Source organism: Myotis daubentonii, chromosome X (genome assembly GCF_963259705.1).
Source record: "Myotis daubentonii chromosome X, mMyoDau2.1, whole genome shotgun sequence".
Classification (NCBI taxonomy): Eukaryota; Metazoa; Chordata; class Mammalia; order Chiroptera; family Vespertilionidae; genus Myotis; species Myotis daubentonii.
In genome coordinates, this window is record NC_081861.1 from 45573266 (window position 1) to 45645354 (window position 72089).

General features: G+C 41.1%; 1 pseudogene; it reads left to right on the forward strand.

Moving 5' to 3' along the window:
- Positions 1–22107: 22107 nt before the first annotated feature.
- LOC132223471 (tigger transposable element-derived protein 1-like) lies at positions 22108–23911 on the forward strand (annotated as a pseudogene).
- The last annotated feature ends 48178 nt before the right edge of the window (positions 23912–72089 follow it).

Consider the following 72089-nt stretch of genomic DNA (forward strand, 5'->3'; position numbering starts at 1 on the left):
GGAGTCTTCAATGACACTTTTTTGCCCTACTATAAGACACAAAGTCAAATGGTTTCCCATTATACAAGTTTTTATATGCAATGACCAAATATTTGTTATATAAAACCATCTTCACTGGAAGCCTATAACACTATCAATAGATTTCTCACTTATCAGCAAGATTTATGTCTATGCTAATACTAAAAGTAATGACATATTCCCTAATAAGTATTTGTCCTAATAAGTTTAGAATTTCAAATTTCAAATTATTTAATTAGCTTTCACATCCTGTATAATAAAAGGCCAGGGACCATAAGTGCAATGACTGGAACGACTGCTGGACCAGTTGCCATGAGGTGCATTGACCACCTCTCAGTCCCTCCCCTTCCCCACCTCCATCTCCTCCCCCACCCCTGCCTGCAGGAGAACGGGAAACCATGGAAAAGTGGATGGGTGGTGGTGGTGGTGGGGCGGGACTGGGGACTTGCAAGTGGGCAGAATGGCTGACCTCTTGGTCCCTCCCCACAGCCCACAGGCTCTGATGGATCAGCGATGGTGAACGGGGGAACCGGGGTGGGTGGCGGGAGGACCAGGCTGGCTGTCAGGCCGCTGAGATCCCCAGCTCATTCCCAGCTGCTCAGGGGCTCAGGCTGGTGGGAAAGCAGGCGCCGGCGACTTCACCTCCATGCTCTTGTGCCCGGTTGGCTGCTGATGGAATGTGCTGCCTGCTCGGGGCCACTCACATGGGTGCCGCTATTGCTGCCACTGCTGCTGGGGCTTGTGGCACTGACGGAAGCTGTGGGGCGCATCCACGACCTACCCATCCTGGCAGTGGAGATGGCGTTTGGCCTGGGGACTGGCGAACAGGCAGAAGATGGTCCTGATGGCAGGCCAGGCCGAGGGACCCTACCCACACAATTTCGTGCACTAGGCCTCTAGTTAAATTATATTAAACTAGAGGCCCGGTGCATGGATTTGTGCCCTGGTGGGGACCCTCAGCCTGCCCTGTGCCCTCTCGCAATCCAGGACCCCTCAGGGGATGTCGGACTGCTGGTTTCAGCCCGATCCCCACAGGCCAGGCTGAGGGACCCCACCAGTACACAAATCCATGCACCAGGCCTCTAATATGCATATAAGATCTTTGGTTAATCTCTTCCTGCCCTCCCCCTGCTCCCTTTCCTCTGAGATTTATCATTCTGTTCCATGTTTCCATGCCTGTGCATTGAGTGTCTGCCCCCTGGTGGTCAGTGTGCATAATGGCTACCAATCGAACAGTGGAACAGTCGCTTAGGCTTTTATATATATAGACTAGAGGCCCGGTGCACAAAAATTTGTGCACTTGAGGAGGGAGGGGCCCCTCAGCCCGGCCTGTGCCCACTCGTAGTCTGGGACCCCTCGGGAGATAACGACCTGCTGGCTTAGGCCTGCTCCCGGGTGGGAGAGGGCAGGCCCAATCCCTAGGTGCAGCCCCTGGTCAGGCTCAGAGCAGGGGCGATTGGGGAGTTGGGGCACCGCCCCTTGTCACGCACAGAGCAGGGCGGTTCAGGAGGTTGCGATGCCACCCTCAGTCACGCTCAAGGTAGGGCCGATTGGGGGGTTGGGGCACCGCCCCCTGTCATACTCAAGGCAGGGTCGATGGGGAGGTTGCGGTGCCACCCCCTGTCACGCACAGAGCAGGGCCAATCCGGGGGTTGGGGCACTGCCCCCTTTCACACACAGAGCAGGGCCCATCACGGGGGTTGGGTCTGTGTACCCTGTCACGCACAGAGCAGGGCCAATCAGGGGGTTGGGGCGCTGCCCCCTGTCATGCACAGAGCAGGGCCCAACAGGGGGGTTGGGGCTCCGTACCCTGTCATGCACAGAGCAGGGCCCATCAGGGGGGTGGGGAGCTCCCCCATCACACACAGAGCAGGGCGGATCAGGGGGTTGGGGCGCCGCCACTGTCACACTCAGGGCAGGGCCGATGGGGAGGTTATGGCTCTACCCCATCACACACAGAACAGGCCCCGTGGAGAGGGGGTTGGGGCACCGCCCTCTATCACCCACAGAGCAGGGCCGATCAGGGGGTTGGGGCGCCGCCACTCTCACACTCAGGGCAGGGCAGATGGGGAGGTTATGGCTCTACCCTGTCACATACAGAGAAGGGCCCGTGGGGGGGAGGGGGTTGGGGCGCCGCACCCTGTCACACACAGAGCTGCAGAGTGATCAGGGGGTTGGGGAGCTCCCCCCTATCAGGCACAGAGCAGGGCTGATAAGGGGGTTAGGGCACCTTTCCCTGTCATGAACAGAGCAGGGTGGATAGGGAGGTTGTGGCCCCGCCCCCTGTCACACACAGAGCCGCAGGGCAATCCGGGGGTTTGGGCGCTGCCCCCTGTCACACTGATCCTGGTGACGGGAGGCCTCGCAGCTCCGCTGATCCCGGTGCTGGGAGGCATATTACCCTTTTACTATATAGGATAGAGGCCTGGTGCATGGGTGGGGGCCGGCTGGTTTGCCCTGAAGGGTGTCCTGGATCAGGGTGGGGGTCCCCACTGGGGTGCCTGGCCAGCCTAGGTGAGGGGATGATGGCTGTTTGCAGCTGGTCACACACCCTTCAGGGTGGGGGTCCCCACTGGGGTGCCTGGCCAGTCTGGGTGAGGGGCTGAGGGCTCTTTTCAGGCTGGCGGGTGACTGAAGCCCCCAACTGCTCCTTTTTCTTTTTTTTTTATTCTGGGCCAGCTTTAGCTCTGGCTCCAGCTCTGAGGCCTCTGTTGCTGAAAGCACGTATCTGGTTTGTTTGGGTTCTGTAATCAAACACTGTATCAACTCCAGCTCTGAGATCTGGGCGGGCTGAAAGCAGGTTTCTGGGGTTTTGTTTAGCTTCTATATTTGTAACAATGTTTCAAACTGCAAGCTCAGAGGCCAGCAAGGTAGGCGGGGAACGTTGGTTTCCTCCGTCACTGAAGCAAGGAAGCCTCATGTTAGCTTTGAGCTGCCCGGCTGTCGGCCGCCATTTTGGCTGGCAGGTAATTTGCATATCTCGCTGATTAGCCAATGGGAAGGGTAGCAGATGTACGCTAATTATCATGTTTCTCTTTTATTAGATAGGACTTGTTTTTCATTGATTATGAAATTTTATTAAAATAAATGTTATTATCTTTGTATGGATGGGAAGGAGAGTTTTAGATATTTCTGCAGTATTTTTCTATACCTCTGCAAAATTAACAACTTTGAGAAGTAGGCAGAGCAGTTGTATTTTCTCTTGTCTAAGGTCACACAACTATGTAAAGATTATAAGAATTAAAGGATGATAAAGATTATATAAAAACATATAAGAATTATAAACTAATTTCTACCATTCTACTCCATATACTTCCAACTAAATCATATTACCGTACTTATTATTTTTCTTTCCATAAACTAACATCTATGTCATAAGTCTATTCCAACTTATTTATTCATGGTATTAAGGAAGGAATAAGTTTCTTTAGGCTTTATATACATTAAGCCAAAAGAAATATATATAGGGTACCCAAAAATATATATGCACACTTTGAATAGTTGTAAAGGCAGTGTTTATTAAAATACATTTCATTTTCAAAATTGAGCAATTAATAAGCTGTTAAAGTATGTTTATTTTTTGGGGACACTATATACTTTCTTCAGAAAAAAACACGTTTTAAATCCCATACATTTTCTCCACAGGTGATATTTCATTATAGACCCAATAAGCCCCAGAAATAAAGGCAAATTGCCTAACCTTACATACCAAATACATTTAGAATCTTTGACTAGGAAGAAAGGCCTTCTTTTGTACATATATTTAATACAGTGTAGGACTTGTGCTTATGCATGTTAATGAATAATATTAATTATTAATAGACACATGGTCACTGGGTTCCAGAAGAATCAACTTCCTGCACCACTGATAGATAAGTAGCCAGTCCCAGAAATGGGGCTAAGTGAGGAGAATAGAGTAGCTAATAAAATCAAATTATGTGCTGATGGACTTTAAAAGGTGTAGGGACTAAGCAAAACCAATAGGGGAGCACAAGCATTTATGAATTAGACAAAATCCATCTGAAAGGGACCAAATGGTAGTTACTGTTTCAGTAGTGATGGCAAGAGTTCAGAGTTTTACTGAATAAAAAGGAAAACCCACAGTTAAATCCCTCACACATGCAGCACGCAGACACAGGAAGTGTGCACATGCATGCGCACCCCCTCCCCCTTCTGTTTCAACAGGCAGGCTCACAGAGCGGCTGTAAAATTAGCAATTTCCTAGAGCCCATCTCTGCGTCTGCTGTCGACCTGGAGTGTGGATTAGACTGAGAGTGTTCACATTGCTGGAGTCAAGTATTTGCGTGTTTGCTATGTCTTTTCTTTTCAACTTTTAAAAAATATTTTTTGGGATAAAAAAAATGACCTGAAAAGGTAATGAAACAAGGCTAATATGCATAGGTGGGTCCGTGGGGACAGAGGACATCACAGATCGTGCCTTCAGCTTGGTCCGCTGGTGGGGCTGCCAGGCGGCCAGGGCCGTGCTCGCCCAGGTGAATGCCAGCTCCCCTGATTACGGGGTGCGCCTCTGGTAATGTGCATAATCGTCACAGGCTCCTTAAACAGGCTTTCTCGTCTCCCTCCCTTCCGCCCCCCTTGACAAGATAACCCGTTCCAGCCCACAATCTGAAAAGTGCCCTTCATGATAGAACTCTTCTAAGCAGCTTTTATACTTAAAAAATCAAAATGACAACACACCACACAAACATAAGACCACACAAACTAAAAAGCTACGGGAAACATCCTGTCATTAACATGTGACACTGACCGCGCAGCCCGCACTGTCTCCGGAACAGTTCGCAAGGGCTGAGCGAAATACTGGACAGAGGTACCTGAAAGGCTTCAGGCTGCTCGGGGCAGGCGGGGCCCGCAGGGTCGCCTGGGCTGGAAAGGGACAGCTTTTCTTCCTAGTATGATGACTAGTGCCCACGGTCCTCTTGGTCCTCTCGGATAGACTCCCCACTAAGGAGGTCGTCAGGGAGCAGAGTATTAAGGAGGGTGGGGCTCCGGATCACCCTGCCCTAATCGCTGCTGGAGTACTGGGGAACCCCGCCCCACAGAAGGTCACTTCTCCCCTTGCTGGCCAGTGTTGCTCCGCACCAGGCCGTGGGCGCTGCCCGAGGCCCCCAGCCTTGCCTGGTTGGGCCCGCTGCTGACTGCCAGCTGGAGGTGGGCAGCAGCACCTGGCCTTGTGCTAAGAAATAGTTCACTTCTTCGCCAGCAAACTCGGCCAAGATGGTAGTGTTTCCCAGAACACACATGTGCAGGGACTTCTGGGCCTTGGCGGCTCCCTCCTTGGAGCTGTACGGGACCACGGCATTGCCTTGTGCCAGGTTCAGGTGGAATGTGATGAGCCGCCTATGCTGCAGGCACAGCGTCGGGAGGGGGGAGCCATTGATCTGGGGCGTGAGGTCGCCGAGAACCTTTCTGAGGTGCGGGTGCTCCAAGCAGAACCCAAGGGGTAAGGCTGGCTCCCCAGGTGGAAGAAGGCTTGGGATTGGTTAACCCAGAAGGTGGCCTCATGGGTGCAGTAGTGTTTCTGGGCACCTTCCACAGCTCATGAGACAGAAGGGCCTGCGTGTGGGAGGCGGGGCCAGAGGACCACGTGGATTTCCTGTCTGACAGTTTAGCTGCAACGCTAGATGCAGGAGCAATGCTGCGGAAAGACCGGCTAGCCGGAGGCACTGAGTGGCCAGGCACTCGAGGAAGGCAGCGTGGCACTCTGACATGATGGTGGGGAGGATCCTCTGCTCTTGAGGAGGTAGCAGTTCACATCCTGTATGGTGCTGTTGATGGTTGGCTCAGTGGGGACACTTCCAGGAGTGACATCTGGGTCATTCTTGGGATCTATGTTCTGAAGTCCTTTCCACGGAACTTCATGATGAAATTCTGGGGGCCAGTTGATGCTGAAGCCGTCTGAGATTGGATCACTGTGAGATTTGGCATGTGACCAGCTGCGGAGGACAGCTACTAGAGGACTGGCCGGTGACTCACTGTTCTGGATTAAATCATACCGTCCATAGGAGTCCCCCATTGTCAGATTTTAGATTATAGTCTAGATCAGTGATGGCGAACCTTTTGAGCTCGGCATGTCAGCATTTTGAAAAACCCTAACTTAACTCTGGTGCCGTGTCACATATAGAAATATTTTTATATTTGCAACCATAGTAAAACAGACTTATATTTTTGATATTTATTTTATATATTTAAATGCCATTTAACAAAGAAAAATCAACCAAAAAAATGAGTTCACATGTAACCTCTGACACGCGTGTCATAGATTTGCCATCACTGGTCTAGATTGTAGATTATCCAATTTCCTGTCCTATTGTTACTCTTTCCTACCTTGAGATTGAGTAATCACCTTTCTCTTCTTTGCTACTTACAATGTTAGAGCAGCTCTTTAAGTAAGTATATCTATTTCAATTAACTTGAATTGTCTGATTTTTGTGTGGCCACAGTTAAGTTATTCATCCAAAAAGTAGCTTAAATATTTCTTTTGTCTCTACCAGGGATAACACAGAAAACATTGCAAATTGATCGCATGATTTCTACCACTGGGTCCAGACAATGATAATAATACAGCACTTACTAGGTGGAACAAAATTCATCTCCAGATCAACTTTATAAGATAGCTATTTCATCATTTCTTTTTACAGATGGGGCAACTGAGGTACAGCAAGTTTAAATAACTTGACCAAGATCACACAGACATCACTTGTAGAGTTAGAATGTGAATCTAGGCCATATAGCCCCAGATGCTACGGGCTTTACTACCAATGCCATATTACCTCATGTTTTCCAACAGAAAAAGCTTACATTCTCAACTCCTAATGGCTAAAGGCCTTATTCCTATAAAGTCCATATCTTTCCCACTGATGCAGAAGAGAAAAAATGACCAGAATGATAGCCACGTACAGTCATAGCTCTCAATGAATTTGTCTGCTTGGAGTTGTTTAGTGAAGAATTAATAACATGTAATCACACAATAGGCAAGTTCATCTATAATATACAAACTTATTTTTTTTAAATATTTTTATTGATTTCAAACAGGAAGGAAGAAGGAGGGTTAGAAACATCAATAATGAGAGAGAATCATTGATTGGCTGCCTCCTGCACGCCCCCCCCACCCCCCTGGGGATTTAGCCAGCAACCCCAGCATGTGTCCTGACCAGGAACCAAACTGTGACCTCCTGGTTCATAGGTTGAGGCTCAACCACTGAGCTATGCTGGCCAGGCCGTAAATTTGATTCTTTATTTTTTTAAATATATATTTTATTGATTTTTTACAGAGAGGAATAGAGAGGGATAGAGAGTTAGAAACATCAATGACCGAGAATCATCAATCAGCTGCCTTCTGCATGCCCCTCACTGGGGACTGAGCCCGCAACCAAGGTACATGCCCTTGACCCGAACTGAACCTGGGACCCTTCAGTCTGTGGGTCGATGCTCTATCCACTGAGCCAAACCAGTTAGGGCCAAACTTGAGTCTTTAGACCTTGGATCTAGACCAAGAATTTGGCACTGCTTTGGTAGTTTCCTGATGTGAAGGATAGGGTGAGTGATTGCTCAGAATTTGGTGGCTACACCTCATACTGGAGGATCTACAGCCCTATTAGGTGGGGAATTAATAAAGTTGGAGACAATACTTACTACGAACAGTAGCAAAATGGGCACATCACTTAAGAGAGCCTCCTAATAATTAGTACTGACACAGAATTAGTTTGCCAGAAGCCATGAATTGGGAAAATAGAGATCTGGGTTCTTCTGGGGACAAGTAAGTTTTGATACTTGAGGTTTTATGGAGGGAGAAAGGAAATGGTAAATGAAAGGTCAAAATGCATGTCTGACGTTGTTAGAATCCTAAAGATTCTAGAGGGGCCTACGCAATCAGGCAATGATATTGGAGAACACCATGTAGATGGGAGCCAAAGGTGGGGTGTCAAAGGTAAAATCAGTCAAGAAAATGAAAGCACTAGAGACTAGGAACTAATGATACCCCAAAACTAGTTAATTTGGGGGTATCATTCCTAGCTCTTCTGCAAGCATCGTCACTCTGCAAACTATCATAAAATATGCCAGAATTTTTATTGAGAAATTCTGTACTAAAAAAATCCCTAAAGAGTCTTTCAACTCTATCCTTCCATGATTCTATGACTCATCAATTTACAAAAACTTGGAATTCTGACCTCTCTGAACTCAGCAATACAGCCAATATTAAAAATACTGTTTTTGGCAGGCAACTCAGTTCAAAGAATTGAATTATTACCAGATAGACTGTATACCTTGAAATGTTTTTCTTAACATCATACTACAAAAACTCAGTCATCTTAGGATCCTTGCCTTTAATTTTTCCCAAGGGGTTTCCAAATCTGCCATTCAGTCAAGCAACATTTACTGAATTCCTACAATATGTGTGGACACTGGGTTTAGCCTTAGGAAGAGAAAGATAAATAAAACAGATGAATGGTTTTAAAGACAATCACAATATAGTGGAAGAAAATAGAAATGTATGCCATGAGGACAATATCATAGTGAGATATGAATAGAATACTATGGACACAGAGCAAAGGAATATTTATAACTCAACTTGAGAGGGGTGATAATGGAAGGTTTCTAAGTAGAGATTTTACCTTATGTCATTGTTCAAACTGAGGCGTGTAATTGTGAGAGAATGTTGGGCAGAGCATGACAATCAAAGAGAACAATACGAGCAAATGAACAGAGGAGAGAAATAGCACTAAAAAAGATAGGTGTCTATTTTTTTTCTTTCTCTACCTCCTTTCCCTTTCTTGTTTTAGTTATATATTTTTCTCTTACTCTAACAATGTGATGGGACTTTTAAGCATCTTACACTGCCCCATGGGTATAGTGGTGGGCATATGACCCAGATACAGCCAATCATAATATACCATTCCCTTGGGCAATGTAGTTCATAAAAGGGATAGCATATTACTCAAGCCAGATCAATCAGAATTTCCTTAGGGTTTTAATATACCACAGTAGCATATTAAAAAATATTATAAAAGCTCGGATAATATACTCTAAGAAGAGGCTGTCTGGGTTCAAATATAAGTTCCACAACTTATCATCTGTGTAAATTTAGATAAATTAGTCAATCTTTCTGTATGCCAGTATCCTAATTTGTGAAATAGGGACCACAATAGTAACCTACATCATGGTATGTGAAGATTAATGTGTTAATACATGTAAAGCAGAATATTTCTTGGCACATAGGTAAGTACTTATTAAATATTACCTATATTATTGTTTTTGTATTGTCTGTGCTATTGTTATCTTCTAACTACTGATTGCTATGGGATTCTTACACTGAGATGATGTAAGGTTTGAATCACCACTAGAGCAACATTTCTCAACATTGGCACTATTGACATTTTGGACAAGATAGTTAGTTCTTTGTTGTGGGCATTTGTCCTGTGCATTAAGGATATTTAGTATCATTTCTGGCCTCTTTCTATTAGATGCCAGTAGCATCATCCCAGATGTGACAAATGAAAATGTCTCCAAAAACTACTAAATATTTCCTGGGGGACAAAATTACCTGTAGGTGAGAACCACTCACCTTTGCATTTACCATAAGAAAGAATGAAGTCGATATGTAAAGAACAACAGAAAAAAGAGATTGGGAGATTTAGACAGAATGAGTCTTTAAGGCAACTATATCTTCAGTTCTAGTCTCTGAATCCCTTAAACTCTACTAGTTTGTTTATCTATTAAAATTCTCCTTTATTGGTAAATTAGTTTATTTGAATTTTTCTCACAACTGAAAGAGATCTGAATATTGTTGCATAGAGCTTATAATTCTCGGGGATGTTTTTTCTGTGCACACTGGAGTGTAAGTGCTATGAGAATAGGGACTTTGCCATGTTTATTACTGTGTATCCAGGGTCTGGAATAGATGAAACTATAAGTAGTTGCATGTCATTAGAGCTAAAAGTGTCTGAAAGTGGGCATGTTGTATGTTATAAGGGTAGTTAAACAGAATTAGAAGTGTCCTAATTTCAATAATCATTCAGAGATTTTACATAATACAAGAAATACCATAATCAGGAGTAATTACCTTAAGGATCAGTTACTTAACACTGATAACCTTAGTTGTGAAATAGGGAGCACAATAGTAACCTACATTGATAGCCTACATTGCTATACCATAGTTTCTATTCCTTATCTTCAGGGATGTAAGAAATAAATGTTAGTTGATGAAATTAATGGTGTTTAAGACAGGCTGTTGTTAGAAGTGATATATCAGACCTGCTTACTCCTGCATGAAGGTTTTAGAATACAAGTGTTAGAGGTCTAAAGCCCCTCTGTACTTACATGCCTCGACTTCTCAGTGTTCTGCTGCCTGATCTGACTGCAAATCTCTCTAGTCCTTCTATGCTACTTTGTTGCACACTCCTCAGTATTTGATTTTCATTTAAAGTGCCAGTCTTTGAGTTTAGGTCAGATTGTGGGATCTCCCAGAGCTACAGAACAGATTAGATAAATTTTGTTCGTTTGTTTGTTTGTTTCTATCCTAATATATGTTTTTACAATGGATGGAACTTAACTTGAGACTTTCTTTCATTGTAACAGACCATCTCATAGCCAGGATGTAGGAGAGAGAACATATAGTCCCCACCACCTCCCACCACTAGAGGCCACCGATATTTACAAAAGAATAACAATGTGCGCGCGCGCACACACACACACACACACTGGCATTTGATGTACTGTCTGAATTGGTTTTATTCCATTGTAAGACATAGACATGGGTTTAAAAAGAAAGGTAGTATAGGTTTAGACATACTGAGTTGGAAAAAGTTCACTAAAGAGTTTAAAAGAGGTGTGTGAACTAATAAGATGTGAACATTTGATGTCATTCTTACATCTGTGTGGACAAAGAACCTAAGAAAGGGAAGAATATGAAGGCAGGGAGATTAATTTAAAAGATTTTAATGCAGATGAGAGATTAAAACAGAAAGGGACTGTGGACGAGAAAAGAGGACAAATTATAAAATATTCACAATATTTATATTGGGCATGTTATTAAGTTGTATGAAGGAGGTAGAGAAGGGATAAGCATACATACATCCTAGGTTTCTAGCTTGTATAACTGGGGGGAATGAAGGTGGCACCAACTGAAATGGAGAATATAAGAGGAGGTGCAAACACTTAATTTTTTTTTCTTCTCTTCCCTGCTTCCACATTCTGTCAGCTTCCTTTGATTGCCAAATTATATTTTAATACCTTGACCCCTTGAATGGCTTCCCTGTAGCTATGGTAAACATTTGCTTTCCAACCCTCTTCAAGCTATTTGTGCTCATAAATCATTTTGACAATAAACAAATAAAACAATCGTGGAATCCAGCCTAAAATATCCATTAAAAAGAATAACACTGGACAGCAGGGGGGTGAGGGCATGTAAGAGAGTGGGGTGGGGGGCAATGGGGGGGAGATGGACACATATGTAATACCTTAATCAATAAAAAACCAATTAAAAAAGAGTAACACTGAAATAAAACAGCACTGAATTGCAGCAACTTATTGGTGATGGGTTAGCATCATTAACATTATAGTCAAATAATATTTGAATATCAACTCAGTGCTAAGCACTGTGTTGGGCCCTAAAGATACAAAGACACAGAGTAGGAGCCTGGGAGAATAAAGAATGTGCTGATGTTGGAGTTAGCACCAGTGTATCTCTTTTTCCATCACCTACTGGGTTTGTGACCTTGAGCAAGTTGTTAACCCCTCGGAGCCTCATTATTCCCCATCTGTAAAATGGGGATAATTGTATAATATATATACATCATTGAGCTGTTATGTTAAGTGAGATAACAAATTTAACTTACCACAGTAGCTGATATAGTATAAGCACTTGAAAAATGGTAGCTGTTATGAAAATAAAATCATAATTATCCGCGCAAGAAGCTTCCAGTCCATTTTATATTTTTATGAGCCTCCTATGTCTTTTTTATTATCAATTCAGAAAAAATAATAGCATAGGATCATATTCTCATTACAGGGAGCATATAATGATTCAAAATGATAGTATCTCATAGTCCTAGAACAGCATTTCTTCAAAACTCCGAGTATAATCAAGTATAACATTTAAAACCTCTGGAGACTTACTTCAATGATCCAATGAAGAGAATGAAGAAAAACCCTTTTAGAACAGTAATTTTAAAATGATGTATTGCAAACAAGCAGTTAAAATATGTTAATTGGCTATAATATACCACCAAGGGCATGATGGGGTTTGGAGGAAGGGGAAAAGAAGAATCACACGAAGTAATACAAACCCAATGCAATGAAAGTTTCTGCCAGATTGGGTTATAATGAATTCTCTGTGTTTTAATGAAGCTAGTAACTCAATATCTTACTGAGTTGCACTAAAATCCTTTGCAGGCCATTTTATTGTAACTATATTCAGAGCTTTTATGAATCCAGAATTGTGCCAGATATTATGAAAAAGAAAACATAACTGCATTACTTTACTCCCATCATTAAGAAGTTTGTGACTATTTAATATACTATATTCTTTCTCATTACAATATTCTTTACATTATAATAAATGAGGAAAATATGGAAAAATTAAAATATGCATCTGAAATATCCTTTGCTGTCACAACATCAGAGGAATTATATTTTGGATGGCGTGATTGTTTTAATAAAGTTTTAAGTTAAAGAAGTAAACATCCTTTTGGCTTAGATTTTCAAAACTCAGTGTGTAGGATTTGGTAAAGTCCAAATTCAATACATTCTATGAAAACCTTGGTAAGCTCTATGGAATAACAAATGCCAGTTAAACAGATGGCAGTGACCCATCTGTGGTGCTTTTCAAATTCAGTAATAGCTTTTTTTACCATTCACATGGCTGGCCAGTGCTTAGCAGTGCTATCCAGTTGGCATATTCTTTCTTTATTTTCTACTATTCCTGGTTTGTATCGTTTTTCAAACTTTCAGCCATTTCTCCATTTATTGACTGACAGCAGTACTGGCTATGCTACTGCCCTCAAATCTTCTCAGTTGAGAATATCTCACATGAGAGCAAGATGTCATTTTCCAAAGGGCATTTTTATTTCATAGGTTAATGCCTCAAGAGTTTCTGCTAAACACAAAAAAATATATTGCACACTTAGTTTGAGTTTGGGGCAATTTTATGGAACATTGGGCATCTGTATATCTCCTAATCTAATATTTTATACTCAGTCGGCAATTCAAGGTTTTAACCTTGCCCAGAACCTAGTGTTTTTGTCTCTTTACAATGCCTTTCAAAACATCATCTAAGGTACGGCCCAGCCACTTCTCTCTCACTCAGGAATACTTTCTCCAATGCCGCTTAGCTTGGACATTCCTCGCTTGGGGTAACATTGGAAGAGAGGAAGAGAACTATGATTTGTGTGATAGTTGAGCCAAGGAAACCCACAGACAGAAAATTCAATTTTTAGAGAAACATTCCAAAATTTGTAAGACAAAATGGAAGAAGCAAACTTTTCAACATTATAGACACTGTCAAATGTAGAGCTAGTAGATTTAAAAACAGTGTTTTATATACAAGAGTTACAGGTCAGACAGGATGAGAAAGGAAGAAAACATTTCATCTATTTTTGGTGGATTATGGGAAAAAGAAAGGGAAGGCATATGGGGAAAGCAGGTCATCAGATGTCTTGTCCAATCTCCCACTTCTGGATGAAACTGATGGGGGGAGAGGTCTAATGCATAATTTGAAGGGAATTAAAGGAGCAGGAGGCTTCTATCCCACTTCCTACTGGTTCTGCAAAGAAATAGTTCTATAACCTGCCCCTGGCCCCTACCTAATTGCACACACATTGAAAGTCAGAGATGGCCTCCGAGGCACACAATTCTCTCTTTCCCTAGGGAAATAGCTCTCATGGGTAAGCTTGAGAAGTGGAAGACTTCAGCAGAAAATGATTTAAAAAGTGCATTGAACAAAGCTGTAGTATTGAAGACAGTGTGTGACTGTGGTAAAGACTGATACATATAGACCAATGGAAAAGAATCTAGAGGTCAGAAATAAACTCTTCCGTATATGGCCAGATGATTTTTGACAAGGGTGCCAAGACCATTTAATTAAGAAAAGATAGTCATTCAACAAATGATGTAAGAAAATTAGTATCCACATGTATAAGAATTAAGCTAAACCCTTACATTACATTATGAACAAAAATTAACTAAAAATAGGTCAAAAATCTAAATGTAAGAGCTAAAACTATAAAAACTTTAGAAAATATATGGGAGCATAAGCAACAAAAGAAAAATTCAACAAGTGGGATTACAGCCAAACAAAAAATATGTAGACAGCAAAATAAAAATAAAAAATAAAATAACCTCTGGAATGGGAGAAAATAGATTTACAAACCACATAAAAATTATATAAGGATCTCATATAAGCAATCTAAATAGGCTTTTTTCCCCAGTAGAAGACACCCAAATGACCAACAGGCACATGAAAATAGAGAACACAGTCAATAATCCTACCTAATAAAGAGGTAATATGCAAATTGACCATCACTCCAACACACAAGATGGCTGCCCCCATGTGGACACAAGAGGGCTGCCACAAGATAGCCGGCAGGGGAGGGCAGTTGGGGGCAATCAGGCCAGCAGGGGAGGGAAGTTGGGGGGGTAGGGACCAGGATGGCAGGGGAGGGCAGTTGGGGGTGATTGGGCTGGCAGTGGAGGGCATTTGGGGGCAATTGAGCCATCAGTGGAGGGCATTTTGGGTGACCGGGATGGCAGGGGAGCAGTTAGGCGTTGATGAGGTTGGCAGGGGAGTGGTTAGGGGGCGATCAGGTTGGCAGGCAGAAGTGTTAGGGGCAATCAGGCGGGTATGCAGGCGAGCGGTTGGGAGCCAGCAGTCCCGGATTGTGAGAGGGTGCAGGCCGGACTGAGGGACACCCCCACCTCCACCCCAGTGCACAAATTTTGTGCACAGGGCCTCTGGTATTGTAATAACTATGTATGGTGCCAGGCAGGCACTTGAATGATCAGGGCAATAACTTTATAATTTATATAACTGTTTAGCCACTATGCTGAACACCTGAAACTAATATGAAATAATATTGAATATCAACTATAATTGAAAAATAAAAAAATTTTAAAACATAGTATTTTTTAAAAGTAAAGATGCTTAACATCACAAATCAAAAATGAAATGAAAATCAAAATCACAATGAGATATTTACCTGTTAGAATGGCTATCATCAAAAAGACAAGATAACACATATTGCTGAGAATGTGGAGAAAAGAAAACTTTTGTGCACTGCTGGTGGGGGTTAAAATTAGCCATTAGGGGAAACAGTATGGAGATTCCTCAAAAAAATTAAAAATAGAACTACCATATGATCCAAAGGAAACAAAAGGAAAATTAGATAAGTTGAACTTGATTAAAATTTAAAAAATAAAACTTTTATACATCAAAGGATATAAATAGAATGAAAAGTAATCTATAAACTGGGAGAAAATACTTAACAAGTTATATATAATAAGGGATTAAAATCCACAATATAAAAGTAACCCCTATAACTTCACTCCAACAAAACTACCCAATGAAAAAGTGATCAAGGACTTGAATAAATACCTCTCCACAGATATATACAGATAGACCATAAGCACACAAAATGATGCTTAACATCACTAATTATTAGGCATTATACATAAAAACCACAATAAGATGCTGCTTCACTTCCATTAGGATGGCTGGTAAAAAGTACCGAAAATAGCAAGTGTTAGCAAGCATGTGAAGAAATTAGAGCCTTTTTGCATTATTGGTGGGTATGTACAACGGTGTTGCTGCTGTGTAAAACAATATGGTGACTCCTCAAAAATTAAACTTAGAATTGTTTTATGATCCAAAAAATATACTTCTGAGTTTATAACCAAAATAACTGAAAGCAGGAACTCAAACAGATATGTGTATACCCATATTTGTAGCAATGTCTTTCACAATACCCAAAAGATGGAAGCAATACAGGTGTCCACTGATGGATGAATGAATAAACAAAAGGTGATACATACATAAAATAGAATATTATTCAGCCCTAAGCCTGTATAAAATTATGACACATGCTATATACAACACCGGTGAACCTTGAAGAAGATGACAAAGACTATATGATTCCACTTGTATACCTAAAGTAGTCAAATTCATAGAGGCAGAAAGTAGAATGGTGGTTACCAGAGGTTGGGAGAGAGAAAATGGGTAGCTGGTGTTTAATGGGTACAGTGATTCAGTTTTGGAAAGTAAAAAAAAAATTCTGGAGATGGATAATGGTTATAGTTGCAGAGCAATGTGAATGCACTTAATGACACTGAGCTATACAGTAAAAATGGTGAATTTTGTTACATATATTTTACCACAATAAAACAAGGGGAATTAAATAGACCAGTTACATATCTTGAAAATATTATCCTGTTATAAGTGTCCTGTTAGTTGCTGTTATTACTCCCAATGTTAGTTATTTTTATGGGAATTCTCCTTAAGCTTACTACCCCCTGCCTCTCTCCCTTTACTCTCTACAGACCCTGCTTTTTATGCATTCATAAAGGAGCACGCTCTGCTACTTTCTCTTCACCTCTTCCTCATATTTAAATGTGCATTTGTTCTTACATGCTGTTCAAAAGAAGCAGTTTACCTTCTTCTGACAAAGCATGTATTCTTTGCAAAATAACAGTTATGAAATCCAGGCAGAGTGTGTGTGTGTGTGTGTGTGTGTGTGTGTGTTGAGAGAGAGAGAGAGAGAGATTAATTTCCTAAATTCTTTTTATCCACAATTAACATAGCAAGTGGCAAAGGCACTTGATCTATAATTTTATATAAAAGAAGTAGTCATGTAAATTAAAAAGGTAAAGGGAAATTCTGATCCTAGCCCCAGTGGGATATGGGGAATAGAAAGGAGAAGAAGAGAAAGTGGGCAGGCAGATGGATACCTATCTGTCTCACCTCTTATTTGGGATTCTGGACATTTCGGAGAGCTTCCCTGTATTGTGAAAGATTTACAGAAGTTATTGTCTCTTGTAAAGAGTTATAAGAATACTGCTGAGGGTTCTGAATGGGGGTAGCCCTAGATCCCATGGCCACATGATCCTATACTTGGGCTCTTGTTGTTTCAGACTTTGTTCTATGCACTTACACATTCCTATCTATTCAGGCATTACAACATTATGCCGAATTAGCACCATTATTATTATTACTTCAAGGCCCATATCTTAAACAATTCAAGTCTTAAACATCATGCCTACACAATGGATTCAAAATACATCATCAGTGGGAGAACCATGTATAGTCTATTTCAGAAAATATGATATTGGCACATTGCAGAGGTCAGAGATATAAAGCTTTACTGCATTCATCTTGTACTTCAGGTCACTAATGTAGTTCAGTAACTTTGATTTCATTTCCCACTTCACTGGATAATTGTAGGAACCTTAGCTCTTATATCACAGTTTCAAGTGGTAATCATATCATTCAAGTAGACTTAAATCCTTCAGCCGGCTGACTGTTATCTTCATTCAGACTACTTTCCCACTGAAAAAATGTTCATTCTCTTTCCAGGCTCCTCTATGTATGCAGGGTGCCAGTGAACTCAACCTTTTGTAACTTTGTAATCGTGTTTCTTCTCTCTTTGGCAGAGAGTGCACTTGCAATATGGCCATACTCCTTAATGTAAACAATAAAAGGGTTTTAGTAGCCCAGATCCCCTTTTTTAATTATTAGAGTACTATAAACATTCCCTAAATAATGTTCCCCACAAGAGATTTCACTTACTATCAATTTCCTCAACAATATATGCCAGAGCTATTTTTCATTTCCATGTTCATTGTCAAAGATTGAAACCATCAAATATAAAATCTCTCTCTACATTGAAGAAGACTGCTTCCCCTCCCCTAGATGATTCTGAATTATTACTTTTTGATGGTTTGTTCATATTCTTTCACTCATTGAGTGTTTATTACAAAGATATTATTCTTGTTCCCCAATTTTGGTACTATAATTGGGTTCCATCCAGTCTTTACTTTGCTTTTCAGAAAGCCATTAAAGTTTACTCCATTGACCATCCTCTGACTTATATTCAAAATCACTCCAGACATCTGTGTAGTATTTGACAAGTCATGCCCCTTTTCCAAATCTGATCGACAGACATACACTTTCTTGATCTTTATCATCTTTCTTCAAACTAAGTCAATTGAAACATGTTAATGCTTTTATATTTTTATACTAGAGGCCCGGTGCACAAAATTCATGCACTCAGGGGGTGGGGGTCCTTCAGCCCAGCCTGCACCCTCTTGCAGTCCAGGAGCCCTCGGACATCCTTAGCACTGCCATGGAGACAGGAGAGGCTCCCGCCATCACCACTGCGCTCTCCAGCCACGAGCTCGGCTTCTGGCTGAGCAGCGCTCTCCCTGTGGGAGCACACTGACCACCAGGGGGCAGCTCCTGCATTGGGTGTCTTTCCCCTTGTGGTCAGTGCATGTCATAGCAATTGGTTGTTCTGGCTCTCCAACATCCCCCAAGGGGTCCCAGATTGTGAGAGGGTGCAGGCCAGGCCGAGGGACCTCACTGTTGCACGATCAGGGCAGGGTGGGACATGAGAGGTTGGCCAGCCAGGGAGGGACCATGGGAGTGCTCCAGGGTATGTCCAGCCCATCTTGCTCAGTCCCAATCAGCCGGACCCCAGCAGCAAGCTAACCTACCAGTCAGAGCATCTTCCCCCTGGCAGTCAGTGCATGTCATAGCAAGCAGTTGAGTGGCCTTAGCATATTATTAGCATATTACATTTTGATTGGTTGAACAGCTAACTGGATGACCAGACATGTAGCATATTAGACTTTTATTATATAAGATAACATTTGTTTTTACATACCTCATGTGAAATTATCATCCTTAACTAAATTATTTTTTTAAGTATATTTTATTCGTTTTTTCACAGAGAGGAAGGGAGAGGGATAGAGAGTTAGAAACATCGATGAGAGAGAAACATCGATCAGCTGCCTCCTGCACACCTCCTACTGGGGATGTGCCCGCAACCAAGGTACATGCCCCTGACCGGAATTGAACCCGGGACCCTTCAGTCCGCAGGCTGACACTCTATCCACTGAGCCAAACTGGTTAGGGCCTTAACTAAATTATTACTTGTAAATTGATCCCTATTCTTTGGAACTAAACTTATATTTGTGTTTTCCCCCAGCAGCATTGTGAAAATAAACAAATTGCTTTTATCTAAGTCTTTTATGCTCCCAGACAACTTTATATGTACCTTTATGTTCACACTAACCATAATAGGCTTTGTATCATTTTCATATTTAAGTAGCTAAGCAACTGCCTTGTATCTCTGCAACTTGCTCAAGGGTACAGAACACATCCCACTAATTTCTCAGTACATAGCACAGTGTTGTGAATACAGAAAGTATTAAATAAAGCAGTAGGTGATTTACATTGAGTGATGAAACCTATCTGACAATGAACACATAGAAGTATATGTTTTTTGAAATAGCCATTATTTCCCTCTCCCTCTCTGCTGCTTTCTGCCAACCTATTTGGGCAAATACCAGTACTTGCTCTATCCCATGTCTATTTTGGTGGCATGGCTCAGCACAAGAGCCTAAGCTGTTTCCTGGTCAGAGTGGAGGGAGTTTGTGAACCAATATGTATTATCTCATGTATTTGATTATGATTAATAATAATTGTAATAACTAATCTTTTTGTAGCCCTTTGAAGTCCTGCTCACTGAATGCCAATTATATGCTGGAAAATTTAGATATTATATTACTAACTAGAGGCCTGGTTCACAAATTCATGCACATTGAAAGGAAGTTAATTAGAAGAAATATTTTAGAGGCCGGGGAGGAACTGCAGGAGGTTGACTTCAGGGCATGTCTGGACTATCTTGTCCAGTCCCGATCAGCCAGACACCAGCAGCAAGCTAACCTACTGGTCAGAGCATCTGCCCCTTGGTGGTCAGTGCATATCATAGCGACTGGCCAATGGTTGACCAAGTGGTCAACCAATTGGGTGGACACTTAGCATATTAGGCTCTTATATATATAGATATTCTTAGTACATATAAGGAAGCTATTATTATGCCAATAACAATATAAACAACAATTATATTTATTGATGTACCAGGCATTATTTTCTCACTGACCTCCCACAACAACCCTATGTAATTAGTATTACTAGCATATTCATCTTACACATAAGTAAACTGAGGTTTAGAAAGGTTAAGTAGCTTGCCCAATGTCACACAACTGGTAAAATTAGACCAGAACAAATAGAAACGAATAATGAACAAAGACATAATAGAATTAAAGTGTCCTCCACTGCGTGGTTTTGACTTTTATAGATCCTATCCTCCTTTCACCCAAACAATACAGTACTGACTGCAAAGACCTTGCCAAGAAGCATGCAGATAATTCTATATTGTCTTCCTCCCTACAATAAGCTGTTCATAAAAAAGTTTAATGAGTTGAACAGAGAACTAAATCTAAACTAACCCATTTTAAACTTTATGAACATAAAACACATTCTAAAAGGATCCAGCACCCTTGCTCCCAAATCAGATTACTTTAAAAGAATAAAAATCAGGCTAGCTTCAGAGTTAGGTATTTAATATTAGAAGATAATTCAATCAGCTAACATTTAACAGTGGGTAATATGCACTAAGCACTGTGCTGCATATGTAAAAGTGCCTGTCTCATTTAATCTTCACTACAATCTTGTCAAGTTGGTATTGTTTTTTTTCTTTTGAGTTTGAAAAAACTTAAGGCACAGTGTTAATTAATTTTTAAATTTCTCACAGCACGTAAGTTACAGAATCAGAACTACCTATCTGTTTGAATCCCAAGCCTGCCTTCTTGCCACTTGCATGCTCTATGTAACATGTTTTTACATCTCTCTTCTCAAGTGCTTAAAGTTCAGTCTTATGCTACTTCTTTTTTTTTCAATATTTTATTGATTTTTTTACAGAGAGGGATGGAGAAGGATAAAGAGTTAGAAACATCAATGAGAGAGAAACATCGATCAGCCACCTCCTGAACACCCCCTACTGGGGATGTGCCTGCAACCAAGGCACATGCCCTGGACCGGAATCGAACTTGGGACCTTGAGTCCGCAGGCTGATGCTCTATCCACTGAGCCAAACCGGTTAGGGCTTATGCTAGTTCTTGATGGTTTAACCCAACACATGGAATATATCCTTATATCAAAATATGGATGTTTACTTTTACACACATTCTTTTACCACATTCCATATCTCAATTCCAAAATGACCTTAGGTTTAGATTTTAAACTTATCCTTGATGTTTCTTATTTCATAAGTGGTATGATTTGAATGTTTATGTTCTTCCAAAATTCATAGTTTGAAAACCTAATGCCTAAGGTGATGGATTTAGGAGGTGGGGACTTTGGAAGATGAGTAGGTCATGAGGGCTTGACTGCAAACACAATCACAGGCACATCTCATTTTATTGCATTTCTCAGATATTGAGTCTTTTTACAAACTGGAGGATTGTGGCAACCCTGTGTAGAGAAATTCTATTGGTGCCATATTCCCAAAAGCATTTGTTCATTTTGTGTCTCTGTGTCACATCTTGGTAATATTTCAAAATTTTTCATTATTATTATATTTGTTATGGTGATCTGTGATCTTTGTTTTTCTTTAAAAAAAACTTTATTGTTGAAAATATTACATATGTCCCCTTTTTCCTCCCATTGACCACTTCTAGCTCGCCTCCACCCTAGGCTTTGACCACCCTATTTTGTGTGTCCATGGGTTATGCATATATGCACACAATTTCTTTGGTTGATCTCTTCCCACCCACCCACCGACCCCCACCTTCCCTCTGAGATTCAGGCAGTCTGATCAGTGATCTTTGATGTTACTATCGTAATTGTTTTGAGGCACAATTAACCACACCCATATAAGATGATGAACTTAATTGATAAAGGTCACATGTGTTCTGACTGCTCCTTGGATTGGCTGTTTCCCATCTCTCTCCCTTTGCTCGGGTCTCCCTATTCTGAGATACAACAATATTGAAATTAAGCCAATTAATAACCTTACAATGACCTCTAAGGGTCCAAGTGAAAGGAAGAGACACACATCTTTAACTTTACATCAAAAGATATAAATGATTAAGCTTAGTGAAGAAGGCATGTTGAAAGCCGAGAGAGAGAGTCCTGCAACTAGGTCTCTTGTGTCAAATAATTAGTCAAGTTATGAAAGCAAAAGAAAAGTTCTTGAAGGAAATTGAAAGTGTTACTCCAGTAAAAACATGAATGATAAGAAAGTGAAAGAGCCTTATTGCTAATATGGAGAAAATTTTAGAGGTCTGCATAGAAGATCAAACCAGCTACAACATTCCTTAAGCCAAAGCCTAATCCTGAGCAAGGGCCTAACTCCCTTCAGTTCTGTGAAGGCTGAGAGAGATGAAGAAGCTGCAGAAGAAATGTTTGAAGCCAGCAGAGGTTGGTTTATTAGGTTTAAGGAAAGAAGCCATCTCCATAACATAAAATGCAAGGTGAAGCAGCAAGTGCTGATGTAGAAGCTGCAGCAAATTATCCAGAAGCTCTACCTAAGATAATTAATGAAGGTGGCTGCACCGAACAACAGGTTTTCAATGTAGCAAAACAGCTTTAGATTGGAAAAAGATGCCATCGAGGATATTCAAAACTAGAGAGGAGAAGTCAATGCCTGGCTTCAAAGCTTCACAGGACAGGCTGCAGCTCTTGCTGGGGACTAGTGCAGTGGTGACTTTAAGTTGAGGCAGGTGCTCATGTACCATTCCAAAACCCTAGGGCCCTTAAGAGTGATGCTAAATCTACTCTGCCTGTGCTCTACAACAACAAAGCCTGGAGGAAAGCACATCTGTTTACAACATGGTTACTGAATATTTTATGCCCACTGTTGAGACGTACTGCTTAGAAAAAAAATCCTTTCAAAATATTACTGCTCATTGATAATACACTTGGTAACCCAAGAGCTCTAATGGGGATGTACAATGAGATTAATGTTGTTTTCATGACTGCTAACACAACATCCATTCTGTAGCCCAAGAGATCCAGGAGTAATTTCAACTTTCAAGTTACATTATTTAAGAAATACATTTTGTAAGGCTATATCTGCCATAGATAGTGATTCCTCTAATGAATCTGGGCAAAGTAATTTAAAAACCTTCTCAAAAGAATACGCCGTCCTACATGCCATTAAGAGCATTTGTGATTCATGGTAAGAGGTCAAAATGCCAGCATTAACAAGAGTTTGGCAAAAGTTGATCCCAATCCTCACACATGACTTGGAGGGGTTCAAGACTTCAGTGGAGGACTTAAATGCAGGTGTGGTGGAAATAGCAAAAGAACTCGAATTAGAAGTGGAGCCTGAAGATCTGACGCTGCAATCTCATGATAAAACTTGAACCGATGAGGAGTTGCTTCTTACGGGTGAGTAAAGAAAGTGGTTTCTTAAGATGGACTCTACTCCCAATAAAGATGCTGTGACAATCATTGAAATGATAACAAGGATTTAGAATACTACATAAACTTAGTTGATAAAGCCGTGGCAGGATTTGAGAGGACTGCCTCAAAGTTTGAAAGAACTTCGACTGTTGGTAAAATGCTATCAAACGATATCACATTTTACAAACAAATCCCCCCTAACAACAAAAAAAGAGTTAATCAATGCAGCAAACTTCATTGTCTTACTTTGAGCAATTGCCACAGTCCCCACAACCTTCAGCAACCATCACCCTGATGAGTCAACAGCCATTACCATTGAGGTAAGACCGTCCACTAGCAAAAAGTTTACAACTGTCTGAAGGCTCAGAAGGACCCCGCCAATATCTCCAAGGTATGGCTGTAGTGCCCTTTTAAAAGAGGCTTCTAAAGAGATCCCTCTCTCCTTCCACCATCAGAGGACACAGCAAGAATTCAGCTGTCTGCAACCCATATGAGTGTCTTTACCAGAACACAACCATGCTGTTGCCATGATCTTGGACTGCCCAGCCTCCAGGACTGTGAAAAATAAATGTCTGTTGTTTAAGGTAGCCAGTCTGTTATTTTGCTACAGCAGCCCTAAGGGAATAAATCAATACGACAGTGATTCTGAAATCTGGCCCTGACAGTGATTTAAGTCGTCATTTATTGTAACTGTTTAGGTCTTCTGTTTTTCTAACATCTGACTTTACTCTCCTCACCCTCTGTCCCAGCACTTGGCTCACCAGATTCTCTGTCTCGCCTGAAACTCTGTAACATCCTGCTTATGAATGGCTAGACCTCGTGACTACAGAGTGTTTGAATGTCAAATTCAGCTGAAATTTGCTCTGTATATTGCTTTATTAAATATTTTTAAAAATATTTGTCATATGAAAAGTCTCTCTCTCTTTGAAGTCTTTATATTTCAGAAAAGAAGGAGGAGGGAGAGAGAAATAGAAACATCAATGATGAGAGAAAATCACTGATTGGCTGCTTCCTGCATGCCCCCCCCCCCCAGGCATGTGCCCTGACTGGAAGTCAAACCATGACTTCCTTGTTCATAAGTCAATGCTCAACCACTGAGCCATACTGGCCAGGCTAAAAGTCTCTCTTTTGGACATGAAAGCAAGGTCAAAGAAACAGAACTTTAACTGAAAATGAACCTATGTCCTTCTAACACATTGATCCTTAGGCTCCCAGAAAAATAGAGTGTGCTTAGAAAAAACAGCTGGGAATAGAAATGATTTATATGTATATATGCTGTCTATATTTGCATATATGCCAATTTACAAAACAAATACTTCAAATATATTTCTACAAAATTTAGCGACTACCTACTCTAGGCAAACCACATCTATGCCCTCTGAGAAGTACCAAAAAGATATGCTCTAAAAAGATCTTAGTTTTTCCTCACAAAAACAGCACAGTTCTGAAAGAAGATTGAACAGGCTCTGAAGGACAGACTTAATTTGAATCTTGATTCCTATTCTTAACACCAAAATGACCTTATGCCAAAGACACTAAAATCTATGAGTTTCAGCTTCTTAATTAAAGTCTATTATTATTCAGATTAAATGAGCTACTATACACTAAAACATCCAATAAAGTTACTCCTATATGTTAAGTACTCAAACAATGTTACTTAATCATTGTGGTATTTGAACCTGTAGGACAACAATATTGACAGGCTGGTTTTATTCATTACATAGGGCTAACTCTAGCAAGTGCTTGATTCAGTACCCAAAACAGTATATAAGCATTATACATGAGATTATTTAGCATACACATAATGCTTGTATACTTTTCAAAGGGCCTTTTCTTAGCTTGTCTCATCTGTATTTTATAAAAATTCTGAGGGAAATGGATATATTATGAGGAATTTGAAGCACAGATAGATTGTCTCAACCAAATCATGGGGGATAATTAGTTAAAATTGGGTTGAGAGCAAAGAGAGCTCTGAAAATTCCAAAATGAATTCAAGGTTTTGAAATTGGGAGATTTGAGGTTTCTACTGCTAGTTGCCCACCAAACATGCATAACCTGGCTGAATCCCAGGTCATCCTATGCCAGATGGATCATGTTAAAATGAAATCTGAAGGGAGGAATAAAACCATTAAGGTTGATTCTCTGAGGTAATGCTGATAAATAACAATGGGGTTCTGACATCAAAGACCTAATTTGTCTTCATTTCTTAAGCTGAAACAGCAGGATGGGGAAACAAATAATCAGAAAATAGCATTACACATTTTTCTGGTTTCAATATTGTATCATCTTATGTAAATTGTCACCATTTGAAGAAATCTAGGAGAATAATGCATGGGATCTCCCCACCCCACGAACGTTTTGTTTGTAACTTCATGTAAATCATTATCATCTCAAAAATAAAAAGTTAAAAAGATAGCATTACATAGCACAACCCTGTGCTATTTGGTACCTAATTCATTTTTCTTAATTTAAAAGAAGTTGTATTAGGTTTTACTGAACTGAGATTGGATTTGAATATTTAAAGAGCTGAGTGTGACATAAAACAAGGAGTCACTTTACTAAATAAAAGGTAAAGTCTGAAACATATAATGAAAGACAACACCAGAATAAGGAGGCTTCCGGACACTAGGGCAAAGTGGGCACCAAACTCTGTATACCCAAACCTGTAGGTGCTGTGAGTTGTTAAGGCTCCTCACGTGATCTCTTTCTTACCAGCTATATCTCTGCCCAAACATTGTTCATGGAAGCAAATATCAGTAAGAGTGGCCGTGGGGAAACTTGTTACTAGGCTAATGCAATCAGTACTATTCTGAGATAGTCCCTTGTAACTGAAGAGCGAGCGCCACACAATATGATTAGCTTTAATCTCTTTATTGGGCCTCACATCCTGTTACTGGAATCTAGACAACACTATCAAAGTAGAGACCTATTAAGGTCAGTATTTCCCAAGCTCTGACAATTCTAGGCACTGAGTAGGCTGGACCCTTGTGAGAACTCAGATCTAAGCTGGGGGTGCTCTGTTTACCTATGCTTGGCCCTGCTGTTTTCTTCTCCTTGTTTCATTTATCTGTGTTCATTTATGATCCTCTGCCTCTAAACTATTTCCTTCAAAAGATGTTCTTGCCCAGCTGGTGTTGCTCAGTGGTTGAGCGTTCCCACGAAACAGGAGATCATGGTTCGATTCCCAGTCAGGGTGCCTCCATGGGTTGCAGGTTCAATCCCAGGTGCGGGGGGGGGGGGGGTAGGGGGTGGGGGGGGACCAGTCGATCTATGATTCTCTCTCAACATCGATGTTTCTATTTCTCTCTCCCTCTCCTGTCCTCTCTCTGAAATCAGTACAAACATATAAAAAGAGATTTTTTAAAAAGATATTCTTAACATAGTCTCCACTATACCCTATCTCCTGACTATCATTCTCCATTTAAAAGGGATAGTCCTAATTGTCTTCACACAGGCCCCCAGGAATGCAAGGCTCCACACTGTAGTTTTCTACCCTGATTATCCTGATCTGAACATTAATCCAATGGTTAGGTTCTTTCTCTCCACTCTCCACCCATCAGAACTTAACTGTTCTGTGTCTCCTCCTTATGAAGACCAAATATGGCATGTCACAAAAAATATGGTAACTAATAGATTCTAAATTAATTATTTGCACCAATAGTTATTGAGGAACTACTTTACACGAGGCATATTCTAGTCAGTGAGGTTATAACAATGAACAAAATAGATAAATTTCATGTCTTCAAGGAGCTTACATGTTAGTGGGGAAGTCAGAAAATAAACAAAAATGCAGTATAATGTCAAGTAGCAAATCCTTATGGGAAAAATATAGAACAGGATAAAGGAATAGAGGATAATTGCTATTTAGAAGAGGAGCAGATGGTGCCTCCCTGAGTTAATGATATTTTAGCAGAGACCTAAATGTTGTGAGGGAGGAAATCACAGGAGGGGAGAGAGATCTAGGCAGAAGAAACAGCAAGTGCAAAGAATGAGTGAATATTACTAAATGGTTGCCTAGCAGGGGTGGGAAACCTTTTTACTGCCAAGGGCCATTTGGATATTTATAAAATTATCCACGGGCCATACGAAATTATCAACTTAAAATTAGCCTGCTATAGTTGGTCAAACATTTAATTAACTCACTCCTAATGCCTTGGCAGGGCCAGACCAAATGATTTTGAGGACCTTACATAAACAGCCTTCGGGCCGGACGTTCCCCAACTCTGCATTAGATCCTTGGCATTCTCAAGGGATCATATCAAGACCTTGGTAAACCAGTTTTTGTGACTATTCCTTATCATCTTAATGCCCTGGAGGCCCCACAAGATGGTGGGTCATAAATGGTCATAACAGGAGAAACATTTAATTTTTTAAAAGCTTTCTTTTTCTACCACTGAACCACCAATGCTCCTTAAAAACTTTCTTTTTCTTTACACCTGACAGATGTGGATAAATTCTGCATCTAATCCCTACTATGTTCCAAATAACTAGAGTCTTCAGTGAAACAGACTACTCTCTCCCAAAAATGGCTGAGGGATCTTAAACTGACTGGTCAAATCTATTTTGTTTTGCTCCATTGCATAAAAACACATTGTATTGACTGCCAGTGACAGTTTTAATCAATAAAGATTATGAAGAGTGACAGAGTGACAACCTTGACACATCAGAGCTCCTTTTAAACTAATTGGTTTAGCTTTTAATACTTGAGCTCAAAAAGTTTATCATCTCCTAAAAAAGACCTACTAGTATGCATACAATGTTACCATTCTCTTCAATTCTGTTCCTTCACTTCCTTTTCAATGTTTCTTTTATTCTCATCTCCACTGATCCTGATGCCAGGACCACCACCTGTATTTGGGGTAAAATATGCTATTTTTTCTATTGCTAAAATATTTTATTTGGTCAAAACACCTCCTCCTGATATGAATTATCTAGGGCTCTGACTTGGTTACTTGCAATTATGGCTGAACAGAATCCTGGGCAATTGTTCTGGATTCAATTATCACACACATGAATGTAGCACACTTGGTTCAGTTAGGTGTAATACCCAAAGCATTTGTATTGAAGATTTATGCTTCTATAAGGGAAATGTGGCTGTAGTAATTAATTTGGATGACCTCCCATAAATTTTTATTTTTAAAGAACTAACAACTAGAATAATACACATGAATTTTTAATTGTGAAATCTATCTTACCTTTAGCAGTAAAGAACCAAGCATTTATCATGCTTTTATGATGCTCTGCTATTCCATCAAACAGCAGTTTATAAGGATAAATTCTTCTTGAATGAATTCAAACACTAATTTGTAAATGGTTTTTCCAGAATTTGTTCTGTTATTCCAATGGGAATGTGGTTCTCTAATAGAATACAATCATGTATATAGGTGGGCAATTGATAGTTAAATTAAGCTGCATTGTTTTGGACTCAATTTAAATTTATCTATGTCTTTTATTGTATACAGGGAAAATTTCCACTATTTCTAATAGTTGTGAAATCTAAATATACTGTTGATCTTAAAAACTAAAATTATGAAACTGATGAACAAAAACAGATCCAGAGACAGAGAAGCATCGATCAGACCATCAAACCTCAGAGGGAAGGTAGGAAAGGGTGGGGGTAAGGGGGAGAGATCAACCAAAGGACTTGTATGCATGCATATAAGCCTAACCAATGGACACAGACACCAGGGGGGTGAGGGCATGAATGTGAGGGGGGATTGGGGGGCAATAGGGGGATAAGGACACATGTAATACCTTAATCAATAAAGAAAGAAAAAAAACTAAAATTATGATGAGTCAGTCTCCATGTAGATTTGACATTATTTTATTTTGTTAGAATGTAGGCCCTCAGAGTGTTTGTGATACTGAGTGCTAAAAGTTTTATTTAGCATTAATGGCTAGAATGTCATCTAACTATAATTGATGAAATGACTTGCATATAATAGGGATAATGAAGATAAAGGATTTCTCTGCTCCCTACAGATCCCAAAATATATTCTAAATCTACTTACTTTATTTATTTATTTTTTTATATATTTTATTGATTTTTTACAGAGAGGAAGGGAGAGAGATAGTCAGAAACATCGATGAGAGAGAAACATCGATCAGCCGCCTCCTGCACATCCCCCACTGGGGATGTGCCCGCAACCCAGGTACATGCCCTTGACCGGAATCGAACCCGGGACCCCTCAGTCCGCAGGCCGAAGCTCTATCCACTGAGCCAAACCGGTTCCGGCCTAAATCTACTTACTTTAATGTTGATGCCTGGTTCCTAGAATTATTTCCATTTTGATACAAATTCCTTTTTGCTCTTATCTCCATGTTTCTAAGGCACTCTATCCATCTCTAGTAAAGTGCCTGAGATATTCCATAGTTTTTTTTAAAAAATATATTTTATTGGTTTTTTACAGAGAGGAGGGGAGAGGGATAGAGAGTAAGAAACATTGATGAGAGAGAAACATCAATCAGCTGCCTCCTGCACACCTCCTACTGGGGATGTGCCTGCAACCAAGGTACATGCCCTTGACCAGAATCGAACCTGGGACCCTTGAGTCTGCAGGCCGACGCTCTGTCCACTGAGCACACCAGTTAGGGCCATAGTTTTTATCTATTATAAATTCTCCTTATGCACTTAACTTTGAGATCAGGTTCTGTGTTCTACTCAACATCATATCCCTTTGCCTATTCAGTGCTTAGTAGCAACTAAGAACTCAATACATGTTGTTGGAATGCATAAACGAACAAATGGATACATAAGGACAGGATATATGTCACCACAATCTGTCCTTTCATTATAATACTTTCAAGGGATGATATTTCCTGATAATTACAATATTGAGTACTCTGGAAAACCTGAGGAACTCAGTCCCTGCAAATGAAAGACATCTAGATAAACAAATTAGAAAATCTATACTAATTTTCTCAGTCATAAATCATTTAAACTGACCTTGAGGACATGCCTACTGATATGATTAGAATTGCTATTTCATGCTAATTTATTATTGATCCACATAATTATGAGCAACACCAACAAAAAAAGCAGAATATATCAAGTTGTGATACCTCTGAAAATGAAATAAAGTATGATATTTTCTTTTCTTACTCCTGAGATTTTAAAACTAGAAATTACATCCCTCTGAAGGACTGTTGATTTATACAAAATAGTGAACTCATTTTGGTAAATTAGCTTGATAAAATCCTAATTGGAAAAATGCCATTGTACCTTTTGTTTAGAGAATTTCACCTGAAATTAAAAATTATATGTATAATATCAATGGGAGAAGCACTGACCATTTTTAAAAACTATTTAGAACCATTTAAATACTATTCTTCCTGCCAAATATAAAATTGCAACCTTGCAGTGAAAGAACGAGATGGGCAAAGTCCTTTAAAATTAGTCTGTAGATCAATGCTCTGGTCTGGTACTATAAGACAACGTTCAAGCCATTTAACTATTCATTGGTCAATACTCAAATATTATTTCACTATTGTGAATAAATTCTAATAGTTCATTTATTTTGGAAATAAAATTACCCATAGCAACCCTGCCTTATTTAAGAAAATATCAGAGAGTTAAAATTGGCCAGTAATTAGGTTTAGGAATTCTGGATTAGCACAAACATGATTCATAATTTTTGAACTAGAACTTTTGAACTAGAACTACCTCTTGCCTTATTAATACAAGAATTATACAGTAGCTAGATACAAATGTCTAGACTATATTACAAATTTGATAATAGTATGAGTTATAGTAAGCTTACTTTTAAATGAAAATATTCCTAAATATGGTTGAAAAGCAGAATTACAGCATAAAAATATTATCTCATAAACAACAGACAATCTTTGCTATTCCCCAGCAGTCCTGTAAGAAAATTGCAGGTGTAAGCTATACTTTTCCCCAGGTATGATGCCAGGTAAGGAAGAAACCACATCTGTTCATTTTACTTCTTTTTTTTTTCCTTTTGCAATGGACTATATCAACATTTCCAACCTTTGTTTTATAAAACTATACATCTTTCAAAATGTCAACATTTGCATGTTTGTGTGTGTGTGTGTGAGAGAGAGAGAGAAGAGAGAGAGAGAGAGAGAGAGAGAGAGAGAGAGAGAGAGAGAGAGAGAATGTGAAGGGAATGATCTTTAGTCAAGTAACTTTGTGTTTCTCTGAGTTAAAAAAAGTTAAATAAGGTTCTCCCTAACCAATAAATTGAAAACTTTTCAATGCTTTTGAATATATTTAATTATACTATTATTGTTAATATTCATGATTTCAAATATCTAAAGTCTCAAGAGATTCTAAAATTACAAAAATAAACACATTTTGGAATGCTAGAATAAACAGTAAGCTCCTTTGAAGGTAGGAACAATTTCTAATTCACTCCTGCATTCCTATGGCCTATCACAGTGCATAAATTCATTCTGGTTAGTATATCCATCCTAATATATAAAAACCCTGGGTTGTAACGACCAGTAACAACCGAGGCTCGACCAACCCAAAATCAGTCCTGCAGTCAGCGCTGGATTGCCCCAGCACTGACTGCTGAGGGGGCTGCGAATCAGGGCCAGAGAGAGGCCTGAAGAGAGAAGCAGGGATTTATATGTTGCTTCTGTGGCAGCTTTTCATCAGCACTTGCCTCTCTCTTTCTCTCCCAGGCTGGCCAGCAGCCACTCCTCCATTTCTCTCCAGGCCTCTATAGGCCTACAATCTATATAATAAAGAGCCAGGGTCCTAACGACTGATTAGGACAGAAGGCTCAACCAGACTGGAAGACAAGGCTGGGCTGCCATGGTGACCCAGCAATGACTGCCTAGGGGGCTGTGGATCAGGTCCGGGGAGAGGCCAGCAGAGAGAGAGGCAGGGTCTGATACATAGCCTCTATGGCAGCCATTGATCAGAACTTGCCTCTCTTTCTCTCCTGGCCTGGCCAACAGCCTTGCCTCCATTTCTCTCCAGGCCTCCACCAGGCCTGCTGATCAGCCCTGCCGTTCTGATCAGGCCCCATTGATAGGCCTAGAGACGCTGACTGGAATAGAAACTGACCAATCAAAACCAAATCTGGGTGAAGTGTGAGGAGCTAATGGCTGCCTAGGAGGCGGAGCTTTCGACGCTGACTGGCATAGAAACCAACCAATCAGAACCAAATTGGCCGGCAGAGGAGGGCAGTTGGGGGCAAGATCAGGCAGGCAGGGGAGGGCAGCTGGGGGCAACCAGGCTGGCAGGGGAGGGCAGTTGGAAGCAGATCAGGCAGGCAGGGGAGAGCAGTTGGTGCGAGATCAGGCTGGCAGGGGAGGGCAGTTAGGGGTGATCAGACAGGCAGGCAGAGGGGTTAGGGGCAATCAGGCAGGCAGGCAGAGGCAGTTAGGGGAGATCAGGCAGGCAGGCAGGTGAGTGGTTAGGAGCCAGTGGTCCCAGATAATGAGAGGGATGTCCGACTGCCAGCTTAAGCTCGATCCCAGCAGTCAGACATTCCCTAAGGGGTCCCTGATTGGAGAGGGTGCAGGCTGGGCTGAGGGAACCCCCCCTCCATGCACAAATTTCGTGTACTGGGCCACTAGTAAGTACATAAATGAAGTTTAAAGTATACTAGTGACCCAATGCATGGATTTGTGCACATTGAAAGGAAATTAATTAGAAGGTGGCTGGAGAGGTGGGACTGGGCAAGATGGGCTGGACATGCCCTGGAGCCAACCTCTCATGCAGGTGGGGTCCCTTGGCCTGGCCTGTGGGGATCTGGCTGAAACTGGCTCTCTGATATCCCCCAAGGGGGTCCCAGAGTGCGATAGGACACTCTGAAAAGTTGCTGCCATACAGAGTGTGGAATGCAAACCAGATTCAGGGCAATAGTGCCCCAGCAACAACATAACCCATGGCCGAAGGTGGAATTGCACAGCCCCATGAGGAATCGGGCTCCCTCCTCTCTGGTTTTGGGTTGCATCATCTGAGAACTGCCGCTGCCACGTCACTGCAGCTTGGTAGCTCCTGTGTTGAGCGTCTGCACCCTGGTGGTCAGTGCATGTCATAGCGACTGGCTGGATGGTCAGACACAGCATATTAGCCTTTTAAATATATAGATATGAATAGTTCTGTACCTCTGTATATCCAATGGCTACAGCCAAATTGAAAGAGTACTTTTATAAAATTACTCCAGCCCAGCTGGTGTGGCTAAGTGGCTGAGCATCAGCCTTTGAACCAGGAGGTCACAGTTCAATTCCTGGTTGGGGCACATGCCTGGGTTGCAGGCTAGATCTCCAGTGGGGAGTGTGCAGGAGGTGGCCACTCAATGAGTCTCTCTCATCATTAATGTTTCTATTTCTCCTTTCTTCTCTGAAATCAATAAAACATATTTTTAAAAAAATTATCCTCAAAAGAAAAAATTAATTGTGTAAATGCCAAACATAAGCCTATAAATGAACACTGGGCTATTCAAATAGAATAGTAACACATTTGAATTTTTTTCTTCTAAATGCCTATTTTTATTGCTAATTTATATATTCTTACCTAATAATAGATAAACATGTAAATTGACCATCCCTCTGCTATGCTCACCAGCCAATCAGGAGAGTATGCAAATTACCCCAACAAAGATAGTGGTTAATTTGCATATGGAGACGTGAAGCGGTGGAGCGAAGACTGAAGGCTCTGGCTGGAGCAGCAAAGACTGAAGGCTCCGGCTGAAGCAGTGAAGACTGAAGGCTCCAGCCGGAGCAGTGAAGGCCTGGTTCCCGGGTGCCAGAGGAAAACTGGTGCCGGCAGCCAGGGGAAGAAGGGAAGGCCTATTGCACGAATCTCTTTGTGCAATAGGCCTCTAGTATATATATAAAGAGCCCAGGTCCCTAACGTCCAAAACGACTGAACAGATGACCGATCACCTCCCTCAGCCCATAGGGGACTGGCAAGCTGCAGCAGGCAGCAAGCAGTGAGCAGCTCGTGCTGGGCAATCCCCTACCTTCCCCCTGTTGGCAGCACAGTGGAGCCCATGCCAGGCGGAGGCAGGAAAGGTGCATCCGGCACCCCGCCAGGTTCTCAGACCCCCGCACCAGCATCGAGGCCACAGATGCCAGTGCTTTGTTATCTGCCACAACTCTGTGGCCCCAGCGCTGCCCAGGCAGAAGTTTTGCGTGCCTCACCTATCTGGCCCGGGGCCAGTTTCTTCGTCTACTCTTGCCACCTGCTGCCCACCCACTGCTCAAACACCCAAGCCAGGGACTCCCTGCGGGGCAGGCCCAGATGCTCCTTCCCATCCCCAAGGGTCCGGTAGCCTCGGCAGCACCTGAGCCCTGGGAGGGTAGGTCTGGGCTAGGGACCCATAGCCCCTCCCCCACAACGTCCCACCCAGAAGTGGGGGAGGAGGCAGCATCCCTCCTTTCCAGGCCCAGTCCCAGAGCAGAGGCTGGGGCGCATCTCCACCCCCAACACCCTCCGAAACCCTGGGAAGAAGTGCCCGCCCGCCCAGCCAGGATTGGCGCCTCAGGCTCCCCACCCTCATGAGCCCACACCTGGCTTCACCAGCGGCTGCCACTCCCCTCAGCCATCAGCTCACCAGCATGTGAGGAGAGGAGAGGAGAGGAGAGGAGAGGAGAGGAGAGGAGAGGAGAGGAGAGGAGGAGGGAAGCTGTCGGTGTGACTGTAAAATTCAGCCAGCCTGCCTGAAAGCTCTCCCTATGTGCCTCCCTACTCCTCTTCTGCGAAGGGGCCCTGCCCTTGACTCATGTTCATCAGGGTTGCCGCCATCTTAGAAAGGTCTATGCCCAGCTGACTGCCAAGGCCTCAGGCGGTAGATGCCCCACGGACGCTATGACAAAGAGGTCATGGTGGGTCAAGACACTGCCTCTGGTTGAAGCAGGTGCTGTGGGAGCAAAGGGACCATAAAAATGGTTATGTCCAACAGCCATCTAACTTCACATGTGGTGTGTGAATGGTGTGCCCCATTTTAAGCAGACCCCCCAAATAGACTTACCATGTTGATAATTCACTTTACTATAAAAAGAATGCACAAAGATTCTTGAAATAAGCAAAATATTTTGTACCTCATAGTACGAAATGTTTAAACATCATTAAAAATAATCTCTATGAGCAAAGGGGGTTGATATTAGCAAAATCTAATATATCCAATTCAAAATGTCATTCAGAAATGCATCTACCATGTAAAATCAAGGTATGGGATCTAGGGTTTGGAAAAAGCAACTTTGCTCTACCAGCTCATCCCCTCAGCCTTATGCTTTGCACAAAAGTTTCAATAAAGAGATGGAGCAGAAGGAAAAGTAATGCCTTATGGCACTGAAATTTATCAGTTTCTTCAACAAATATTTATAAAAATTGTATTAACTTTGTGCCTGTATTATGGAAACACAATACAGCTCTGTCCCTATCTTCAAAGGGCTTAAATTCTCTGTGAGTTCCTGGTAAGGTAAACCCATAAACAGCCAAAGAAGGAGCAGGTTCCAATACAATTCTTATTATAAAAATTACTGAGTAAAAAACTGTCCTCACTCTCCCTCTAGAACAAGAATTAAAAGGAGCAAATAAATATAATGAATGAATCTGAACTCCTATGGGGACCCCAACCCTCAGAGGCTAACACAGGTTTTGTGAGGCCTAAAGTTTACTGAACCTGAAGGACTAATTTTAGGGGGGAGATTTTTTTAATAAGGTTCAAAAATGACTTTCTTTAGAATAAAATAAGTTACAAATAATTGTAGGCCTGGGGAATCTATCCCTTTCTTTTTTAAATCATTTCAGACAGGTTATCCAAAATGCTGCCGGTTGCAACTTGCTTGCTCTCTCCCCCTGAACAAATCCAGCCCTCAGAGGGGCTCTGAAGCTTCCTTAGCTTTACCATAAAAATAAAAAAAATTTTCAACAACACTCCTTTCTGGACAAAATTCTTTCTTTTTAAATTGTTAAATTTTATCAAAGTAGTAAATACATTGTTCATAATGTATCTTTTTTTTTCCCTGATAGGTGTGTAGTGTAGTGGTTTATCATTGTTGTTTTTATTCTATTGTTGACACTATTATAGATGTTTCCCATTCCCCCCCCCCCGTTTACCCTCCTCCATCCAGCGCCCCCACCTCTGGCCAGCACCACACTTTTGTCTATGTCCATTCCCCTCCCCTCTGACCTCTGTCAGTTCCTCCCATCCTATATAATAAAAGGCTAATATGCAAATCAACCAAACGGTGGAACAACCAGTTGCTATGACACATATTGATCACCAGGGGGTAGACGCTCAATGCAGGAGCTGGCCCCTGGTGGTCAGTATGCTCTCACAGGGGGAGTGCCGCTCAGCCAGAAGCCCTGTGCTGGGCTCATAGCTGGCAAGTGCAGCAGCGGGGGTGGGAGCCTCTCCTGCCTCTGTAGCAGAGCTAAGGATGTCTGACTGCTGGCTTAGGCTCACATCCCCCAAAGGATCCAGACTGTGAGAGGGCACAGGCCAGGCTGAGGGACCACAGCCATATGCACATTGGGGGCAAGCAGGGCAGCAGGGTAGTAGGGCTGTTAGGGGCGACCAGGCAGGCAGGCAGGCAGAGGTGGTTAGAGGCAATCAGGCAAGTAGGGGAGCAGTTAGGGGCATTAGGCAGGCAGGCAGGTGAGTGGTTAGGAGCCAATGGTCCTGGATTGCAAGAGAGATGTCCAACTGCTGGTTTAGGCCCGATCCCACAGGGTCCCAGATTGGAGATGGTGCAGGCTGGGCTGAGGGACCACCCCACGTGCACCAGGCCTCTAGTATTTTATAACCAAGATTGATTTTGCAGCTAAATGTCTAAAATTCATTTTGAGATCATGGGTGCCAATGTTTACTGTGAAAAAGAGAACCCTGTTTTTTTGTTTTTGTTTTTTTTAATGACACTGATCTGATTGAAAAATGGATGCAAACCAAGAAGTATGTTACTGACAACCTAGGCAGCTTTCTGAGCTAAATCTCATCAAGGGAGCAGAATGTCACTCGATACTCCATTAAAGAAACAAAAATGGAGCAACTGTAAGATGAGCTTTTAGTTAATTAATTATAACATGTCACCAGTCATGTTGGCAAAATAGGAGATGTGAATATGGATTTCACACATTCATATGTCAGCAACAGAGTTCTTAAGTATGCAAAGCCAGAGACCAAGTCCCTGGAATCATCACACCACACTGAATTATGGGTACGCTGTGTAGCATTTCAGAACATAAGCCCTAGAGTGAGGCAGATGTTTCAGACAGGCTCTGATGCACACACACAACCTGATGCTGTGTGAAGTTGAAACATTTAATTAACTTTCTCAGTTTCCTCAATTTAGAAAATGAGGATAAAACTATTAACTGCATAGAATCAATATAAGGAATAAATATGAAAATACACGTAAAATGCTTTGGGTAGGGCCTGGCTCACAATATGGATGAATCAAATGGTAGTAGATTCATTACTTCTACTATGATTATTAGCTACCAGACTGTCTTTTTTCCAACTTTTAATTCTAGCACATGCCATCACTCTACTTAGTTTACATGGTAGCCTAAGTTGCATTATTTTTTCATTATCCTCTGTGACCCTAAACATCTCTACCATTTTGGCCAAACTAAAGATATCTCTCAGTACAGTCTTCTCACCTCTGGGCTTTTTTCTGCAATGTTTTATTCTGGGATACCCTTTGCCCCAGCTCACTAATGAAACCCCTTGGGTGAGAGATTTTCATGTCTTTGCTTTCTGTGCTTAGAAACCCAGTTAAGGTTTGTTTAAATATGCTGTCTTATTTTTATGTCATTTATTTATTATTTATATATCACTCTCTTCCAGAAAAGATTAGAAGGGGCTAAATAATGTTCCAGTAAGTGGGATTTTAGAAATTTAATTTCTGTATTACAAAAGGAGCTTCTTATATGGTGGAGAGTGATATGTACAGGGGAGCAATTCAAAATAAATGAGGACCCATAGAGTTTCTCCTATTAAAGTACAATGGTAGAAGGATGAAGCTTGGCTAATGTTAGAATCATAAAATTAGAGACCAACAAAAGGCTTTAATCATCAGCATTTAACAAAGCCTCATTAAACAGTGAGGAAACTAAAGTCCCAAAATGTAAGGGATCACAGTCACATCGCTAGTTAGTGGCACCGTATTTTTCTTTTAAATAGTAATAATTAAGCAAAAATAAATTCATTGTATGCTCTCGGTTATTCATGATTACAGTAAAGAAGGCTGACTTTTCATATGATTAGCTGCTATCTCCAGTCAGCATATCTTATTTGAGACCAAACATCTACAAAGAAAACATTTCTTGAATGCTGGATTCATACACCTAAAGCTATGAGTAGTTCTGAAGTCCGAACCCCACCACAAGACAGGGCTGGGAACAACAACAAAAAAAGAAAACCACAACAACAAAATAACCCCACAAAAAACAACCAACAGTTTTTAGGACTCTACTTCCTTCAGAAGAATTCATATATTAATGAAATTGTCACAAAAGAGGTTTTGCCCCTCCTTTATTTTTACAGTTTGTCCCTAGTACACATTTATCATTGCCTTTTTATTAGCATTTATTTACTCCTAATCAGCAGATGAAATAGAAGATTGCAATTGACATTTTGACATAGAATTATAGAATTTTAGAAACAAAAGGATTGATACCAGTATTCTAATATGTCCTATTCTACACATTCCGCTTTATATTAATTGAGAGATACCTTAGATGTGAACTCCTGAATAAAAAGAATCCTTTCTTATACTCATTCACACAATAAATATTTATTTAGCAACTACTGTGGACCAATCTTAAACATGAACCAGGCCAATGTGAGGTCCCTGAAACAAACATTACATAACTATTTTAGTATATGTGCTGCTGAAGCGAGCACGACATTACATAACTATATATCTATCCATAGCTATCTATTGAGATATATACACACATATCTATCTATATATACACATATCTATCTATCTGTATATCTATATTAGATATAGATATACAGTAAGCTTTGCATGTAGCAGAAGTTTATATATTTTAGGAATGAGTAAATGATATGATAGGTGTGATCACAGAAAGAATCTTATTAAACCCTGCTTCCAAATTTGACTTATAAAAAACTCATCACCTTCCTGCAGTTTGATATATTAAATAATTGGTTAACCTTTATTTTTTTAATTAAATCTTTATTGTTCAGATTATTACAATTGTTCCTCTTTTTTCCCCCCCATAACTCCCCTCCTCCCAGTTCCCGCCCCACCTTCTGCCCTCACTCCCCACCCACTGTCCTCATCCATAGGTGCACGATTTTTGTCCAGTCTCTTCCCGCATCTCCCACACCCCTTTCCCCCCCAAGAGTAGTCAGTCCATTCCCTTTCTATGTCCCTGATTCTATTATAATCACCAGTTCATTCTGTTCATCAGATTATTTATTCACTTGATTCTTAGATTCACTTGTTGATAGATGCATATTTGTTGTTCATAATTTGTATCTTTACCTTTTTCTTCCTCTTCCTCTTCTTAAAGGATACCTTTCAGCATTTCATATAATCCTGGTTTGGTGGTGATGAACTCCTTTAGCTTTTCCTTATCTGTGAAGCTCTTTATCTGACCTTCAATTCTGAATGATAGCTTTGCTGGATAAAGTAATCTTGGTTGTAGGTTCTTGGTATTCATCACTTTGAATATTTCTTGCCACTCCCTTCTGGCCTGCAAAGTTTCTGTTGAGAAATCAGCCGACAGTCGTATGGGTATTCCCTTGTAGGTAACTGAGTTTCTTTCTCTTGCTGTTTTTAAGATTCTCTCTTTATCTTTTGCTCTTGGCATTTTAATTATGATGTGTCTTGGTGTGGTCCTCTTTGGATTCCTTTTGTTTGGGGTTCTCCGCGCTTCTTGGACCTGTAAGTCCATTTCTTTCACCAGGTGGGGGAAGTTTTCTGTCATTATTTCTTCAAATAGGTTTTCAATATCTTGGTCTCTCTCATCTTCTGGCACCCCTATAATTCTGATGTTGGTACGCTTGAAGCTGTCCCAGAGGCTCCTTACACTATCCTCGCATTTTTGGATTCTTTTTTCATTTTGCTTTTCCGGTTGGGTGTTTTTTGCTTCCTCGCATTTCAAATCATTGACTTGATTCTTGCGCTCCTCTGGTCTGCTGTCGGGAGTCTGTATAATATTGGTTATTTCAGTCCGTGTATGCTTAATTTCTAGTTGGTTCCCCAATATAACATCGAGGGTCTCATTAGTTTTCTTGTAGATCTCATTAAGTTTATCGGCGGCTTCTAAACAGTTCTTGAGAGACCTTAAAAGTGTGGTTCTGAACTCTATTTCTTCCATTGACAATTTTGTCCTGTTTCTTTGTCTCCGCATTTTGTTATGCTTCCTTGGTGCACTCCCTAGTGGTCTTTGTTCGCAGTCTTATAGTTAAACCTTGATTGTTGTAGCTAATCCCAGGGAGGGTTTGACCTCCAGGCCAAGTGGCTATGAGAATCAGCTGTGTCAGCAGTGAGAGAACTTCTGTCCTCTAGGGAGGTGCTAATCTAGCCTTTGCCTGAGGCTATCTGGCAAATGCCTCTGTGCAGGGCTTGGGCAGGGCGGGTTGCACAGGATCATCAGGGTGGGCCGGAGAGAGCAGTTATGGCGGCTCTCAGTCCTGTCCCCAGGGGCTCTGTCTCTCTGAGTCCCAGCACCCGCTGCAAAGCTGGGAGAGAAAGCTGCACTCGCTCTGACCGAAGCCAGACAGTCCCGCTTCTCCCGTTTGAGTCTGGGTCCCTAAAGACTCGCCTGTATCTGGAGCTCAGAGTCTGTGACTCCCTCCCGATTGAAAACGCCAACCGCGCCCTCCGCTGCCAGCCCGCTCCACGCACTCCGCACCTCAGAATTTGACTTCAGCACTGCGCCTCCTCTGAGTGTCCATATGCGTTTCTCTTTCCTCCTAGTTGTAGGACTTCCACTCAGCCAGCGTTCCTGTGGTTCTGGGTGATGTCCGTTCCGTCCTTTAGTTTCACTTTTGAAGTAGTTGTTCAAAGCAGCAAACTCCGGCGTTAACCTATGCCGCCATCTTTGTTCTCTCTGACCTTTATGACACTGATGTTGGTGATGCTTAATTTTATTGTTCATCCTTAAAAAACAAAATGACTGCTTCTATATATGACTATTGAATCCCTGTAACAAATGAATTCAAGGAAAGGGAGCCTTCTTAACTTTAAAGTAGTATAGAGCTGATTCAAAAATTTGCTTCAAAGTAGGCCTTTTTAGATTTAATCAGTTAGATAAAACTTTAGAATTAGCAAGACTGGCCTCATCTCTATATACATTTTCTGAATTTTCCAAAGTTTCGAATGTTGGGGTTGGAGTAGGATATTTTCAAAACAGTTAAGTTTATTTTTATTGTTTACACTATTACAGATGTCCCTCTTTCCCCCGCCCCTTTGCCCACCTCCACCCAGCCCCCACTCCCCTCTGCCCTCTGACCATCACTACACTGCTGCCTGTGTCCATAGGCTATGCCTATATGTTCTTTGGCTAATCTCTTCACCTTCTTTCATCCTGTCCCCCCTTCCCTCTCCCCTCTGTCAGCTGTCAGTAAAGTACTTTATTATTACATATTTTAATAAGTAAATTCTAATCTGGGAGGCTAAGTGCAATATTGTTTTATCATGTATTGAGTTTGATTCTCTAGTGTAAGGCTACATTCTTCTCTCAAATATATATGCTTAATTTCTCCTGAAAATATGAGTTTTGCTCAAGTGATTACAGAATGTGAAACACTGATTACTTCCTACTTGAATATGCAGTTCTTGCTTTGGTTCACAAGATGCTGAATATAATCATATCTCATGGGTTGTATTCCTTTCTGTAAGCTTACCATTTTATAGAGAATATTAGTTAAACTTGTAGTTAATTTACATTATCTACTTTGAGTATCCATTTTACCATAACATGGAGCTCAGGATTAGTCCATAGGAAAAGTAAAGTTCTCTAGGATTCCCCGTACTGCCAAAATTGCTGCTATTCTCAGGCCTTACCAGTGCTCTTTGGAGCCTTTGTTAAATAAGAGGATGAATTTGACAAACAAGGACAGTTGTGCATGACTTTATTACCTGTAAGACTGCACTTTAATTTCTTCCCTAGTTCTGCAGCCATTTCTTTAGTGCTTCAACTGGACTGCAACAGTACTTCAGGCGTCCCTTTCAGAGCCCTGGCTAATACACCCTTGACAACTCTTTATTTGCTTAAGATTTTAGGGAGAGGTTCAGAGATACAGAATGACTTATTTGGCACTACTCAGCAGGGACAGAAGATGCTATTTTTTTCCCACTTGTTTGATTAAATTAGCATGAAGCACATTTTTCTGTAATGAGTCTCAGCATCTTTGCTATCAGCAATGTTGGCTCTTGGTTGTTGAGAATGGCAAAGAAAGAATTCAGAGCCAAGGACTCTAGCGCAAGAGGAAGTTTATTTAACATGGAAAATGAAAATACATTTGAAGAGAAGATTTGAGCAGGCTGCTCAGAGAGCTGCTTAGGCCTCTCAGAAAGAATGTCACAGAGGCAGGAGAAGTGAGCCATGTGGGCTATATGGACTCAGGAAAGAAGTTACAGAGGCAAAACAAGGGCCCTTGGAGAAAGGTGAAGGTGGATAGTCCAGGATGACCTGCCACTGCCCACTAATCCTCTGGTTGCAAGTCCATGGGCACCCTTAGAGCTTAGGAGAAAGAAAGCAAAGATATATGCTTGATGAAAGAAGGCATGGGTGTGCTCTAGAGAGAGTATGTGTGTGCCTGGTTTTTGTCTTAAGGGTTTTTATCTGTTTTCTAAAGGCATGAATTTTATGGGAGTTTTCAGGGGAGGATGGATCTCAATAGATTTCATCAGCTTTCCAGATAGGTCCTTTAATATGCTGATGCATCAACCTGAGCATATAGTTCAAAGTAGAGGGACTGGGGACTGAGGCAGTTTTGCCCCAGCATGGTCTGGAATGAATAAGACCTTGTCATTTATTATCAGACTAGAGGCCGGGCACATGAAATTTGTGCACGGGTACAGTCCCTAGGCTTGGCCTGTGATCAGGGCCATCTTCCCCAGCTGCTGGCAGCCGGCCCCGCCCCCCACTGCCATCCACCCCTGGTTCCCATTCACCATTGGACGATTGGAGCCTGCCAGCCTGGGGGAGGAAACAAGAGTTCGGCCATACCACCCCTCACCGGCCCCATCTTTGCCCCCATTGTGGGTCGCCCTCTGTGTGGGGGGCAACCGGCGGGGCAGGGGCCTTGGTCTGTCACCGCACATGTCCCCTGTTACCCATCCCCAGATCCCGTTTGCCACCAGGTGATAGGAGCCTGCCGGCCAGGGGAAGAGACTGAGAGGTGGTCAGAGTGCCTCATGGTGACTGGTCGAGTGGTTGTTCTGGTCGTTCCTCCATTAGGTTCAATTTGCATATTATGCTTTTATTATATAGGATTGTAAGTTGTTCAGTTAGTTTGTTCAGCTAGTTATCTGTCACAGTTTCTCCCTTCCACTTGACATGGAATTTCCCTAGCTTCTTACTATCCTGCCTCATCTTCACCTAGGTTAACATCTGGCAGCCACTGTGGCCTTGATACAGTATCTGAGTTAAATAAGGTGCTGATGTGCCTGTCATTAAAGCATTTATTCAGAAAAACTACTTAAATCCACAACTCCTAACACTCTTTTACCTTTATCACTCTGCTCTAGACACATCAAGTGTGTTTTTATTCCAAGGCATTTCCACTAGCTGCTCCCTTTCCCTGAAATGACATTTATCTAGTCTTCCCATGACTTGCTTCCTAATTTTGCTCAGGTCTCTGAGGAGGTCAGCTTATCAGAAAGGCCTCTGAAAATCCTGTCTAAAATGACCTTCAATCTCCATAACATTCTATCTCTATACTCTGCTCTTATTTATTTCATAGACCTTATCTGGTATTTGAAAATATGCTACATACTCATGATTATTACTATTTGTAGCTCTACTAAACTATAAGTTTCATGTGAGCCTGAATATTGCATAAATTATTTTCACTGTTCCTCTCTTCCTTTACCTCAGTGTCTGGCACGTGGTAGATAGTCAACAAATACTTTTTAATAAATAGTTAAATTAGTAATTAAAAGCGTGCAAAGTGTTTGTTATTGTTCCCAGTTTTAAGGAATCAGTAATAAACAATAATATAAAATCCTTCTTTTTAGGGAACCTACATTCATGGAGGATTGTTGCTAATGTTCTGATCAGAAATCATGAGAAACATTACTAGATTTGCAGTGATGGGGGTGACAAAGAAGGACTAGATTGTAAAGTTGTTTAATAGGCAGAATAAATAATTTGCTAGTTTTCAACATTATGGTGACAGTCACCAGAGTCTGGACAAAGTTTCAATTAAGTTGAAGATATTCTAACCTTTCTCATCTATTTCATTGTCTCCTTTTCCTCCAAACACACAGTGATGTCTTTCTTCTTTTAGCTGAATGTATCCTCACTGTGCATCTATATCTACTTTCCTTATAACTGCCTAATATTCCAATTGCCATTTCCTTGCCCTGTTTGAAATCTCTAATTTCTGGGACCCTCAGGATTTAGGGAGTCAGTCATATTAACATAAGTCTTATCTACATTTGGGATGTCTTATATTTTATGCAACAAACAGATTTTTGCACTACTATGTGCTAAGCAATAAGAATATATAATTAAACTAGTGGCCCAGTGCACAAAATTCGTGCACATTAAATGGAATTAATTAAAATATTTTAATATTGTTATTTGCTCTTTCTCTATAATAGAAGAATTGATTTGTCTCCATCTGACACTGGCCTCCCATTTAAAGTCAAGTCCTGGATGTGGGTATCCGGCTCCCTCCTCCCTCTTGTCAGAGTCTGGGCCGGTGCCCCCAGGGACCCAGCGTCAAGTCCTGCCGGCACCATGAGACCCAGAGTCAAGTCTCTACCCACCCGTGTGCACCTCAAAATCACGCAAGACCCATACCTGCTGGCACCTGAGGTGATGCAGTGTCAAGCCGCACCAGCACCCATGGGGACACAGCGTCGGGCCCCCGCCAGCATCACACAGGACTCCCCCAAGTCCTGGAGTTCTGCTTTGTGGGGCCAGCGCCGCACGAGACTCCCCTGAGTCCCACCCCATGGCCGGTGCCACGGGTCTCCCCCGATTCACCTCCTGGTCAAGTTCCCGCTGGCACCCACAGGAATGCAGCATCAAGTCCTCACCCGTGCCTGCAGGGACGCGGTGTCAAGTCCCCGCCCACCTGCGCACGCCTCACCATGCACATAGCCTTGCCCACTCGCGTGCCTGCCACGCACGCAGCCTCCTGGTGATACATTGTGACGGCGTGAGGGCGTCACAACCACAGGCTATTTATAATATAGGATAAGATATACAAGATATGTACCTTCAAGAAGCTCCGCATCAAAGTCCAGTCATCTTCCCAACATAGACTGCAGACAAGTTCTGTGTTTTCCTTTTAAAACTCCACACCTTTATAAAAGCTCAAACTACTCATTAGAGTTTTCTTTCTTATGTAAAGAATGTCTCCTGATTGAGATACCCAGAGTACAATAATATTTAATCTTCTCCCAACTTAGTATACCAATTTCACTTACATCTAAGATGCCCTCATTCAGTGGTCTCCACCCTGTGTATAGTTCCATCATCACTACACTCACACCAAATTAGGAACAGGAATTAGCATCAGAAAAAATAATTTAAACAACACTAATTAACTACATCACCATCATTAGAGTGGTTCTCCCCCAAGGCTTAGCTTTATAGCCCTCCTCCCATTTATTATTAAAGGATTGCAATGTAATGCACACATTGATATTCCAAAGAAACTCTCTCATTTATTTTTAGTTCAGGCTTCAGTGAACACCTAGATTGTTTTTTTCCCCTACTGTTGAGTAATATGTGCAGTTTTTAAAAGCTTAGGATGCAGTGACTCATTGCTGTCTTATTTCTGAAAAAAAAAATAGGCAATGCCCACAAGCAATAAATATATTGTCTACGTATAATTTTACCTTAGAAAAGGTGAAGTTATGGTTCATACAAGATATATAGAATGTTTTTGAATATTTCATGACTCAGTGAACATAAATATGAATAACTAAGAACCGTTTGATGAAGACCTGGTAATTTTTAACAAATTGATAAAATAAAGACCACTGTAGTACTCAGATGGCAGGGATATAGGCAGTAGTTATATAATTGTCTGAATCCTAGAGATTATAACTTTAATATAATTTTAAACTTATTATTACAATAACTAATAAAAATGAAATTGAGTCTTTGAAAATCTGACCCTGAAGCATTAATTGTCTAGTCTCCTCTTGGTGTAAATTTCTGATTGCAAATGAGTTTTTCTTTTCTTTTTTTAAAAATTGAATTTATTCAGGTGACATTGGTTAATAAAATTATATAGGCTTCAGGTATATAATCCTATACTACATCATCTGTATATTGTATTGTGTGTTTACCACCACAAATCAAGTCAGAAAAAAATCTAACAAGAAAGGTGAAACAAAGACTTTCTTCAATAATAAATTAACCTTAGCTAAATATAACATTTTTGCTTTATAAACTTTTAAAGTTTTTAAATATTTGACTCTTTCATAGTAAAAACAAGCACATTGTACAGCTATACAAAAATATTTTCTTTATATTTTTATTCTATAAGCTTTTTTCTTTTCTATTTTAATTATTACTTTTTACTTTTTTTGTTAAAAACTAAGACACAAACACATTAGCCTAGGCCCGTGGTCGGCAAACTGTGGCTCGCGAGCCACATGCGGCTCTTTGGCCCCTTGAGTATTTGCTCTTCCTAAGCCTTAGGAGTACCCTAATTAAGTTAATAACAATGTATCTACCTATATAGTTTAAGTTTAAGAAATTTGGCTCTCAAAAAAAATTTCAATTGTTGCCCTAACCAGTTTGGCTCAATGGATAGAGCGTCGGCCTGCAGACTCAAGGGTCCCAGGTTCGATTCCGGTCAAGGGCATGTACCTTGGTTGCGGGCACATACCCAGCAGGGAGTGTGCAGGAGGCAGCTGATCGATGTTTCTCTCTCATCGATGTTTCTAACTCTCTCTCCCTTCCTCTCTGTAAAAAATCAATAAAATATATTTTAAAAAAAATTTCAATTGTTGTACTGTTGATATTTGGCTCTATTGACTAATGAGTTTGCCGACCACTGGCCTAGGCCCACACAGGGTCAGGATTATCAACATCACTCTCTTCCACCTTCACATCTTACCCCACTCAAAGACCTTCAGTGGTCAAAACACATATGGAACTGCCATCTCTACTGAAAACAATGCCTTATGGAACACATTTCCTGAAAGACCTGCCTAAGGCTCTTCTGAGGAGGTGTAACTCTTTTCAGAAATATGTCCAAGGTTGTTTGCTTGATATGTTTCTCATTTTTTTTTTATCATAGATGTGCTTGTAAGTAGATAACACACCATAAACATTCCATTCTATTAATTAAAACCTTTTGGTATTGGAATCCACATTTTCAAATTTTTTAAGGAGCTTGTTCAAGTCTACAAAAGCTTCTGCTAAATCTTTCACTGTGACATTTCTTGGGAGCTCTTTTTATTTCCTGTGGTTTTATTTCCTCTTGCCTCTTCTTCAGCTATGTTTTCTTGCTCTAGTTCCAACAACTCTTAATTAGTCAATTCCTCTGAAACTATCTCTAGGAGCTCTTCAATGTCATCTTCATCCACAATCGGGGTAAAGTTGTTTTACATCTCAACCACAGTCTTTTTTTTAAAATTCTTTATTGTTGAAAGTATTACATATGTCCCCTCTTCCCTCCATTGTCCTCTTCCAGCCTGCCCCCACCCCCCAGCTCCGGCGTTCACCCCCTCCTATTGTCTGTGCCCATTGGTTTTGCTTATATGCATACAAGTTCTTTTGTTGGCCTCTTAACCATCCCCCCCACCCTGCCCCCCACCCTCCCCTGCCTTCCCTCTGAGGTTTGAAGGTCTGTTCGATGATTCTATGTCTCTGAATCTGTTTTTGTTCATCAGTTTAGGCCAGTGGTCGGCAAACTCATTAGTCAACAGAGCCAAATATCAACAGTACAACAATTCAATTTTTTTTTAAAAATATATTTTATTGTTTTTTTACAGAGAGGAAGGGAGAGAGATAGAGAGTCAGAAACATCGATGAGAGAGAAACATCGATCAGCTGCCTCCCACACATCTCCTACTGGGGATGTGCCCACAACCAAGGTATATGCCCTTGACCGGAATTGAACCTGGGACCCTTCAGTCCGCAGGCCGACGCTCTATCCACTGAGCCAAACCGGTTTCGGCTCAAATTTCTTTTGAGAGCCAAATTTTTTAAACTTAAACTATATAGGTAGGTACATTGTTATTAACTTAATTAGGGTACTCCTAAGGCTTAGGAAGAGCCACACTCAAGGGGCCAAAGAACCGCATGTGGCTCGCGAGCCGTTTTCCCACCACTGGTTTAGGCTCTTCATTATATTCCACTTGATTACTTTTTCAACTTCTTCATTTTTGGCAAATGTTTTGAAGTCGTGTACAAAGCTTTTCAGTATCTTCTTCCACATGTTATTCTTACTCGTGTGTGTGTGTGTGTGTGTGTGTGTGTGTGTGTATGTGTGTGTTAACGATCCAAATCAAGCAAGATTCTTGATGTAGTCTTAGATGTTGTCATCCTTTCATAACTGCATCTGTGTCTTCTCAGTTTCCTCATTGGTGGCAGCAATAGCCCGCACAAAGGTCCTCCTCAGGTAGCAGGCCTTAACAGGCCATATAACGCTTTGATCCATTGGTTGGATCAAAAAGGTGGTATTTGGGGGGAAAAATACTACCCTGCTATTGGGGTAAAAAGCATCAACAGAAGCAAAATTTTGAAAGGTTTGTTATTCTCCAAATAGTACTTCATCATTTTGCTGGCATAGCAATTCAGGAGGGCATCTTGGAAAAGCAGTTGGATCATCATGACTTCTTATTGTTCCTGTAAAGCACTGGCAGTGTGTGCTCATTGATATGCTTGAAGGCCCTAAGGTTCTCACTGGGAAACCCTCACAAAGAGTTTCAATTTGCAGCCTGCAACACTTTCCCCAACAAGACTATTACCCTGTCCTTAAAAGTCTTAAAAATTGGCATTGACTTGACCTCCTTTTAGGCATCCGTTTCCAGAATAGGGGTTTCATCCATATTGAATATTTGCTCTGGCAAGTAATTTTCCTCCACAATCAGCTATTCAGAGTTTCTAAAAATTCTTTAGCTACCTTCACATCAGTACCCAGAGACTTACCACTTGCTTTCACATTATATAGTGAATACAATTCTTGAATTATCTAACACACCCAGAGCTATCAGTAAATTCAACACCATAGCTCAGTCCAGCTTTTCCTTTCAACATTGCAAACTTGCTTTTGTTCTGGCTGTGATTGTCATGGTGCTTCTGTGTCAAGTTTTCAATCCAGATCATTAAAAGTTTCTCCATGTCTGATATAGGTCCTTCTCAAAGTTTTGTTAGTCTCATTGCCTCCAATGAAGCATATCTTTTATTATCTCCTGTAAATTTGTTCTTGTTCTTCAAGATCATAGCTATGGTGGAATGGGACATGGTTGACTGGCAAGCAATAATCATCAATGATTATCCAACTACGTAGTCCTTAATCAATTTTAACTTCATTTCAGTGTCAATAACTCAATGTGGTCTCTTACTGGAAACATTAGCAGTGGATACTGTATGCTTAGGAGTCACGATGAGCAAAATAACATGAGGTTACATCACGCACAAGCAAAAATAGTGCAATGAAGAAACCCACTAGATATAGTATGAGGCTGCTGCCAGGGTAAAATGGCATACTATTTTACAGCAAACTGTTTTTACTAGTAATAAGAGTATACTCTAAAATTGCCATAAAAGTATAGTCTACTTAATACATAAACTCGGAACGTAGTCATGTATTATCAGTATCAATATTGGGTACTGGCATAATTATATGTGCTATACTTTTATATGACTGGCAGTACAGGTCTGTTTATACCAACATCACCACCACAAACACATGACTACTGCATTGCACTGCAATGTTATGATGGCTACAATATCACTAGGGAATAGGAAATTTTCAGCTCCATTATAATCTTATAATCTTACTAGGGGCCCGGTGCACGAAATTCGTGCACTGGGTGTGTGGGGGGGGGGGAGTGTCCCTCAGCCCAGCCTGCCCCCTCTCACATACTGGGAGCCCTCAGGCGTTGACCCCCATCACCCTCCAATCGCAGGATCGGCCCCTTGCCCAGGCCTGACGCCTCTGACAGAGGTGTCAGGCCTGGGCAGGGGACCCTCATTGCCCCCCATCACTGGTTCTGCCCCCAGCCCCCTCCGATTGCTGGCTCTGCCCCTTGCCCAGGCCTGATGCCTCGGCCAGAGGCATAGACCCCCATCACCCTTCGATTGCCTGATCAGACTCTTGCCCAGGCCTGACGCCTCCGCCAGAGGTGTCAGGCTTGGACAGGGGACCCCCATCTCCCCCCGATCACTGGCTCTGGCCCCCGCCCAGGCCTGAGGCCTCTGGCCCAGGAATCATGCCTGGGCAGGGGACCCCCATCTCCCTCTGATCTCTTGCTCCACCCCCCGCCCAAGCCTGACGGCTCTGACCCAGGCTTCAGGCCTGGGCAAGGGGACCATCATATCCCCCCAATCCCCGGCTCAGCCCCCCGCCCAGGCCTGATGCCTCGGCCAGCGGAGTTGATCGTCATCACCCTCTGATCACCAATCACCGGATTGGCCCCTTGACCAGGCCTGAGGCCTCCGGCAGAGGTGTCAGGCCTGGGCAGGGGACCCCCAGCTCCCCGCGGTTGCAGGCTTCGCCCCTGCCCAGGCCTAACGCCTCTGGGTGAGGCGTCTGGCTCGGGCAGCAGGGACCCGCAGCTGCAGCGGCCCCGCGATCGTGGGCTCCGCTTTAGGCCCAGGCAAGGGACCCCTAGCTCCCGGGACTGCCAGCTTCGACCGTGCCCAGCTCCCATCGCTGGCTCCACCCCTACTTCCTGCTATCACTGGCCAGGGCGGCAAAGGCGCCTGATTCTTCAATCATGGCTGGGGGGCAGGGCAAAGGCGGCCCCAGGGCCGCCTTTGCCCTGCCCCCCAGCTCTTAGCTCCCCCCTGGGTTTCTGATCACTGTCAGTGGCAGGGGGCTTCTTCCTGCTTTCCCTTTTGCCTCCCTGCATTGTGCCTACATATGCAAATTAACCGCCATCTTGTTGGCAGTTAACTGCCAATCTTAGTTGGCAGTTAACTGCCAATCATAGTTGGCAGTTAATTTGCATATAGCCCTGATTAGCCAATGAAAAGGGTATCGTCGTACGCCAATTACCATTTTTCTCTTTTATTAGTGTAGATGTGGTCCTTTGTTGACCAAAATACCATTATATAGCACATGACTATATCTCTACAAAAGAGTCTAAATTTAATTAGCTCAGTTGATGAAGTAATTTATTCCCAGGACACTGGTATAGATAATAAAGCAGCCAGCTAGTAATTAGTGGAGCCTAGGAGGTGGGAGTGATCAGTGAAAGAAACAGTCAAAGAGAGATCTACTAAACCACTGTCACCAGAAGGAGGGTGACATGGACATACCCAAAGCTATATTGTCTTAGCAGCAACATCAGGGTTTTTACACAGTAGTGGCAGGAGGGAAGTTAATATAAGAAATGCTATGAATATATCCTGCCCCTTCTTTCTTCTCTAAGATTTTTAAAAATTATATAACAATTTTATTTATTTATTGTTAACCCTCACTTGAGGATATTTTTTCCATTGATTTTTAGAAAGAGTGGAAGGGAGGGAGGAGGAGGAGGGATTGGAGGAGGAGGAGGGATTGAAGAGAGAGAGAAAGAGAGAAACATTGATGTGAGAGAGACACATGGATTGGTTGCCTCTAGTGTGCACCCTGACCAGAGATGGGGATCTAACCTGCAACCCAGGTATGTGCCCTTGACCAGGAATCTAACCTGTGACCCTTCAGTCTGTGAGCCAATGCTCTAACCACTGAGAAAAACTGGCCAAGGCAAAGATATAACAATTTTATGTCAATAATTATAACAATGCATTTTTATATTTGCACCATATCCTATATAATAAAAGCCTAAAATGCTAAGTATCCAGTCGACGGGTTGGCCTTTAAACCAATCAAAGTGTAATATGCTAGTGACATGCTAAGGCCCCTCAACCACTCGGCTATGATGCGCACTGACCACCAGGGGGCAGACAGTCGAGCGGTTGACCAGTCACTATGATGTGCACTGACCACCAGGGAGTAGACGCTCCAACCAGTAGGTTAGCTTGCTGCTGGGGCCTGGCCAATTGGGACTGAGCAAGACGGGCCGGACATGTCCTGGAGCCCTCCCGCGGTCCCTCCCTGGTTGGCCAACCTCCCATACCCCTCCCTGGCCCCGATCATGCACTGGTGGGGTCCCTTAGCCTGGCCTGTGCCCTCTTGAAATCCAGGACCCTTCAGGGGAGGTTGGAGAGCTGGTTTCGGCCCGATCCTGCAAGCCAGGCCAAGAGACCCTCCCCCCAGTGCACGAATTTGTGCACCGGACCTCCAGTATTACATAATATGCCTAACAATAATATCACAGAAAGAGGGAAAAGGGAATAAGGTTATATAGGGGTACTATTTCTGTATCTCACTGGAATTAATACAAATCTGAAGTAGATTCTGATAAGATGTTTGACTTTAAAATATATAGTAAAAAACCATTAAAGAACTTAAAGGGCTGCATGAGGGAATGTTAATTTTTTTCAAAATTTTCAAAACAGTACATTTCATTTGACATTAGAAAAACATACTTTTCACTTTGTCTCAGTTGTGATATGTGATGGCTTTAGTTTGCTTTTGTGTGTGTGTGTGTGTGTGTGTGTGTGTGTGTGTGTGTGTGTGTGTGTGTTAAAAAATATGTTTTATTACTACCAGCAGGAGAGACCTGCATGAGGTGGCAGGTTTGATGGGCTCAGGGTGGGTGTGGTCTTTGAGAAGATGATGATGATGATTGGGAAGCTTGAAGGAAAGGGGCTGGGTCTGGAGGCCAGCTCCAAGTGCTATTCGGACAAACTTCTGGGAATGCTTAAAGGTATCATGGCAAGCTAATGCCAAGCCACCAACAAGATTAAGATAGTCTTGGAAATCTAGCTGCCCATCAGAGTTGAGGTCCAGTTTCTTTATCATGTGGTCAAGGATACCAGGGTCTTTCTAGTTCTTTGTGAAGGCACCCAGTTCCATATTCATAACGATTAGGAACTCCATCTTGGAGAGTGTGAAGCTGCTACTGTCCTTTCCAGCATACCTCTGGAAAACAGCAATCAGAGACTTGATGCACTGCTCAATCTCAGTAGGGATGGACATTTTTGCCATGTCAGAGTGGAGCAAGGCGCAGAGGCTGTGAGTGGGGAGCGGCACAGCGAGCTCTGGGCTGGATTGCTTTTTGATGGTCACCCATGCTGAGCAAGATCTGTCAGTCTTGAAAACACTCAAAGCTCAGAGATATTACATTTCACATCAGCTCAGAAATGAATGTTTCTTCCTTTGAGGTAGAAGGGTAAAGATGAAGCCATTTCTTATAAAAAAGGATTTGTTCCCTACTTCATTTATGCCATAAAAATCAGATGATGGCAGCATGTTCTCTTTTTCTTGTTTTATCAGTAGTGTTAATCTTAGGATGCCAGAAACTTCGAAAGGATGCCTTATAGTTACTTTGTCCTTTGCATTTTCCAATAATGCACCCCCCAACCCCACCTAAAGAAAGGAGTGTTACTGAGTCCAGCTGACACCACATATTGAAAGCCCAACAGGGCCCTAACCGGTTTGGCTCAGTGGATAGAGCATTGGCCTGTGGACTGAAGGGTCCCAGGTTTGATTCCAGCCAAGGGCATGTACCTTGGTTGCGGGCACATCCAAAGTAGGGGGTGTGCAGGAGGCAGCTGATTGATGTTTCTCTTTCATCGATGTTTCTAACTCTCTACCCCCTCCCTTCCTCTCTGTAAAAAATCAATAAAATATATGTTTTTTAAAAAAGAAAGCCCAACAGGGAATGTTAATTTCATGCAAAAAAAAGCAGTAAAAGAATATTAGAGAAACAAACAGACATGAGAGAGCAAGATCATACTTAGCATCCAGATCATGGTTACTACCATTTTCTAATAAAAGAAACCAGGACTCCCTAGTATTGCAGTAGGACACAAGTTGAGCTTATAGCTCCTTGTACTGCCAGAGCAAAGGGGAGGTATGCCAAAGTGAAACAGAAGCCTCTTGAAGGAGATATCAATGATCAAAGCTGGAACAATGTGAGCTACAAGTAGCTCTGAATTACAATGCTTTATTGTTTTACTTAGACGACATAACACAACACCACAGACTGGGTGACTTAAACAATAGAAACGTATTTTCTCACAGTTGTGGATTATTAGATATTCAGGATCTGTGTATACACACATCCTGGTGTCTCTCTGTATGACCTAATTTCTTCTTATAAAGACATAAATCAGATGAGATTAGAGCCTACCCTAGAGGCCTCATTTTAACTTAATGACTTTTTAAAGGCCCTGTCTCCAAATACAGTCAAATTCTGAGGAATTGGGGGGTAGGGCTTTAACATATGAATTTGGGGGACACAATTTTGTCCATAATAAATATAACCTATAAAATAAATATACATAACCTGGCCGGCATGGCTCAGTGGTTGAGCATTGACCTATGAACCAGGAGGTCATGGTTCGATTCCCAGTCAAGGCCCGGGTTGTGGGCTCCATCCCCAGTGTGAGGTGTGCAGGAGGCAGCGGATCATGATTCTCTCTCATCATTGATGTTTCAATCTCTCCCTCTCCCTTCCTCTCTGAAATCAATAAAATATATATATATATATATATATATATATATATATATATATATATATGCCCATACTGTAAATAAATGATTTAATAAATTAATAAATGGAGAAGAGACAAATCTCTTGTGCTAAAGAATTACAAATGAATGCTGTAAATACTCCACTTTAAGGAGGGGGAGCATGATTGTCCATTCCTAAGTGTGGGCAATGCACAGTGAATTTATTCCAAAGAGTACAGTATGTAAAGGAGGAAAATAGCAACTTTACACTAGAGCAGTGGTTCCCAATGTGGGGCACATACCCCATAGGGGGGCAATTTGATTTTAAGGAGGGTAATTTGAGAATGAGTTATTAACAGTGAATTTTTTGCATTTTTTATGATTTTAGGGGCCTCATATAGAGTATATAAATATATATTGTGACATAGTTATACATTTCAGGTCTCTATTACATATTTTGAAACTTTATTTGCTATTTTTTCATATCATTTCATATTATTATTATTTTAACAATTTCTTAGTGATTTCTTCCTCAGCACTTCAACTGTACTTTTATTCTTTTATTTTTCTCTTTCACGGATGCCATATTCTTTGGAAGGTTGTTTAGGCCAAGTTAATGGCCTTTTAGGCTCCCTCTACATGAATAGGAGTTCACAGCGGGGTGGCAGAGCATCAGGATTTTAGAGATGCTTAGGTGGGGCATGGCCAAAAAAAAAGGTTGGGAACCACTGCACTAGAGAGACTTGACAAGCACTACTTCCTAAAGTTTATCTGAAAACTCAATGGACCTAATTGTATCAAAAATAATAACATATCTGGAAATAAATTTAAGCAAGAGGTAAAATAAACTGTATTCTAAAAACTATAATAATTGATTAAATAAATTAAAGAATAAATAAATAAATGAAAGGATATACCATGCTCATGGATTGGAAGAAATAATGTCCAAAGCTATCTACAGATGCAGTATAATCCATATCAAAATACTAATGATATTTTTCACAGAACTAGAACAAAAAAATCCAAAAATTGATATGGCACTGAAAAAAAAAAAACCCAAAATAGCCAAACAAATCTTGAGAAAGAATGAAGTTGGAAGTATCACACTCCCTGATTTCAAACTATACTACAAAACATATAGTAATTGAAACAGTATGGTAATGGCACAAAAAACAACATAGATCAATAGAACAGAATAGAGAAACTAGAAATAAAACCAAACCTATATGTTCAATTTATCTATGAAAAAGGTGGCAAGAATAAGGGAGTCTCTTCAATAAATGGTGTTGGGATTCAATTCTTCCCAGGTATTCTATGAGGTCAGCATAACTAACACCAAAGCCTGAGAAAGCCAATTCATGATAGCAATACTACAGGTCTATCCCTCTCATAAACTGAAATTAGCAATTCATAATAAATATAAGACATTATGAAGTTAGAGGTTTGTTTTTTTTTCAGGAATATAAGATTGCCTTAACATTTGAAAAGCAATCATTGACATTCACTATATTAATAGAACAAAGTAAAAAATTATATAATGATCTCAATAGATATAAAAAAGTACTGATAAAATTAAAGAGAAAGGAGGAAAACAATCTTAGAAAATTATAAATAGAACTAGAGGCCCAGTGCACAAAATTGTGCAGATAGGGTCCCTAGGCCTAGCCTGCAATCAGGGCCATCTTCTGCCTATTCGCCAGTTCCCAGGCTGAACGCAGCCTCTGCTGTCAGGGAGGGTAGGTCACAGTTGTGCCCCTCAGCTTCTGTCAGCACCTCAAGCCCCAGCAGCAGTGGCAGTGGCGGCAGTGGCTCCTATGTGAGTGCCCCGAGCGGGCAGCGTGTTCCATCAGCAGCCGGCCTGGTGCACAGGCATGGTGGTGAAGTCACCAGCACCCGCTTTCCCGCCAGCCTGAGCTCCCAAGCAGCTGCATGCATGGAGGTAAAATCACAGGCACCCCCTTTCCTGCTGGCCTGAGCCCCTGAGCAGCCAGGGATGGGCTAGGGATCCCAACAGCCTGATAGCCGGTCTGGTCCTCCCGCCACCCACCCGGGTTCCCCCATTCAACATTGCTGATCCATTGGAGCCTGCAGGCCAGGGGGAGGGACCAAGAGGTCAGCCTTCAGCCCACTCGCCAGTCCCCAGCCCCACCTTGCCACCACCCACACACTTCCCAGGGTTCCCCGTTTGCCTCTGAGCGGGGGTGGGGGTTGGGAGAGGTGGGGGAGGGGAGGAACCTAGAGGTGGTCAATGCACCTCATGGCGACTGGTCAAGCAGTCATTCTGGTCATTATGCTCATTGTCCTGGCCTTTTATTATATGGTATAACCTGAGTTTTCATAAAAATCCTAGAAATACCACACTTAATGGCAAATGTTGAAAGTCTTTCCTTTGAGAAATTAGACAACTTCTATACAATATTGAGTTGATAGTCCTAGCCAATGCAATAATAAAAGAGAAGATTCATTTTTAAGGTATAAAATGGAAATAAAGAAATAAAACTCATTCACTTTAGAATATGAAGTTGTATATATAGAAAATCCAAAGGGTCTACAAGCAAACTATTAGAAGTAATAAGTGAACCTTAGCAAGGCTATTGAATATAAAGCCAATATTCAAAATTCAAGCATGTTGTAAGTTTTCCATTTAAAAAAAAATAGAAAATTAAATTTAAATAATAAATACCATTTACAATAACATCAAGTTATAATCAAATGTGTAAGAATAAATTTAATAAAATCTCTGTAAGACAGCTACATACAAAACACATATTTGAGAAGAATTAAATCTATCTTTACAAATGGAAAGGTTACCTTATCCATAGATCAGAAGATCTATAGATTCGATGCATTTCACCAGAAATGGATACCGAAATGACCAATAAGTTTACAAAAAAACTTTATCTCATTATTCATCAAGGCATGAACATTAAAATCACAATCAGAGACACCTATATTCCTATTAAAATAGCTCTAATTAAAAAAATGAAAAAATCAGAGTTGACAAGTATGTGGATCAACTGGAACTCTTAGTACTACTTTCGTATGACACAGCAATTCATCTCCTGATTATGATCCTAACAAAAAGTTATATGTAAAGGGTGTCCCAAAATTCACGCAAGAAGTAATTTTGATAGAAAACACAGGTTTATAATTAAAAATTGTAAATTTATTATTTATTCCTAAAGTATACAGTATAGGGTTATACAAGGAATAGCATATCGGGTAAATGGCCTCCACGACTTTGCTGGTACATACGCACTCTTTTGTTGAAATTTTCCATGACCCTTTTGCATAAATGTGGCTGAATTTTGATGAGGCTCATTTTCATCTTGATGGCTTGGTTAACTGACAAAATTGTCACACTTGGGGTTCAGAAAATCCACGAGTGATTGTGGAGAAACAAATGCATCCACAACGTGTCACTGTTTGGTGCGGATTTTGGGCTGGAGGCATCATCGGACCATTCTTCTTCGAAAATGCGGCTGCTCAGGCAATAACAAAAGAGGGCGTATGTGCCAGCAAAGCTGTGGAGGCCATTTACCAAATATGCTATTTCATACATAACCATATACTGTATACTTTATGAATCAATAAAAAATTTACAATTTTTAATTATAAACCTGTGTTTTCTATCAAAATTACTTCTTGCGTGAATTTTGGGACACCCTTTATATGCACCAAAAGACATGCATAAGACTGTCCACAGTAGCCTGTTTGTGATAACTTCATATTAAAAACAATGCAATTAACCAATAACAGTAGAAATGTTTAATAAGTTACTTCATAAGAATAAAGCCACTATAACTACACATAGAAAATATGGATGAATTTCATTAACCCCAAAAGTCAGACACAAAATAACCCGTAGTACTTGATTTCTTTATAGAATTAAAATAAAACAAAACTAAGCTCTGATATTACTAGTCATGTATTACTTAACTTTAGGTCAGTGAGTCCTTGTAATGATTGCAGAACATGATGAGAATTTGGAATCCAGGTAATGTTCTATTTCCTGACCACAGGTGATTGTTATATATTTGTTTATTTTGTGATGATTCACCAAACTCTAAACTCATGTCATTGTTTCTATTATATTCAAATAATATTTTTAAAATGAAGTTTATCAAAGCTAAATTACCTTTCTCCCTTTAAACTTGCATCTCCTCCAATGCCTGCCAATTCAAAGGTAAGCAGCCATTCATCATCAATCTTTTCTCAGCCACTTTCTTTTTTCTATAAACTATTTCTAGAATCCATCTAGTTTCCTCTATCCAACTTCCATTACTTCATCTTAAGCCATCATTACCTCTTCCCTACATTACTGAAATGGCTTCTTCCCAACTCATCTATTCGCCTTCATTTTCTTGCCCTTTTCAGACCCCTTCTTCTAGGGTGCAGTCCAAATTGATATTATAAAGCACAAGGCACAAAATTGACATGTAACTCCCCTTTTAAAAAAATTTTTATTTCTTCCCTATTTCTCTCTGGAAACTATAATGTAACTCATAAACTGCTTAATGATCAGGGTCCTGCTTATTTCTCCAGCCTCATGTCTTGTCTTTACTGTTTATCCCCTATTTCTACCCAATGCTAGCAAAATGTGCTTCATCTATATTAAATAATGTGCAGTTATTAAAATATGCTGTGCTTTTTCTTCCCATTACCAAAATATGCTCTTGGCTGGTCAAGATTCCAGAGTGCTATGCTAAAAAGCTTTAGGAGCAGCAATGTGGTTGGAAAATGATGCTAAAAGTGTTGTCTTGAAGCTTCATTTTCATAACAAACAAATATTTTGGGGCGTGTGTTTGTGCTTCTGTATTGTAGTTTGGTGATGTTGTTAATAGAGATCAAGGGACTAATGCATGCCTCCCCTTGTCACCAATTTGTTCTAGGTCTTTGCACTTATAATTCATGCTTTTCATTTCCCTCTTTTCCCACTTAATCATCAGATCATTCTTCTAATTCAAATGCTATTTCTTTCAATAAGTTTTCCCTAATTTTTCAAAGCCAGATTACTAGTAGGTATTCCTCATTGGTGTAACTCTAGCGCCGGTACCTGGGTTCTATTACAGCACTATGATATATTGGAGTCACACATTAGTCAAAGGATAGATTCCAAAAGTCCTTATATACTTCTTCTCCCATTGGAAATTTGATGGTTGTAGGGTGGTTGTAGTATTGATAAACCTCTTAGTTGAGAACATAAAGAAAGTCTTAGAGCTTCAGATTTGTGTACATCCAATCATTTTAAGTGAACATGAGGCTGGAGAACAAGACAGTCAATAACATAGAGAGCCTTATTCTCTTTGTGATGAGTTTGGTTTTTATTTTCAGTGCAATGACATGTTACTGAAGGAGATTCTTAATGATGAGAATATTTCAAAGATATATTAAGTAAAAAAATCAGTACAGAACACAAGGTACAGAGACTAACATTTATTAAAAAATAAGTGTCTATAAGTAGATGAGTGAATAAAATGCTGTGGTACATTTATACAATGGAAAACCACTCAGCCATAAAAAAGAAGGAAATAGTACCCTTTGCAAGAGCATGGATGGACCTGGTAAGCATTATCTAAGCGAAATAAGCCAGTTAGAGAAAGACAAGTACCATATGATTTTACTCAAATGTAGAATCTAATGAACAAAAATGAACTAATAAGCAAAATAGTGACAGATTCATATAGAGAGAGCAGGAAGACAGCTATTGGGGGGTAGGGTCTGGTGAGGAGGGTGGAGGGATTGAGCAAAGAAGTAAAAAAAAAAAGAGAGAAAAAAACCTCATGGACACAGACAACAGTGTGATAACTGCCTAGGGGAAGGAGAGGTAGCAGGAAGTGAAGGAGGATATAGGAGGGGATAAACTGTGACAGAACAATTTGACTTGGGTGGTGCACGCACAATACAGTGTACAAATGATGTGTTGTGGAATTGTGCAACTGAAGCATGTATAATTTTAACCAGTTTCACCTCAATAAAGTCAATAAAAGGAAAAAATTCTTATTTGATTTGTGCTTTTATAGTACAGGCCTTCTGTTTAGACCTAATATTTGATGGCTCATTTATTTTCTTTGTGGCAATGCCAAAACTCAAATGCCTGCAAAGGTCTGGAGGTCTAGCATGAGGAGGGGGCGGGGGACTTGGTATACTTAAAGCTGAGGCCCCGTCCAAAGAAGGCAGCACTCATTAGCTCCAGCTGTTTGCCAGGTAAATATTATAGTCTGGTGTAGGACAAATCTTTTAACTTTTAAGAGAAGTAAAAAACAAAACAAAACATGATTTGTGTAAGATCTCTTCTTAACTATTAGAGGTTGGTGACTAAGTAGAAAAAATTTAAAACTCCATGTAACATGCATTTTGTGTTGTATGTATAACATACTTCAATAGCATGTGAAAACAAACTAAAAGGCTCCAAGTGCATAATTTAAATGCATCTGTAGGATGAATTCATTCCACAGGTTGAAGTAATTGCCAGATGGACAAGGCCTATGAAATATAACATGAGGATATCTATCTATCTATCTATCTATCTATCTATCTATCTATCTAATAAGATACATATATTTACAAATAGAAAAGTGGCAGCTAGAGCCCATTGAGGCTCTGGAATGGCTAAACTCAGCAATCGACCTCAGGATGCTGATGTAAATAACCACTGAGGCAGCTATATATAGTCATTTTGACTTAAAGAAAACATGTGGTCATAGAAAACCTTGAGCACTGCCATGTTGTTAGCATCACTAGTAATGTTCAAGAATTTTAAAACAGGGCTTACATATGATCCAAGTTTTTAGTTTGTTTATTTTTTGTTTTTTTGTTTTGTTTTGTTTTTATAAAAGAATCAGTATGTGGATGGAAGAGGGAGACTAGAAGAAGCAAAACTAGTTAAGTATTATAGTAACCCACGAGGGAGGTACTGGTGGCTTAGATAGTGCTGTGGTAGTGGAAGAGAATGGTATTACATACTAATGTAAAAATGTATTTTAATGATTTGTAAAAGCATCACATTTGATGTTCCAAGTGACAAATGCATTAACTGTATTCCATTATGGATGGAGTGGTCATGCTTGGATTCACTTGGAAAACTTGCTCAGGGTCTTAAAATAGAATAGTCTTTGATGGACAGAGAGGAGAAGGAGAGAGGGGAAAGAGAATGAAAAAATTCATGGGGATACAGAATTTTAAAAGGGTGCCCCAGGGAGTAGTAAATAGAACAATTTAACTGGAGTAAACATGTTTTTTTAGGGTGAGGTGGAAGTTAATGCTGGTAAGATTGATGGGTGCCAAATTGTTGAAGTTATTGCATCTGTAGATAGGTATTTTTAATTTTATCCTTTGAGAAATGAGAAACTATCAATCCCTTTGAAGAGAAAACTTAAATAAATCGAAGTGGTGATTTAGGAAAATTAATCTGGCAGCACTGAACAGGAGTGATGAGGAGAGAGTCTAGAGGCAAGGAGGCCAACTATTATATTATCCAGTTACCAGAGTATTCCAAGCACACATATCTGGTCCTAATATAGATAAATAAATAAATAGATAACTAACTAACTAACTAAATAAATAAATAAATAAATAAATAAATAAATTCCCAATAAATGATTAGGTTATAAATTAGCCACGTGACAGGGAGAAGGGGAAATTTTTGCTATGAACATCCTATAGTGCTTGGGAAAGTCATGTAATAGTTTTGAGCCTAAACTGACTTATGAAATGGCACTATATTTTATCATTGTTGAGGGGAATATATGAGACAAATCATATAAAGTGAACCACAAAGTGCCTGACACATATATGCTCAAAAGATAATTTATCTTTCTTCTTCTTTCTGTACTTGCTATTTAGACAAATGACATAAAGTTTAAAGTTAGATATCAAAGCCTGATTTGAAAATTTCATAAGTACAAATATTTATTTAGAAATATATCAGAGTAGTTATTATAATAGGAGCCTTATTTTAAAAGATAAAAAATAATGAGAAGAGGTACTTTGAGGGAGAAAGTTGAATTAGATTTTTAATGTATCATCCCATTCAAGAACAGGATTCTTACCTATGGTCAGAATTGCTCAATTAGAATGAGAGCCTTCTCCAGAAGCACTTGTTGAAGACTTTACAGTAGGTAGTTACCAAAGAAGAGATGAAAGAAAGAGGTCAGAAAAGAATTTTTGCTCCTGACCAGCTGAAAACCTTTTCCTAACAATTGTTAATTTTCTGTAAGTTAGGAAATGTGCCACAATAGAGGTCCTATTCAAAGTTGAACTATTTTCCTAATTTATTGTTTGTCTGATATTCTGTTAGGCATCTTACCTAATAATAGACAAACATGCAAATTGACCATACTTTCGCTATGCCTTAAGCCACACCCACCAGCCAATCAGAGAAACTATATGCAAATTACCCAACCAAGATGGCAGCCGGCAGCCACAGAGCTAGAGCGAGCAGGAGGCTTGCTTGCTCCAGTCATGAAGGAAGCCAGCCTGCCGCCGGCTCTGAGCTCCACTCAAAAGCAACAAAGTTTCAATTATAGAAGGTAAATAAACCCCAGATACCTGCTTCCAGTCACCATGGCCATGGAGCTAGAGCAAATAAAAAAAAAAAGAAAGAAAAGGCTGGGAGCTTCAGTAGCCAGGGGGCTTGGTCAGTCTGAAAACAGCCCTCAGCCCCTCACTCAGGCTGGCCAGGCACCCCAGTGGGGACCCCTACCCTGATCCAGGACACCCTTCAGGGCAAACCAGTTGGCCCCCATCCATGCACCAGGCCTCTATTCTATATAATAAAAGGGCAATATGCAAATTGACCCTAACAGCAGAATGACTGGGAATGACTGGTCACTATGACACACACTGACCAGCAGGGGGCAGACGCTCAATGCAGGAGCTGCCCCCTGGTGGTCAGTGTGCTCCCACAGGGGGAGCTCTGCTCAGCCACAAGCCAGGCTGATGGCTGCCAGTACAGCGGTAGTGGTGTGAGCCTCTCCCACCTCCTCAGCAGCGCTAAGGATGTCTGACTGCAGCTTAGGCCTGCTCCCCGCTGGTAAGTGGACATCCCCCGATGGCTGCCAGGCTGCCAGAGGGAGGTCTGACTGCCAGCTTGGGCCCGATCCCCCCAGGGAGCGGGCCTAAGCCAGCAGGTGGACATCCTCCGAGGGGTCCCTGACTGCAAGAGGGCATAGGCCGGGCTGAGGGACCCCCCCAAGTGCACAAATTTTTGTGCACTGGGTCTCTAGTTTTATTTATATTGTTTCATGTAATTATTCTAATGACCTTCAACTATATTTTAGTAATCTTATTTATGTATTTCAGAAAGACAAATTTCAGAGGTGTTGAGTAATTTATGAGAATACACACAGTCAATAAAAAGAAAAATCCTTAGAGGGTATATAAATGAAAATCAACTAGCCAAACTAACATAGTTTTGAATTCTGGCTCTGTCACTTATTGGATATGTAAGCTTAGGCTGTAACCTCTTTGTATGACAGTTTAACCACTATTCTGTATTCCTGAAACTAATACAAAATAATATTGAATGTAAAATGTAATAGAAAAATAATATTTAAGAAAATAAAAATAATTAGACAAGAATGAAAGCATCTAGTTCAGTATTAGACACATTCTTAATTACATATTAGTTTCCTCCTTTCATTTGCTTCTTTATTATGAAAATTTTCATGTCTAAAAAAAAAGACAAGAGCTTATCCTACTGATAAAGTTCCTCTTCCAGGGCATACACTGTCTTGTGAGGAAATACACATTTTAATGCATTTGTCACTTGGAACATCAACTGCTATACTCATTAAAATCATCATTACCTGAAAATACACCTCTCCCAAGAAGACATACAAACAGCCAATAGATATATGAAAAGATGTTCAAACTCACTGGGAATTAGAGAAATGCAAACTACAATGAGATACCACCTCACACCTGTTAGAGTGGGCATTATCAACAAGATAAGCAAAAACAAGAGTTGGAGAGGTTGTGGACAAAAAGGAACTTTCACTCACTGCTGGTGGGAATGCCGACTGGTACAGCCACTATGGAAAGCAGTATGGCAATTCCTCAAAAAATTAACAGTAGAGCTATTTATATGACCCAGCAATTCCTCTCCTTGGTATATACCCCCAAAACTCGAAAACATGCATTCACAAAGATATATGCACCCCTATGTTCATTGCAGCATTATCTATGGTAGCCAAGACATGGAAACAACCAAAGTCTCCTGCAATAGAGGAACAGATAAAGAAGATGTGATACATATCAAAATGGAATACTACTCAACCATAGGAAAGGATGAAATAGTGCCATTTGCAACAACATGGATGGACCTTGAGAACATTATGCTAAGTGAAATTAAGTCAGAAAAAACTAAGAACCATATGATTTCACCCAAATGTGGGATATAAAACTGAAACTCATGAACACAAACAGCAGTGTGGTGGTTGCCAGAGGGAAGGGGGAGGGGGGAGAAGAAAGTCCTAATATATGGTAACAGGAGAAGATTTTGACTTTGGGTGGTGGGCATGTGGTGCAATATACAGATCTTGTAACATAGAAACCCGCACCTGAAACCTCTATGTTCATGTTGACCAATGTCATCCCAATCAATTTAATTAATAAATATTTAAAGGGGAAAAAAATGGTCATTAACATATTTTTTCATAAACAACATCTAAAAAAATTCTATTGTTTGTATTTTCTTGCTCTAAAATACAAGTGTTCAACATTTGACAAATTCATTATTATTAATTCCATTCCATTATCAGGAGTAGAAGCAAACATCTCTTTCCAAGTACCTAACAAGTATGTCCATCATATGGAATTGGATACAATTCCAAAACTAGATTGTAAATTGATGTCTGGAATGTGCATCTAAAAGAGGCTACTAAAATTAGCAAATTGCCCTAGATAGTTGGGCTCCACGGATAGAGCATCAGCCTGTGGACTGAAGGGTCCTAGGTTCAATTCTTGTCAAGGGCACATACCTGGGTTGTGAGCTCAATCCCTATTAGGGGTCATGCAGGAGGCAGCTGATCAATGATTCTTTCTCATTGATGTTTCTAATTCTCCCTCTCCCTTCTTCTCTGAAATCAATAAAAATATATTTTTTAAAATTATCAAATTATAGGGGTAGTAGAGGTTAAAGCAGTGCTAGGCTGCATTTTTGAACCTTTAAAAACTTTTTCAAAATTACTTTGTTTTGTGAATATGAATTATAGCATTATACAAACTTAGAACTAAGCCAATTAAAAAGTACTCAAACTTATTATCCAGAGCTCACTTTTGTCTGCATACCACATCCATCCTTCCCATTAGCAAGGTGTGAATTTCCCTACCCATACGTGGATGTTTACTAACCCGAATGTGGGCACCAGTGATGGCACTGGGTAAAATGCAAGCTAGAAACAGATTCTTTGTTGCTGTTGTGCCTTAGTGGTATCTGATTTTCAGGCCATTTGCTAAAAAAATTCTCTGTTTATATTTCCTTTATACACCATGATGTGGACTTGAAATTTGAATTTTAGAGTGCCTATCTGCTCCTCCCTGCCATAAGTCACTTACCTGGATTTGTAACCCTGTCTCTTTGCCCAATTCCTACTTTGGCATCCCCATCCTATCAGTGAAAGCCATAGTTTCATTCAAGTTATCATAGATTTTTTTCTCTTTCCTGCCACTTAACTTCTAGCCCATTGTGTTCTATGATTTTTGTTTGTAGCTGTCCACAGATACTTTTATAAGACTTTCTCTCAATGTTTCTCATCCTTGTCACTTTTCCCACAAATGGTGTCCTAATTGCCTAGATCTACTTCTTGACCACCCAACATTCAACTCAAGCTCAACATCTGGTACAATGCCCTCCTCTCCAGACATTTACTACCATCATCAACCTTTACCTATCCCTTGACTTATTATTTAAGGGCCCAGATGTCTAGTAAGGATGACCCAATAAATAAAATCTGGTTTAGGTATTGATGACTGATGTAAGTTAAGATATAATTCCCATCAAGAAATACAATTGCATTTTCCCTTGACTTTTCATGCTTGAACTCCAATAAGTATGGCTGGCAAAGGAGCTATGTCATGATGATCTTTGAAACACCCTTCAGAACATATCATGCAACAGATATTGTGGCCATCAAATTTCTATATTGTTTCTAAGGAATTATCTCCTGAAAATGTGTATTTACACACAGTTAAATAGCCCGGCGAACATTTACTCTTTATCTAAAAACTAGAGGCCCAGTGCACAGATTCGTGCACTGGTCAGGTCCCTTGGCCTGGCCTGCAAGGGGTGGGGGGATCATGCCAAAACTGGTTCTCCAATATCCTCCGAGGGGTCCTGGATTTAGAGAGGGCAGTTCTCAGGTGATGCACCCTGGAATCCAGCTCCTTCCTCTCTGGTTCCAGGTGTGTCACCTGAGAACCGCAGCTACCAAGTCACTGCAGCTCCGCAGCTCCTGAGTTGAGTGTCTGCCCCCGGTTGTCAGTGCGCGTCATAGCTACTGGTCAGGGCACCTGCGCCCTGGTGGTCATTGCATGCCATAGCAACCGTTCAGGTGGTCGGACGGTCACTTAGGCTTTTATATATAGACTAGAGGCCCGGTGCACAAAAATTTGTGCACTCGGGGGGGAGGGGGGTCCCTCAGCCCGGCCTGTGCCCTCTCGCAGTCTGGACCCCTCAGGAGATAACCACCTGCTGGCTTAGGCCTGCTCCCGGGTGGCAGAGGGCAGGCCCAATCCCTAGGTGCAGCCCCTGGTCGGGCTCAGAGTAGGGCCGATTGGGGAGTTGGGGCGCCGCCCCCTGTCATGCACAGAGCAGGGCGATCGGGAGGTTGTGATGCCACCCTCAGTCATGCTCAGGGTAGGGCCGATTGGGGGGTTGGGGCACCGTCCCCTGTCACACTCAAGGCAGGGTCGATGGGGAGGTTGCAGCGCCACCCCTTGTCACGCACAGAGCAGGGCCAATCAGGGGGTTGGGGCACTTCCCCCTGTCACTCACAGAGCAGGGCCCATCACAGGGGTTGGGACTCTGTACCCTGTCACGCACAGAGCAGGGCCAATCAGGGGGTTGGGGCGCTGCCCCCTGTCACCCACAGAGCAGGGCCGATCAGGCGGTTGGGGCGCCGCACCCTGTCACACACAGAGCCGCAGGGCGATCAGGGGGTTGGGGAGCTCCCCCCTATCAGGCACAGAGCAGGGCTGATCAGGGGGTTGGGGCGCCTTTCCCTGTCACGAACAGAGCAGGGTGGATAGGGAGGTTGTGGCCCTGCCCCCTGTCACACACAGAGCTGCAGGGCAATCAGGGGGTTTGGGCGCTGCCCGCTGTCACACTGATCCTGGTGCCAGGAGGCCTCGCAGCTCCGCTGATCCCGGTGCTGGGAGGCATATTACCCTTTTACTATATAGGATAGAGGCCTGGTGCATGGGTGGCTGCTGGCTGGCTTGCCCTGAAGGGTGTCCTGGATCAGGGTGGGGGTCTCCACTGGGGTGCCTGGCCAGCCTGGGTGAGGGGCTGAGGGCTGTTTTCAGGCTGGGGGTGACTGAAGCTCCCAACCGCTCCTTTCTTTCTTTCTTTTTTTTATTCTGGGCCAGCTTTAGCTTTGAGGCTTGGCTCCAGCTCTTAGGCCTCTGCTGCTGAAAATAGGTTTCTGGCCTTTGCTTACAATGTTGCGATCCTGCTGGCTGAAGCCCGGCGGACTGAAGCAGGTTTCTAGGGTTTTGTTTAGCTTCTATATTTGTTACATAGTTGCTTAGAGTTGCAGCTCAGAGGCAAGCAATGGCAAGCGGGGAATGTTGGAGTCCTCCGTCACTGAAGCAAGCAAGCCTCATGTTAGTTTCAAGCTGCCTGGCTGCTGGCCACCATCTTGGCTGGCAGTTAATTTGCATATTACCCTGATTAGCCAATGGAAAGGGTAGCGGTCGTACGCCAATTACCATGTTTCTCTTTTATTAGATAGGATGTCTTGAATATATGTTGGATATAATTTTCTCTGTATAGTACAGTTATGATACTTCCCAAATGCAATTATCATATTTGAATGGATTCTATTCACCAAAGATGAAAACTTAATATTCTGAAAAAAATCAATGTAATATAAAATTAACCAAAAAGTTAAAGGATTGAAGACCCTATTACAAATAGAGAATAAAAAAAATGAGTGTTTGTCAAGACAAATGTAGACCATAATGCAACCTTGAAAATTAGAACAAAAATATCTTAGAACCATTAACAATTTTAGCAGTTTTTAAATATGCAAAAACATCACCATCTTCTCTCCACATACCCTCTGCTTCCAGGTCAGAATCCAAGCCCTCTCAACACTCCCTGTGAAGATGATAGAACCAGGGTTCTATTTGCAGCAAATATACCTTCGTAGCGAATTCACATAAAATACAAATAAATAAATGATAATAGAGTCCCTTAAAATGAGCTCTTTGTTACATTCCTATGAAGTCTTTACCAGAAAGCCTATCTTAGTCTGATTGTGCTGCTATCACAAAACACCAGAGATCAGATAACTTTTAAACAAGAGAAATTTTCACAGTTCTGGAGACTGGGTAGTCTAAGATTAAGGCACTGGCATATTTGTTATCAGAAAGGGCATCCTTTCTGATTCATAGACAGCACCTTCTAACTATAGCCTCACATGGCAGAAGGGGCAAGAGATTTTTAGGGCCTCTTTTATAAGGGCACTAATCCCATGTATGAGGGCTCTGCCATCAAGAACTAATCTTCTCCCAAGGGCTGTATCACCTTGGGGGTTAAAGTTTCAACATATGAATTTGGGGAGGAGGGAGCACAAACATTCAGACCATAGCACAGCCCAGTTGACAGTGAGTTCTTCCTGCCTTGAGCTGTATTTCTACTATTCTTCTGGCACCCATATCACAGTCTAATATGTATTGCAGAAGTTTACATACATGTTTTGGCCTTTGACTAAAGTGCATGTTTCTCAATTGGAGATACTATATTCTATCTTTGAATTCCTACTGCTTATTAGAGTTGCTAGCCCATCGATAAGCATTATCAGGCCTAAATCAATAACTCTACTCTTACTCCTGAATTCACCATTGATTCATTTGTTCAATAAGCATTTATTAAGCACCTTAATGTACAAGGCCCTCTCCTATTCAGAAGGCATACAGTGATTAACAAGACACATTGTTATTGCCCTCACAGAGCTTATATTCACATTGGGGAGACAATAATAGGAATTAATTATAATAGGAATTAATTGATAAATGACTTCATTAAAATGTAACAAGTGAAAAGAAAACCTATCAGCAGTTGCCACAGGTTGGAGTGACTGACTACAAAGAGGATGTATGGGGGGACTTTTAGGGTGAAAAAACGGTTTTGTTTTGTTTTTCATTTTAGGTTGCAGAAGCTATACTGTATTTGGCTTATAGATACATGTTTACATGTATTTATCAAAATCTATAGAACTTTACATTCCACAGAGTGAATTTTAATGTATATAAACTAAAGAAATAAAATCAAACAATATGTTGGGGTATCTTAGGATAGAATGTAGACTGTGACAAATGAAGCTATCTCTATTACAAAAGATATGTGTATGTATTGTCTTACACCTTCCAGTAAAAAAGCCTAGAAACAATAAACTCTAATAGCAACAAGCATAACCAGTGCCCAGATCTTCATTTGTAAACACCATTCTCCAACAAAAGGCACCAAGGCTCCTTGGAGAAATGGCTGATACTAGAGCTGGAATGAGTAATATATAAAGTGAGCCTGGAGCATATTATACAACCAGAAATTACAAAAGCACCCCCTTCCCCCAAAATTCATAATGATGGTGATATGTCAGAGGGAAACTGGAACCAACTGAAAAGCTCCCAATGGCAAAATCTGGAATAATTGGGGCAACATAATCAGTAAAGTAGGATTGAATTATAACCCAAAGTATAAAATAAATACACATGAGTTCATCCTGCTATTAATAAGTTATTTAATAAATAGCCGAAACCAGTTTGGCTCGGTGGATAGAGCATCGGCTTGCGGACTGAAAGGTCCCAGGTTCGATTCCGGTCAAGGGCATGTACCTGGGTTGCGGGCACATCCCTAGTAGGAGATGTGCAGGAGGCAGCTGATCGATGTTCCTCTCTCATCGATGTTTCTAACTCTCTGTCTCTCTCCCTTCCTCTCTGTAAAAAATCAATAAAATATATTTTTTTAAAAAAGTTATTTAATAAATAAATGGGGGAGTGGAAAAATATTTCTTAACAAATAAATTCCAAATAATATATGCATATGCTTCCACCACAGGGAGGATCAATCCTCCCCCACTCACATTAGGATACGCTGGGCTTACTGTCTCACTTCCAAAAAATGGAGTAGGGAAAGAGAAAAACAGTAACTACAAATAAACCTGGTGAACATTAGATGTAGGTTGACATCATCAGTGATGTCATATGGATATTGTGTAAACTCTGTTAGATGTCATAAGAAGGGTGCTTTATCTCTGTGGCATTCTTCCTGGAGGAGTTCCCTAATGGAATGCTTAATGGGAAATAGGTGAAATCCAAATTAAGGCTAAAATTTTGTTAGCAATGTGCCAATATTGGTTTCTTAGTTTTAACAAATGCACAATGGAAAAGTAACAGGTTCATAATGGAGGAAATTGGATGAAGGGTATACAGGAACTCTCTGTACTATCTTTGCAACTTTTTAAAAATCCATTCAAAATTATTTCTAAATAAAAAGTTTAGGAAATGTAATAAGTGATTCA